Below are 71,883 nucleotides of genomic sequence, written 5' to 3'. Positions count from 1 at the left end.
GTTTCTTTCTGAAATGATCTACAACGTGTTAATGAGTAACTTCCCACACTGCAATTTAAAATTGCCACAAGCGATCAGCAAATACACAGCATGTTGCATAGCTGTGGAAGGACCTGGAAGAGAAAGCCTACATCCTGCAAAACCCCAGGGCATAAGAAAGGCAAGGTCAGATAGGGTTTGTGAGCAGGGAGGGGTGAGGTGGGTTGTAAGGAGCTGCTGGAGCATGGGGTAGCATAGAGCTCTGGCTCCTAAAGAAACAGTTCACTCATGGATTCGCTCATGCTTTCTGCCAGGATGCTGGGCAGTGACTCACAAGCAATTCTGCAGAATCTCATCCTTATGGAAGTTCAATCATACAGATGAGGAATTCTTTCTTACCTGGATAATTTCTTCTAAGTCTTTAAAAATGTGGGAAAACTAGAACACCATTTTTATCTTGTACTACGTGAAAGATCTTTTGGAAACAGCTACCAAGCAATTGAGTAATAATGTCCCACAAATCTCACTCAAACCGTTTTCAAACCCAGTAAATGGCAATCAACTAATCATGTTTTCTGCACTATGGGATCTCAAGTAGAGTGTGTGATATAAGAAGGTCGTGCATGAGTCATAGACCAAGGTTTTGTCATTAATTGGAGTATGTTTATTAGGTATCAATTATTACTTTAAGTTAGTAATAATGATAAGCAGCATATACTTATTTTTTCTTCTTTAGATGTAGAATAGTTGTGCATAGTTACATATCTATAAAATATGTTTACATATATATTGTAGGGGGAGGTTCTGAAGTGTTCCATGTTATTCTAAATTGTAATCACACAGTGGTGACACAAGGCATGGCTAGATCCTGATCCTTGTGGTAGTAGACTACAAGATGGGCTCATGCAGTGTGTCCAGAGGTGCCTGTGAGGCAACAAACTGGTGGGCAGGACACAAAGCGCGTCATGCTGTAACTGTTCAAGGGGCTGCTCTTGTACTGAGGGTAGGAATAGCTGCCAAGACAATTCTGAAAGATCTTGAAAGTTCCTCTTTCCGCTCTTTTTTAACAAGAGCTCTTCTCCAGTGTTGCAGTGCTGCTGCCAGGCAAGTTGTACATCCAGCACATGGTTGTTTGTCAGGCCTTTTGGGTAAGGAACTGTTCTTAATATAGAGATGACGTGTTTTCAGTCACTTCCTTGTTCCTCATACTATGGTTTGGATGTAGGCTTGAATCCAGGGAAGGAGAATATCGAGCTCGTTGATGGCCTTGTATACTCCCTTTTCCCCAAGCTGTCAAGAAGATAAAGACATTAGAAGTGAAACCACCCACACCACCAAAGCAAGAGCCAATACCTCCTGCTCTTACCTTAAGAAATGTTTTCTTTATATTTTTGACAGCAGAAGTTAACCTTGTGGACGGAGCACATGGAAGCTGAAGGGATGAAAAGAAACCAAAAAAGCTTGTTGCAACAAGGATGATGATGGAAATAAAAAAGCAGTGAGGAAGAGACAAACCCACTGTGTGGCACCATTGGACTATGTGTAAAATGTGTGAAATCAGCACCTCCTGCTATTACAGAAGTGTTGTTTTACTTGTGTACTGTCTGGAAAACTGAGATCACACTACAAAAACCGTAATATAGGTATCACCAAGCCTTCATATTGCAAATTTCCTATTTATCTTAAGGGTCTTTATATCAGTGGCAGTGACAACTTTAGTATGGTGTAACCTAGCTGTAAGGCTCATGTCCTTTAACTAGAATTTTCAGCCTGGCAGCCTGACAGCTGCCACGGGATCACCAGACTGGCACCCATGGCCCCAGGGTGCCCCGACATCTGTGCCACCATCAGCTGCTCACTGTGCCTGATCTGCATGCTCACAGGTATGCATCATAACTCTTTTAATTGTGTTTTTCTGGTTGCTTTTTCTGGAGCACTCTGAATAAACTTTCTAAGCAACACCTTCAGCACTCCTACCTGATTCCCCAACTCTCTATGCTTTTCAAGGGAAAAATCCTACTGTTGAAAAAGTGGACATATCTGATATTTTCCAGTTTACAAGCAAAGCCAGCATTTTGGAAAAGAAAAGAGGCAAAAGTCCTGAATTCATTTAAAAATGTGTGACGTCCATCTTTCCACTTCAAACAGAATTTTTAAAAAGGAGTGCAAATTTTCTTTTCAAGTTGCTTTCCATGTATGTCAAAATCACCTTGCAAACTGAAAATGTGAGTAGAAATAACTCGCATTTTTAAGCCTTTAACAATCTTCTAACTAGGGCAGTTCTTTATGATGCGGGTTTTTTTGGTTTGTTTTTTGTTTTTTCATATGCCTTTTTTATAAAGGTCAGTTTGCATGATGCAAATTTCCACACAAGTATTTCAGAGCAAGTGAACAAATGAGCAAGAAAGCAAGCTTGCTCATTTCAAGCTACACTGCAATCTCTACTAAAGACAACCAGCTCTATTTGCAATGATAGAGCAATATTAAAAATCCTGCAGCCAATGTATTGCCTTTCTGCACTCAAATACAAGAAAAAAACTTCTTCAACCTCCTACTGATGTAGAAATATCCCCAGAAGCAGCAGCTGTTCTCACATTGTTGCCATCTCAATAGGAAAAATGAGCAAGTAAATGGGCTTTTGCTGAGGATGGTGCTGAGGTGGTGCTGCAGATGGATGATCCCAGTATCCAAGAAAAAATGTAGAATTCTTTAACAGTGCAGTCATACTCTAAGTGAAAGGGCTTGATTTCCCTGCAGAAAAGGGACTTAGAGATTTTGGTACCTGTGCATTTTTGAAAAACTGAACTTGGGCTCTTACATTACTGGAAAATATTAATATATGGGGGGGAGGAGGGGGGGGCAGTAAGAAAAATAAAAAAGAATAGCAAGGTTAAAATCATGACAACAATGTAGTACAAAGTCTTTGGAAGTTGTTTGGAACCAAATCTTGTTAGGATTTTTACATAGGGCTTGCCAGTCTACTTGGCTGAATTAGAGGCAGAGTTCACAAAAGAATATAGGGTGGGTATGTACGTAAAGGTGTCACTGTTTCCCTCACTTGCATAAAGAATTTGACCCAGGAAAGATGATGCATTTCTTATGCAAGTATGTTGTCATGGTGGAAATCCCTTTTGACAAACATCTTACAGTTCAACTATACAATGAACATTAAAGAATTCATCCATAAGTTTATGAGGGAATAATACAGTGGAGAAATCACAAACTAAGTATTAGAAGAAGATTCATTACTTTCATTCTGATCACAATTTCTGTTATTCTTTCAAATGTTTTTTTTTTTTCTATTGTTGACTTTGAACTAATAAAAAAATTATTTTTAAAGTGCTACTATTTCCAAAAATGAGGTGTCTCCTAGAAAATCATGACAAGTCATCATTTTCTGAACACTTATTTTCTTCTATGAGAAGAAGTCTTTTTTTTCCTATATATATATATATATTTAAGATTGGAAAATGTAAATTGTTTTGTTTATATTTGTGTTGGATGGAATACTGGCACTAATTGTGAAAAGAGTTCAGTATCTTTGGGAAATGCACTGCATTTTGTCTCCATAGGGCACAGAAACAGAAGGGTTACTAAGTTATATAGTTAGCTCCAGTCACTGACGGCACGTCATAATAACTGATGTGCTGAACTGAGTCATAGCTCATAGTCTGAACTCCTCTATGTGTACTGACTCTTGTATGAGGCATAATTTTCAGACAATTTTCTAGATAAGAACGGAATTTTATTCAATTATGTTGTATTGTTGTATGGTTCTAATACCTGGAATTTTGACAGACACAGATAATTGTAACAGAATTCTGTGAATAATGATTGCAATTATGTAACATGGCTTAAACACTGAACCTGAGAAATGGGGGAGTTTTCTCCCATTGAGTTCTGAACATTTTTACATTACACAAATATTTTTGTTATGTTCTGAGATACAGCATTGCAAGTTGTCTGAAGTTGTTTATTTTTGAACTGCAAATATCTGTGTGCATAAAGAACCACCGTCCCTTTCTTACATGCTACCACATATTTCAAATTAGACAAAGCTATACTGTAATTCAATAACATTTTGTTGACTTTTCATTCTGCCTTCATTTTTTAAAATTAGCATAAATATTTACCTGACTGTTCATGGTTGTATTAAAGCCTATCTCACATTTCACTTTTTGTGACACTGTTACTTGTAAGGACTAAAGGATTTGGAGGGGAAAAAATGGCTGTGGATGATAAAGCTTACCCTGTTCCTATTCACCTACCCTTTAAAGAAGAGCCAGGAGGTAAGGCCTAACAGGACATTCTGCAGCCTAGCATGTATGTGACAAGAAGGGGAAGAGAACTAGCCTACAAGTGATGGGGTCATTTTAGTATCACCCTTTAATATACGTGCATATTTGCACATGCAAAAATGTGTACTAACTACTGTCCTTGTGTCATGTGCAAGGTGGGATGATGACATGATATTGGTAGGACACCTCAATTCACTCTTGGGACATGTTGCCAGTGGGCAGCAGCTTCAACTGCATAACCAATACATGCAAACTGCTCCTTTGTGGTTTGTCCCATGTCATAGAACCATAGAATCATAGAATCATTTATGTTAGAAAAAGCCTTTGGAATCAAATCCAATGATCCACCTAACACTACAAGTCCACCACTAAACCATGTAGCTAAGAACCATGCCCACACATCTCTTAAACATGTCCAAAGATGACAACTCCACCATATCCCTCAGTGATCCCCTTGCAATTCACCTTTCAGTGAAGAAATTCTTCCTGGTAACCAGTCTAAATCTCTCCTATTGCAACATGAGGATGCTGCCTAACATTCTATAACTTGTTACCTGAGAAAAAAGACTGGTACCCTCCTTCCTACTTTCTCTTTCAAGATAGCTACAGAGAATGATGCCATCTCTCCTCAGCCTCCTTGTCTCCAGAGTAAGCAGTTCCAATTCCATCCACCACTTCTCGTATGTTTTCTGTTCTAATCCCTTCACCAACTTTACTGCTCTTCTCTAGATATACTCAAGCAATTCAATATCCTTCTTGTAGGGACCCAAATTTGAGGTGCAGTCTCACCAGTGCCTCATACAAGGAAGTAATCACTCCCCTAGCCCTGCTGGCCACACTATTTCTGAATTTCTGACGCAGGCCAGGCTGCCTTTGGCCTTCTTGGTCACCTGGGCACATGGCCGGCTCATGTTCAGCTGACTGTTGTATTCCCATGTCCCTTCTGCTTGGTAACTTTACAGATGCTCTTTCCCAAGTCTATATCACTTCATGCCTCTGCTTGCTTATGAATCACTTGCTCATGAATCAGCTATTCCCAGATTCAGTGTGGTGGAGTAGAGATAATATGTAAGTAAGAGTACCCATGGCATCTCCACAACCCTGCAGACACACTCTGGAAGGAAACGAGTGGTGTGAAACTTCCCCAGGATCAGGGGGAAGCCCTTGGGAAACTGAGTCCTCTGCAGCATAGGGCACACCATAATCCTGAATCACACTCTTAAGCTGTCAAAACAGTATGATCTAGCCCTTTCCTAGCCTTTCAGCTGGATAGAGGTAGTTTGGCTCTCAGTAATATACTCACACAGGCATTCATGTTCTCTTGCAGGACCCGGAAGGCACTAATAACGTACAGCTTTTCACTTTCCATTCCAAGATGACTGAAAACATTTTTCATGTAGAATGAGAGGAGCTGATCTCGAACATTACAATTTGTCTGAAAACAAAGCAGGCAAGGAGTTGACAAATGAAGATCTCACAAGTCAAATTTTGTCTGAAATGTTACGTTTGTAAAAATACATGTGGTTAGAAACCATGTAATCAATAGAAATATTTTCAAGGACTTCAGTATCCCATCACATTGCATCCTTTTTTCAAAACCCTGAGGTTTCTGAAGATAGGTCAGGAGGATGTTGCACTGACACAGCAAGGAGTACCAGTAAGATAAGCCATGAACAGAAGAGACAGTAACAAATCTATCTATGCACAATGAATAAATAGAAGATAAATAGGGGAGTTAAGCCAGATAATCTTAGCCAGATTGTAGGTGTGATTGTGGGTGTTATTGTCTGATTCCTCCACACCAGTGTCCCATGCCATACAAGATGCTGTAAAGGAATCCCTCCCAGCCCCAGCTGCTTCTCCAGAAGAGACCACATTATTTAATACCCTACTTATCTGGGGGATATCTTGGACACCAAGGTATTTCAAAAAGGTATATGCCTATTTTTAAGAAACTGAACCAAGTATTGGGTGCAAAATTAAGCCATCGGAATGCAGGTGCCTGCATGTACATCCCATGGGCAAGTAAGGATCCTTCAATCCTGGATCCACTCAATGAGATCTCCAGAAGTTCAAAGGCTAGTAGGTCTCTACTGACTGACTCCACTGAGCCAGTCTGCCCCACTGACTAAATCTCTGCATAAAAGATGCTAAAACCACTCACTCATCTGTAGTCACCTATGAATAGACACCATAAATTCAGTGTCTCACTTGCGCACCAAATCATATCTGGGGAATCAAATCTCTCTCTTCTAGGGCACCTGCAGAGGTCTAAGCCCAAAGCAGCTATTGGCTGCTTGGATGTCCTGGCTAGTCTTCAAAATCCCTGGACTGTCTGCAGTACGCATAGCCTCACAGAACGTAGCTCAACTGTGAGGATGGTGGATTTGGCCTCGGGCCTCATATGAATGAGATGGTACCTGAAAAGCATTACTGAAAAGGATCACACATGTGTAAAGTATTCAAGGGAGGAGCAAGGGCTACCACAAACATGTTCCTTCACAATGCAGTAGACACTATCACCCCAATGCTCCAAGGAGAGCTCGACTGCAACCAGCTAGTGACAAACGCCTCTAGCCAGGCTTTCCACACCCACCTCTTTCTCCTCATACCACAGTCACTGTTCCCCTCAAGTCCCATAGGAAAGCCAGTTTTTGTGGTACAGATGTAACACTTCCTCGAAGCAGAGAATTCCGTTAGAATTATGGCTCTAGTAAACATTGCGTACTTGACAATTAAACACAACTAACTTTTGTGTCAGCTGTCATTCCTTCCTATCTCTACAGATCAAAGGAAAATCAAAGCAAAAAGTGAGGAAAAACAGTAATATAACTCTTACCATAAACAGCATTTTTGTCGTCTTTTTTAGAAGTCTTGTATTCTTGATGAGATCCTTCTGCAAAATACAATGTTCTAGTATTAATTAATCTAAGAAGAGGAAGGGAGAAAGAGATTTTAGTCTGATCTGTACAAAACTCTGTACAGTAGTGTTTCCTACCAAGGTGTATTCTAGTCACAGTAATAATAATGATCTTATTCAGATGTAGGATGATGTCCCCGTAAATCTGTGTTCCAGTCCCAGCCTGTCAGCCTATGAACTTCTTCCATGACCTTGGCAAACTCATCCCACCTCTCCATACATCCTCTTTTTTTCCCATCTTTACAAAAGGAGTAGAAGCATTATCTTTTCTCTCAAGAACACAGAGATACATTCAGCTTACTGAAGTGTCCAGGTGATGAATAGCAAAGTTGTCAAAGAAGCATCCGTAAATAGAATAAAGTTCAGCTAGTGGGATCAACTTACAGGAACAGATGATTTTAAACTAGTTGCCTTGGTATATAGGTTCTCTGTCACCTGGGAGAGTAGTCCTTTCCGGCAGGTACGCTTTCCTGTAGGTGACTTTTTGCCTTCTACAGAGAAAAGACACAGTAGAACTAACAAATACCCAGATCTGAAAATAGAATACGCTTTCATCTTCACTCCCAAATCTTCGTGCTCTACAGTCACAGCAGCGTATGTGATACAGCAAGACTGGTTAGATTACAGAGGTTAACCTAATTTTGTTAACCCTCAACACAGCTTCTGCACTGAGATGCTCATGTAGATAACCTAATGCTCGTGTGCTGGCTCATTAGTATTGTTGCTGGGCTTTTTTATAGATGTTGCTCCACTTTCAACAAGTTTTACCACAATCATCTGTGACGTTTTCTAAATGATATCTCCATATTTACTGGCAGCAGGGTCAAGGTTTCCAAGAAAGTAGAACTTCCCTCTCATGTGAGAAGTCTTTCTCTTAAGCGGTGGTCATTTGAAGGAAAAGTGTTTGAGCTGGTTAGTTTGGTTTCATAACAAATTATACCAAATGTGAATTCTCTAAAATTATTTTTCCACAAAACTTTATGGCAGCAATTTTCTAACACGTAGTGGCCCAGAGACAAAAAAATATTTGCTAATTTAAACTAAAATTGTTTTGAAAATCCATTATGTGTAAGGAAGCTAGACTATGTTGCTTTTAATTCTTCACTGTCTAGTCCATTGTGAAGTGTATTTCAGGTATACAGCAGATAGTAGCAAAGGATTTTGCTGCTTATTTTAATGCTTTAATGAATCTTTTGCTGGGGCAAGATTTGAACCTGTAGTAGCAGCAGGTTGTGCATCATGAAAGGCAGGGCTCCAGTCGGAGCTCTCCTCATGCACCAGGGCATGCCTGGCTACCAAGCTTCCTTAAGAGCACACCAAGTAAAGGTCAGGAAATGACATGAGAGGTCCCAACCTACCCACCAGGAAGGTTATAAAATTAAAACTGTAGAGTCTGATGCTTGCTTTTCTACACTCATGCCCAAACAGAAATTGGGCAGTCTGTATCTCTGGCCTGCTTTTGAGCCTGCCACATGCTGGGAATAACAGAGCTGTCCATCCAGCTGGGTGACTGGGATAAATTCATATCAGGTACCACTCCATTCATACAAGGAACGTCACACCAAGGATGGAGTTAGAAATCCTAAAGTGATACCATCAGTGTGAGGCCATAAAATAATGAACTGGTGAAGTCAGCCATCAAAACCCCAATGACCTGTATGACCCCCATTTCTATGTATGATAGAAATAGGAGAAAGCAGCTTCTGGTCTAGCATACCAACTCTTCCACCTACAGTGATAGCAGGTTTGGGAGAAAGGATGAGACAAGCTAGACAGTAAATTTACCCTCAGCATTGATCCCACTGTTTATTTATGCAAATAAATATGCCTGCATTCTCAGTCAAGATGAACTCACATTCAGCTCCAGGGATCTCGCTTGTAACATCTCCTGGAAAGGAGTTTTATTACTTGACCAATCTATATATTCCAGTAACTTCACTCTATGCTCCTGTAGCTCAGGACCAAAGAATTGACAAGAGAAGGAGAGTTAAGACTTTTGGTTAAGTGGAGATGATGGAGACCTGAGGCCCTGTATGCACTTCAGTGCTCATTTGATCTCTGGTCTGTGTTTAAGCTCTCTAAATGCTATCAGATTTGTTTGATGAGATACACTAAAGAACAGCATTCAAGCCATGTGGACAGCAAATTAAACACTTTCTTTTAGTTTGTTCCCGGAGAAGGATCTCAGGCAATACCAAAAGCAGAGACAGAATGCATAACTGCCTTACTTTCCCCAAGGTGTGGTACTCTCTGGTCAATAGCTTTACTCTAGATGGAATAAATGTGTCATGTAGCCAGACTGTAATGGCTTTTCACAAGAAAATCAATAATTTTAAATATCTCTGAAAACTCCTGTTGTTGCTGGAAAACCCTTGAACCCACAAGTTTCATTTTGTCTGTTCTGCAAGCTCCTACCACTGTGCTATAGTAGTTACACTGATGCACTCGGCTTTAGAGAGCTTCCTTGGTGACTCAGCACACATTTTGCTGAATCCATCTAGTTTTCCATAGAGTTCTGTAAATGGATGCAGGTGGATGTAAACCACTAAGAATAAGAAAAAACTAACAGAATGACCAACATATTAGAGAAGAAAATCTTGCTGAATTTGCCCTGGCTGGGGACTAAGTTTCAGAAAAGACTGTGTGTAATTTACAAGTGCAACAATCCACGTCAACACAGGCTCAGTGCACAGGAACATCACCATGGAGGGAATCTTTTCTTCACCATCTTGTTGTGAATCATGGAACTGACTCGATCTATATGAGTTAATCAGACATTATTAATATTAAATTCTCTTGGTCTGTGTAAAGCAAATGGATACATCTACCACTGCTACAAAGTTCTCAGTCAATTTCAGGTAACAAATATACTATTATTTTGCAGCTTAGTTGGCTTTTTTATCTGTATCCATGAAATACCCCATCTAATCTCTTACTTCTGAATCTTTTCATCTTTCACATTTTCTGTTGATTTTATTTCCTGTTAGCATAACTAGAACTAGAACTAAATTAGCCCTATGCTTCCTATAGACAATTTTTTTCAGTTAACTTTAGTCTTCTGAAAAATAGTATTCTATATGAAGAGCTGCAGCATTTATGCACCAAAATATGTTTTGATGAGTAATGATGATGTTTATTGAGATTTTCCCCAAAGAAAGTCCTAATACCTCCATCGTAGACAGAAGTTTGGAGTGGAGCATCTCTTATCATCCAAAGAAGATTCTGCAGTTTTTGGAACATGGTTGTAATGAATATAGTCATATAGGTAGGCACAAAATACCCATCAGCACTTGAGAACTTCTCCTTTTAACCTTCTTCGCTGTCTGAAGTAATATGAGACTTTGGAGCTGGTACAGATTTTTGACAATTACTAAACATTTATGAGCCGACTTTTCAGACATGAGGGCCTAGACTAACCATGCAAACTCAGCACATGAGCACCCAGTCATTCACTAACACATCTTCAACAGTCAGCAGAGCAGCTCTTGCTTAAATATTGTATGCACACTGCTATGGTTTGGGGGAAAAGGGAAGGGAAGGGAAGGGAAGGGAAGGGAAGGGAAGGGAAGGGAAGGGAAGGGAAGGGAAGGGAAGGGAAGGGAAGGGAAGGGAAGGGAAGGGAAGGGAAGGGAAGGGAAGGGAAGGGAAGGGAAGGGAAGGGAAGGGAAGGGAAGGGAAGGGAAGGGAAGGGAAGGGAAGGGAAGGGAAGGGAAGGGAAGGGAAGGGAAGGGAAGGGAAGGGAAGGGAAGGGAAGGGAAGGGAAGGGAAGGGAAGGGAAGGGAAGGGAAGGGAAGGGAAGGGAAGGGAAGGGAAGGGAAGGGAAGGGAAGGGAAGGGAAGGGAAGGGAAGGGAAGGGAAGGGAAGGAGTGCACCTTGAAACTGGGATAGTCTAAGAAAGGTTGCAAACATTTGATGCCTAATATGGGATGTCAGTCTGGTGCCTTTCCCACCCCTAACTATGACTACAATTGTTCCCATGGTGCACTCACAGTCTATGGTGCCTGCCTGGTTGCTCCTCAACTACCTTTGTTGAATATATCCAAGAAGCATAGAATGACTTTGGTTGGCCAGGCCCTCTGGGTCCATCTGCTCCAACCTCTGTCCAGCAGAGCCACCAGCACAGGGTGCCCAGGGCTGTGTTCAGTCAGCTTTGAAAGATCTTCAGGGAGGGTCTCCAAAACCACTCTAGGCAGCTTATGCAAGTGCTCTGTCACCCACATAGCGCAGAAGTGCTGCTTGGTGTTCAGAAGCAATCTCCTGTGTTGCATAATGTACACATTCATTCCCTCCATTCTCTTTCAGTCTCCTTTCAGATATTTCTGTACACTGATAAGTTCCCCCTTGAGCCTTCTCTTCTCCAAACTGAACAGTCTCAGCTCTCTCAGTCTGCTCTTGATGCTCCAGGTTCTTAATCATCTTTGTGTCTATGCACCAGCAAGACCCTGTGTCCAGACTGAATTTATTCACTTTATGCCTTAGATGAATCTAATAAAAATTTTAAGATAGTAAGTAAAGCAGAAATCATAATCAAACCAAGGTGAAAAAGAAAAACCAAGCAAAAAAAAAAAAAAAAAAAAGAAACCTCAAACCCAATTACATTTCCTCCAGGCATTTGCATCGCTTTGCTCAGTATGAGTAACATCTCATGAAGAAGTCTCAAATGTGAATTGTTATAAAACATACTGATAATGTCCTCTCATCTTCGGGAAAAGACACAGACTGGCTCATACGGTGGGTCTCTCTAGGCTACTGGTCTGGTTCTGTATTTCAGTTTGGTGGCAGCCAGCAGTTGTTTGCCAAGCAATTCTTACTTCATCCATGTTTAGCATGCTCAGTCTCCCCAGAGGCAGTGCACAGAGGGTCCAGTTTGAAATCACCAAGGTACTAAAACTGATATTTTCCCTCTACACACAGAAAATAAACAGGAGTTTAAGATTTCATAGCAGTAGTGAACCATTGCACCCGTTGGTTAGACACCTTGGAAGAATGCTCAGCACTACCTGACTATCTCAGGATGCTGTTCAATATCTTCAGCTGTGCAACTAAAAATCACTTCATGGCTAGGTAAAGATCTGTATTAGACATAAAACTTTTACGTAGGTGGCCTTTACTAGTCATGCTTTTGTAGTCTGATGGAGATAATGCCATTTGAGAGAATATTGAATGTGAGGAAATGTTCAGGCACATTCACATTGTTCCCATCAACCAGTGAAGTGATCTCAGTTAATGACAGATATTCAGTCTCTAACCTCATTATAAAACGTTAGTCTGATGCCATCCAACTTTTATTAGGAAATTTCTATACAGAGGGATTATTCCTTGGTTTACAGGCATGCTGGGCAGTAACAGACATCTCAGCTTCCCCACAGTGGTAGATGTCTATTCCAAACTCTTTGCTTGCTCTTGCACATAGAGGAATATTCAGACATCTGTGACTTGCTTTCTGTTGCAATGTCATTGCAGCCTTATTAAAAAGTAGTCCTAAACCTGCAAAAGGAAAAACCAAATCACACGGAAACCTGAGCGTGGTTTTGGGAGAGGAGAATGCCTACATCTGCTAGGCTGGTGGAAGTGGGTTGGTTTGTATAGTACCACATTCACATTGAGAATCTCTCTCATTCTACCTTTGTGCCTCTTTCTTCAGCTTTCTCTCCTTGTTGTTGCTTGTTTGTTCTTTACCCTTCTTGTTTTGTGTAATTTTTTTTTTAACTTATAAAATTTAGCTTTTAAAGTGGTTCCCCTCTGTTCTCTTCTCCCAGTCCATCCCTGATCATCTTGGCAACGCCTATAGATTATGCTCAGAGGGCTCTCTGAGCCATGTCAGCTGGGAGCTGGGTTGTGGACACTGGAAAAAAAGTTTGTTGAAGGTGTGAACCCCAGCTACTGTTGGTCCTACTGCCATGGTACTGCTGCAAACTTCCCCAGCAGTGACACCAGAAAACAACAGCAAAGGAAGCAACAGCACTGTGGGTAACAAAATTATTTTCTAAAGCTTTTTTCCATTTGAGGTAGCATCCTTCCTTTGGTGAACTTAAACCTAATGGTAATAGAAGTGCTTCCTTCCACTACATTTCCCTTGGGAGCCATCTTGTTGGTTCCGTGACCTAAAATCAGAGATTGCTGCCTTGGCACCCTTCCTCTACCTTTCATCCAACAGCCCTCAGTGCCTCCAGATTTCTCCAGTTCCCACTGTGTACATGCTTTCTTTGTGAAATATCACTTTGAATGAAACTCATCAGCAGGGGCCTTTTTTGAGGGAAATATATTTTTTAGATGTGACCACATCTAGTGATTTTCTCTTTCCAGCAAAAGATGTAGGGGCTAAATAATGAATTACTCACACTGGATTTATTTACCAAGGCACACAAAATCCTGCAAGCATAAGTCACATAAATAAGCATAAAAAATATCTGGGGATAGAGTAAAATCTAAATTTCTTGTTGGCAGTATTTAAATGAAAGTTTATTGTAGAAATTCTATAACTTACATGAAAAAATTATCACAAAATATGAATATCATACAGACAGATGTGCCAAATGTCAAAACATGCATTAAGATTTTGACTTACAATATACCATTACGATAAGCATAACAAAATATAAATCAGTAGCTATTAATTATGACTGTAACTAGATCTAGAAAATCAGGAGACAATGAATTTCACATTTTCTACAACATTTGAAGTAATTTTAGAAACTTAAGATAAAGTAAAACACGGATTATATCTAACTTTGCATAACTCTCTTCTCTGAATTTTTCTGTTTATTTCACTATTTATTTGGTCTGAAGCCCAATATTTTAAATGTCAAAAGGGGTAATTAATTCATTTAAGAAATCAGAAATACTCCAACTTTTATTGCTTGTAGGTTTAGTAAAGCTTTTAGGGAATCCTTATGTGCAAAATGACAACTACACACCTGAGCCCTAACTTTAAAAACCCCATATATTCCATTAACCTTGTACCCGTAACAGAAGTTTGAAGAATCTCAAGTGTTTGTACGACTGAATTTGAAACTAGTTCTAAAATTGTTGAACTGTCATATGAAAATAATTTCTTTTTTAAAAAATAAACATCCACCTTTTACTGCGAAACCATCTCTGAAGGCAGATTGGCTTTTTTTTCCATTTTTGAAGTGCTACTTCTTCAAAATACTACTTGGCTTTTCAGTTTTTTAATTTCCAGGAGAAAATCAATACTTAAGTAGAAAAGCAGCAAAAACATTCATTTCTTCACAAAACCCATCTTCTACCAGTGGAAAACAAAGTAAAATATTTCAATGGAAAAAAAAAGAAAAACTTCCATTATTAATCAAGCCTTTTAAAAAAGGAAAAAGAAAAGAATTAAAGAGTAATCCTCTGTCATCATTTTTCTTTTTGTACCCCAATCATACAAGACCTGAAAAGTATCCCAGGTCTGAAATATTTGACCAAAACTCTGAGTTCTACTGAAGTTTGTTCTTACTATTCTGTCACTTCTGAAAGCAAACATTTGATTTATCACAGCAAAGAACAGGAGATAATTTGTCAACTTGCAACCTCTCTCTTACCTCAGTTCTGATAATGAGGTTACAGCATAAACCCAACCTTCTTGGCCAAAACTTCAACTGCATCTCTGAGACATTCTCTGTTTTACTTTTCAGAACTGTAGAAAAGATGAGTTGCCCTATTCTTCCTATTTTCAGAGAAACTTGCACGTTCTTCTAGTCTAAAACATATTCTTTATTATTAATTATACATTTCCAGCATCACTAGGTTACCAACATAAATCAAATTTCATAACTGCAAGTAATGTTAAAAATGCCACTGGGAAATGGTTAAGAATTGAAAAACAAAATCTAAATTTAATGTCAAATGTTTCCAAAGTAAAATGGCAATACTACTTGTTGCTGGTTTTCTCACTTGTTGGTAGCTTGATCTGGTAATAACACAATATCCTGCAGTCTATGACTGGGATTTCTCATGGCTGGACACAAATTTTAGGGGTTTGGATCTCTGAATGCATGTTCATCACCAGGGGTTCTCTCTGTGGCTGACAGAAGAGAACAGGCCCTTAGAGGACACCTCACTTCATCTGCCTGACATCATTGCTGCCAAAGGTTCTAGAGATATATGTCTACAGCACTGTCTCTGTGGGGGCCTATGGGCACCAAGATTTTGTTGGCTATTTTTCTGGCACCCAAGGTAAGGGACATGACTAATACAAGGTCACTATGAAAACATGTAAGCCAATTGTACTGGCTTGCTGAATCAGAGGGTTGGTCGCTGCTTTGTTTTTCATTCCCAGTCACTGACTAGAAGTTCTTGTCACATAACAGCAGGATCACTGACAGATTCAAAATGAGCATGAAGCCATTGTTGAGCAGATTCCTATTATGGAGGCCTTATGTCAAGTTAAATCAAACAGTTGGTGTTGTTGTGGTTTAACCTGGCATGTAGCTGAGCACCAAAGTCATTTGTTCACTTACCGCATTCCCAGTTTGATGCGGGAGAGAATCAAAAAACCAAGTAGAACTTGTGGGTTGAGATAAAGCTATTTACTAAATTAGAGAAAAAGAGAAGGATAATCATTATGATAAATATATACATATATATACACATATATGAACATATATAACATATATATGAACATATACAACAAATGATGAACAAGGAATTGCTCATTATCCCCCAACCAAAGCTCAGCAGAAGAGAGCAAGATGAACTCCCACTCCCTTTAAAATTCCTTCCACTTGATGTCAGTACAGTACACAATATCCCTTTAGCCAGTTCAAGTCATCTGTCCTAATTCTCTTCCCTCCCATCTCCTTGGACCCTTCACTGAAAATGGCCTTGGTTCTATACAATACTACTTAGCAGTAACTACTGACATCTATGTGTTATCATTGTTTTTCTCCTAGAACTAAAACAGAACACCATATCAGACACTCTCAAGAAAAAAATTCCACCCTAGCCTAAGCTAAGATGGATGTCTAAGTAGCTGTCTTGCATTCTCTGAGAAAGGCATGAGTCCCACCAAACCAAAAACATTAGATATCTTCTGTTATGTGCAGCAGCAATGACCACTGTGATGTAGTTAACAAGCTAATGCTTATAAATGAGACATGTATTTTTTGCCAAATTCTATGCATGACAAACAAGTATTCTCCATTTTTGAGTTACCAGAGGAAGAATGAATATCAGATCTGATAACCTCTAAATCTGGTGTTATCTATCTAAAATGTCAGTTATTCATTTTTGGGGGGATAAAACACAAAAAAGAGAGAAAGAATCTGAATCTTCTTCTGCTGTTCAGGACTTGAAGGAATTACATTTTAAAGAACTACAAACCAGAAATTTTAGAGACATGGTTGATGAGAAGTATTAACCTAAGACATGTTGTGCCTTAATAAACTTTGTAACCAAGAAAACATTCACATTTAGGTCTAATGAGTTAATTTGTTGAAGTTGATTCTTTTTCAGTTTTCTCTTAGAGAAAGAAAGATGCAAGAATAATTTCCTTTCTAAATCTTTAATCAGTGTATTACAAATGAAAAGGCAGATATCAATATATCTGTGAATTTGGTTAGAGATTTGAAATGTGTAAGTTAAGCAGAGAGCAACTTCCTAGACTTCAGAATAAAACTTCTCACATACACATTAGTTTAGCACTTTTTCTAGTGGTGAAATTCATACAGTTTATCTGATAAGATCTGGCTATGTGTTATCTCAGAAAAAGTTGCTGCAAATAGGTACAATTTTAGAGCCACATGTGACCCCAGAAATATCATCAGTCTCAGCACATTTTGTATTTAACCATTTCTCTCCTCCAAGTAAGTCTTGCTAACAAACTCTTGAACAACACGGAATCATGATCATGAGAGGCTGCATTACTTTCTAATCCAAATATCTTGGTTTATGTACCATGTCATTGGGTAGCAGCCTCCTATATATCCCCAGAGTCCCAAGACCCATGATTAGGTTTTCCTTCTTTACAACCACCTTTATCTTCTTCATCAATACCAGTAATCAGCAACATCAGTGATGAGCTTGAGACCGACTATCAATGTCTCTGACAACCTTGCTTCACAGTAACAGGCCAGTTCTGCTCCAGATCACACTCATTTAACAAATATCTATCAGCTACTGATTATGGTTGTAAATGAAAGGATTATCAGGTGTTTATGGCTGTTCAATGCAATCTGTATGCTCTTCAAAGCAGAGTTTAGTTAGCTGTGCTTTAAAGCATGGGCTGCTGGGTAACCATTGGGATAGCTTCAGCTCTGCATTCTCTAGAATACAATTCCAGCAGCAAATTGGAAATATTGACACTTTCTTATTCTAGGCCACTTAAAAAGTATATTCAGACACTGAATATGTAAATCTTGTAACTGAGTAATGCTCAGTACGATGTATTTAAGAGAGGTTTCCTAACATGTCACCAATACTTACTGAGCAGGATGTGGAAACTTTTCTGCACTGGGTTCCCTTGTCTTCTCTACACATAGTTTCAGAGTTAGATAAATGTTTTATAGTTACCTATTTAGCAAAAAAAGTGTCTGTTCCGATCCCCAAGTGTAAGCAACAGGGAGGAAAAGTCAACAAAAAGCAAATTTGGCAGTAGGTAGTTCTGTCCATTTTTTGCCCTATGAGAAGTCCCCCACCATCTACAACAGAGGTGTACACAGTGAAGGACGTGGAGCAGATGCGCTCCCTAACAACATTAGGTCAAGGACATCTTGGAATTGCAAACTGTCCGTGACTTGCCTAGGGTAGGAGTGAGGAGAGGAAAATAGGGCAACGGAAATCAGAATTGTGTGAACAACAGAGTTTCTGTTGGGTGACCCAACTGAAAAATCAAACAAAAAAATTAATTTGGAGTCAGCCCAAAGCACTCATCCAACTCAAAATGAAACAGCTCATTTTGCTTTCAAATCTCTTTTTATCACTTGAGACAAAATGTAAGTAAAGCTCTAAACCAAAGCACTATTTCCAAGCGCAAAACTATTTTCTTTAGAAAACATCAGAATGAAATATTTCAATTTGATTTCCCTTTTCTGAGCTGTAACTATTGACTGAAATGAAACACAACTTGCTTGACTGAAAGAACCTCTTTATTTTCTTCTGGTCAGTAACTGCCCCAGACATTTCCCCTGCTGTAAGGGAAATCCTACCCACCATCCTTCACACATCCAAAAGCCACATGTGTCTTGCAAGAAAAACTTAGTAGGACATTCTGCACATTCTGCTGTGTGACATTTTCAGGGCTCCAACTCATTAGGTTTCCATTGTAGAATCTTTCAGCTGGTGGTTTTCAAGATTAGAGAAGTTAATAAATAGATGAATGACTGTCTTTTGCATCTGTGGACAAATGGTTTGTTTAGGTTGAGCCAGAACATGGAAAGCTCAAGAGATGCATCTGACATTTCTGGATAGGTAGGGCAGCTGAAAAAGAGGGCAGCAAAGAAAAAGTAGAAGAAAGAAGGAAGTTAATCATCCATTGGTAAAGAGATTGTATCAATGAGCAATAGTACAAGTAGTTCTTGATCTAGTCTTTCTAAATAAGGAAGAAAACAAGTATTTCTAGAACAAAGCCATCTTATTCTGTTCAGAGGCATGGCATTACCTTCATAAACTTCAAATGGAGTTCAAACAAATCACACCTGGATAATTCCTTTTACCTTCCATCACCTGTAAAGGGAGCTAGGTGCATCTTTGGGAGAAGGTCATGAATAGACAGTGAGATAAATTCCCTTATTTGTTTTTAGCTTCCTTCTCTTCGCTGTCAGCTGTTGCAAGTTGATAATGATAAGAAAAAGGATGTCAGCCAAGAACTCTTGACAGTATAATTCCTTATCCCACAAGCTAGAAAATAAATATCCTATTCAATATAATAAAAGGTTAAATCCCTAGAACTGTCATATGGTAACAAAACCTGGCTGGCTATCACTGTTGGGTCACTTCTTCCTTGACTGTGAACAAGCATGTAATTCATATGTCATCAGATACAAAAGAGAGTGTGGAGCAAAGCAAACCATGTTGATTGCATCCAGTTTGACAGGTGATGGACATTGTTACCCAGATGGATCATGTATCAGTTTAGAGTGTGAGTTCCTACAAATGTTATTTCAGCTCTCATAAAATTTTTCGATAGTGGGTATGGACAATTGCTTCTGTCTTGAAATCCCTATGGATCACAATCAACAAGGCATAGTTTAACCTGCTTTAATGCTAATTCATTACAGTAGTTGATGTAAGACATTGCGACTACATCTGGTTTAGCTTCGATTTCTCTTTGAGTAATTGAGGAAGCTACACAGGCAGAAATATTTTCCTGCCAGTATTTTTAGTGCATTACAATATCCACTCTTGAGGAGTCTTTAAGATGCCTCTTTAGCACACATTTTAGAATTTGGATTTCCCTAAGATGCTGTGCTCACAAAACTTCACCTGTAGTGCCAACTCAACTGGACCACTTTGGTGACTTTTTTTCCCCTTCTTTTTCCTTTATTTTCCTTTTTTTTTTTTTTTTTTTTTTTTTTTCTTCAAGATGTGGGCAAGATGTGTGCTCTCCTGATGAAGAAATGGTAAAGCCTTGCTCAAGAGGACTTCACCAGTTGCTGACAATCCACAATTACATATCTCCTCTGACTCTTTCACTATTTGGATGCTTTTTGGCCTCTTTAACCTTCATGCAGCCACTAATGATCCTTGATCCTGGGTGTACAAGAGAGACTTGTCTGTCTTCCCAGGGGACACAGCTGAAGGAACAGATAATGACACCAAGCAATTCTCTTCTGAAGTGCTCCCAAATCGATGGTGCTGCTGAGCACTCTTTCGTCTTAGCGCTATGGGTCAGTGAGTTTTCCTGTAGCTTCTACTACTTGTCCATTTATCTCCATCTCATCTGACTCAAGGGTGGACAGTCTGAAACTTTCTGTTATCAGCTGTTCAAGACAGGACCTTACCTAAGGAGAATTACTTAGGCAGATTCAGTGAACCACACCAAAGACTCTCAGGAGAAGTGCTATTTTTCCAACAACTCTTCACAAGAAAGGCTGATCCACACACTTCCCGCAAATCCCTGGCCTATGGTAAGTTGAAATTTCAGATTTGGTGTCCCCAGACTGAGTTTGGATCCTTTCTGAATACAAGAATACAATCATGCAGCCCAGCAGCCCCCCAGGCATGATATGTCACCTCCCTGGCCTTTCAGTAAAAGAGAAAAGCTCTATAAGATGGCAGTATTTGAAAACAAATATATTTATTATAATAAATTAAAAAATAAGCATTTATAAAACAATCCATCTGCATATAAATATTACACGTCAGTTTTAATTTTAAAGTTCACTCTGAAGCCTCTGGTCTCCATAAATACATTCCTGTGGCTATGTTTTAATTAATCTGTATAAATACAAGTACTGTATAATTAATACAAAATTATTACCTTAGAATAAGTTACTATTAAATATGAGCAACAAAACTAATTTACGAATGTCTGAAGTTCCAGCTTTTCAGGTAAAGGTCAGAAGAGGGCAACATACACAAGAGAGATTTTGAAGTCAAAGGCTGAAAACTTCCTGGCTACGGAGCACTGCCTACCTTGGCCAAAGCTGACTCAGAGGTGTCAAATCTCAGCCTATGAAATACAGAAAGAGTTGTCTTATTCCAGTGCGGATGAGAAGGATAGGAGCATGCTTTTGAAAGTAACCAGTGTGCAACACTGAAGTGGAACCAAAAGCACTGCTCTGCAGTCTTCGTTTTCAAAGAAGGCAGCAATATGTATCCATCTCTGCCCACCTGGTTTGCTATTTCTGGTACAGATTAAAAAATGTACTGCAGTTATGGGCAGGATTTTTTCCACAGTAGTTAATCAATTTGGGTAGTAGTAAGAGCTTTTGGAGACATTCCTTCAAGACTAATCTGGGGGTTTTTTTCAGTTTTTCTTCTTGCTCCCTCCCTTCTTTGGGGCATCAGTACAAGCATTCTCTATGTAGTCAAACAGTAAATCCAGTTCTCCGATGGCTTTGTTCTTTCCATTCTCTCCCAACTAGAAAAGAGCAGAACACAGGTTTTAAAATTTCTACATTTCTCAGAAGATTAAAATTAGTCTCATTGAGGAAATTGCATAGAGAACTTACTCTCCTTTCTCATAAGCAGTTCTGTTAAAGTCGTTATATCATAAAATATAAACTAGTTCATTCAGATCCAGTCTAGTATACGCAGTGACTTGCAACTCAATTTCTAAGCGCTAGTTACTACAAGACATGCAGAGAGTTAACACCACAAATGAAGGAACTCTGGAACTGGAAACATCACTTGTCCCCTCTTTAACATCCCTGCAAACTTCACCTCTTACATAAATTCCAGAGCTCGCTTCAAAACTTTGTCAGCTTTAATTTAGCTAAACAACTGGAGTTTTGAACTGCACTTTTTAAAAATAGGGGGAAAATATACCTCTTTCATTTTGCTCTTCATTTCTTCCAGGTTCTTTTCAATATGCTCTCTGTTTCCTGAGTATTTCTAAAAAAGAGAAAATATCCAGAGGTAACATTGACAGCTGCATGTGACAATATGCTGCTTTTTTTTTTTTTTTTCTTTTCTTTTTTTCCCCTTTTTCATACGTTTTTATCAACCTCTAGTTTGATATCTTAGATCTGAGGTTTCCTTTCATATCACTGCCTCTTGCCACTGTTTACAACTATTTGAGATTCGGGAGTAGTGACAAGAATCACAGCCAGGGGAAAGAAACCCAGTACCACTTACACATCTGCTCAGCTCTGAGGTCAGGGATGCCAGAAACTGTGCCACATCCTCAGCATACGGGTACCGCTCCTTGGTCTCTGTGAGGAGGACGTCCTTCAATATGATCTCTGTAATTCTCTTCATCATGTAGCAGCGGTTGTTCTCCTACGCATGAAAGTAAGAGGTCATGTTAAGTTGTGGAAAGAGGCCAATGAGTGCTGCAGAAGGATATGGGATCTGTCTCTAGCTGGGAGACTCACCCTGATGTTGACATAGATTTGCTGACCAATAAATCTATTGTCAGTGTCTTGATCTGAGACCCTGGCCTGAGGGGAAAAAAAAGGAAACGTCAGGTGAGGATTAACAGTGAACCCTGAGGATTCATCATTAACAGTTCCAGTGACAAAAAGAAATGGACACTATAAGCAGGTAGATAAGGTACAGGAAGATAAGCTTGGAAATTTCAGCTGTTTCTCTCCAGAACTGCATAAGAATCAAGGTCACAGGAAAGTAAATAAGCAGAAATCTGAATTCCTGTCCCTCTTGTAAACATCAGAGGTTGTAGTGGTTATGATGACTAAACCAGAACTGCGGGTGGCCATCCTCAGTATCTCCCACAGTGCTGCATTGTCTCCCACAGTGAAACCCTCAAAGGTGTATGTGAGGGGGATCCACACATGGTAGAGATGGCCAAGAAACCTGTCCAGGCATAGAGATGGAAAGCCAGACATGCCCAGCTCTGAGAACAAGAGTAATTAAAGATCATGTCTCACAGCTGTCCCTGTGTAGCAGCAGCCACTCCAGAGGAGCAGAGCAGTTCCCTCGGCCACAACACCGGTGGGCAATGAGACTATTCCTCATGACAACTTCTGTCTTACTGCAAATGTCTGTGGGTTTTTTTCTGGAGAAGTGCAGATGAAGGAGAGAGAAATGATGAAGGCAAGAAACCAGGGCACAGAAGGAGGTCCTCATGTGTTGCCATGAAGGGAAAGTGGGTAACCATACCATTTCAGCCAAGGTGTAGGTGCGATTCCTGATGTAGGGCTGCTGGAAGTTGATCTTTCTGAGGCTGCAGGCTTGATGGGCATTGGAAGCCACCCCTGTCCTTTTTGGAGGCAGGGGACTGGTGAGAAGAAGAGGGAGACAGCAACAGCAGCAGAAAATGACCCATACTGAGAAGCTCCTGGTCAGGGTGTGCAGGGTGGCCATGGCTCACGTCTGTCCCAGAGGCTGCAGTTACAGCACTCAGCACTGATGAGAGAGAACAGTGTTAGCATCAGGGAGAGAGAGCAAGGGCAAAGGGAGAGAGGCACACAGGCTGTAAGCCTTACCTTTGCTGTGATTCTAGATGTGCTCTGAAGAAGGTGAGGTGCGCCTTATATAGGGCTATCAACATCTCTCTCAGCTTTTTTTGGGGGGAGTATTGGTGGTGAATTAAAAATGACATCAGCAAGTCTCTTACTTTCCTGTATCTTCTTCTGAGAACTTCCTAACCACTACAAAACCCACAAATACAACTTCAAGGCAATTGTAATCTTCAGGTTCTTATAAAGTAAACCAACTTTTAATGCAGGGACAAAGCAGGGGCTTTTATTGGGACTGGGATCTTGTATCCTTTTCTCATAAAAACATCTGAGAAGTTCATAGATCTGTGCCTTCTGTCCTGATTGTGCCACACTGACTGCATTGGCAATTCCATGGCAAATATCATATATTTATGCTCATCTTATGTAGTATAAGACTAGTGACCCACTGGAGCTGATGGGTGAACACAAATGGTCAGAGATCGCTCCTGACCTTGAGCACTCTGACCAGGTGTGGTTCTCACCCCAAAAAATCCCTTCCCACACTGGGCTGCACTGGAGCCATGGGCTGTCTGCCCATCACTGCATTTCTCTCTGGGACATCAGAAACTGTATAGGACCAACACTGAATTCATCACATTCCTTATCCTCACATTCCCATTTTCCAAAAAATGATCCATTTTTCAGGTTGCAACCAGGGGTAATAACCAGAGCTGAGGCAATGCACTTATACTTTATCTTCTTCTGTCACATTCACATCCTTCAATTCTCCAAGCCTCTGTCACCCCAGTTACATCCCATTTCATCTCTGCATGGCTCCACAGCCTTTGGAGCTGCTCTTACTCACCCTGAAGCTGCTTCCAGCAGAGCCACCATCACCATGACCCTTTCCAGGACTCTCAAATGTATCCCACCCATTCTCATACCTGGCTTCCAAAAGCAAGCCTGGATTCAGGATGCTGACCACACAGTTCATATGTCAGAGGTACCAAAAGACTATTCAAGAACATGTTTATAAACTCTGTTCTGTGAAATTGCCATTTGCCAGGTGAATAAGCCCAGTGGAGGAGCAGGTCAATAAGAAGATGGGAGGACGCATTATAGGTAGAATGGCAGTGGAGAACAAACTGGGCGGTGAAGAACAAACTGGGAGAAATACAGACAGAGACTGTTTCAAAAGGTCAGGCTCTGAAGTGCACTCCCATGAACTCCTCTTCAAGGGCTAACACAATCTGATAACCATGGCCTGCTTTGAATTCTAAGCTAGGTTTCTCTCATTTCTCTACCAGTTCATCAGCAGTTCATATGTCCCAAGCACAGAACAAAAACCACAAACAGAAATTCTGACCCTTTCCAAGGGGAGCAATAGCCCCTGTCTTGCTCCACATCCTGACCTCCTGAACTTCTAGATAGCACCTCACATCTCTCCGATCACTCACTCTCATTTGACTTGGTTCCAGTTTTGCCTGACCTCTTCTGGTAGTTCTGATCTCATGGAAAGTGTCTGTGGCCTGAGCAAGCACGCACTGTACTACACACATCTGTTCAAATTGCAGTGAGGAGACCACACGGTCTCAGGATTCCCACAGTGATGGATATCTAAATAACATCAGGCAGATGGATGAGGAATTAGATGCTGAATCTGCCTCCTGCCCTCTTTTATGCAGTGATTACAGGATCTCTTCTATCTGGCTTCTCTAGTATTTGCAAATCATAGACTGGGATGTATGTATTTCCAGAGGAAGCATTAAGTCATACTTCATGAGCCTCTCTTCCATCTGTGCTGTCGGAAATCTCTCAGTCACACATCATTGGCTGTGCCATGCTGTCTTCCTTCTGAAACTTGCAAAATGTGCTTATTTCATTTGTTTGCTTTATCTCTGCTGCTCATACTCACCTTTATTTTCCAGACGTCGAGAGGAAAATTAAGTTCTAATTAATTCACACTTCATGAACTTCTTTTTCATGACATTTGTAAAGCCTTTGCATTACTTAATCTTTTGCTTGCCTTTGTGGGTTATAACAACATTGCTTCCTTCTTTCTAGCTTGCTGAGAATATGACCAAGCCCAAAAATGAATTTTCAGAGTCTTTCTGGACACTAATTTTAGCAGTTCACAAGGTTCTCCTTGCACATCAGTCAACAGTTGGACGTTTCCTGACCACTTTTCACCAGTTGACTGCTGGTTCTTGATGTACCTCTGAGTTATGGCACAGCAATGGTCATGTCTGCAGTTATTCCCCTTAGTATGTCAAGATAAGATGTTTGGGAATGGAGATAGGCCTCCCATATCACCAGGAGGGCCCATTTTCATTTTCTTTTTGTGATTTTCTGTAGGTTTAATGTTATTTTTAATATTTGAGGCTACTAGTAGTGTTTAAAAAAACTAATAAGAGAACATAAAAAAATTAGTAAGAGAACATACGTGTTATGGTTCTATTCTAATCAAAAAGAACAAAGGCCTCTCCTCTTCTATAAAGTGTCTTTTGCATTGTATTTCTGAGTATAATCACTTCAAAAATAACTATGAAATTGTTCACAGATTGCATTTTCTTCTCCAAGAACCAAGCATCTATCCCACCACTGACCTCACTAATATAATTTTTAAGCGTAATTATGTGGAGTTTCCCTAATTCATTAAGAAACCATAGCGGTTGAATATTCTCGACAATGACTTCTTGACCCATATTGAACACAGAGGATTTTTTGAGGAGGACTGGAACCCTACATCACGTCTACCTCAAAAGCCACAGGCACTTCCTTCTTGCTTTGAATGAGGCCACAGGTGAATAACCAATACTGTACTTCCATGTTATACTTCAATCTGTGTATCACTAGCACACTGCCATGCAGGAGGTTCCTTCAGCTTTAATACATGTTCAATTAGATGGGTTTGCACTGTATGTTTAGAAACATCCTCAGGATCAAGCATCAAACTGGAAACATTGTCAAGAGCAGAGATGTTGAAGACTCTGCGTTGTCCTCTTGGGTCTTTCACCTGACGAATGTAATTCTCGTAAGTATTTGTACAAATATACCACAGATGACAAAGTGCTCAAAACTGAACAGGCAAAACCTCTGAGCTCAAGAAAGATGCAGAGCTCTTGGAACAGGTCCAGAGGAGGGCAACTAAGGTGATCAGAGGGCTGGAGCACCTCTCCTACGAGGAAAGTTTGAGGGAATTGGGCTTGTTTAATGTGGAGAAGTTTCGGGGGAGACCTCATTGTGGCCTTCCAATACTTGAAGGGAGTGTATAAACAGGAGGGAGTAGGACTGTTTATGACGGTGGATAGTGATAGGACAAGGGGGAATGATTTTAAACTGAGACAGGGGAGGTTTAGGTTAGGAGGAAGTTTTTCACACACTGGTGAATGGATGGGTGGTGATGCTCTGGAACAGGTTGCCCAAGGAGGCTGTGGATGCCCCATCCCTGGAGGCATTCAAGGCCAGGCTGGATGTGGTCTGGTGGACCCTGCACATGGCAGGGGAGGTTGAAACTCAATGATCATTGTGGTTCTTTTCAACCCAGGCCATTCTATGATTCTATGAATCTATCTCCAACTTTCAGGTCACTCTCATCCCCTTCACTTTGCTCCATTATTTACTTAATCAATTTTGGATTACAGTTTTATTTTATTATGATAAATACTTTTAAAATGCAATATCTCATGAATGAGCTAATTCACTGCACTTTATGCAAGCTCTTCTAAGCTAAGATTTTTCTTAGTCTTTCAAGGTTGGAAAAAAGTAAAGCAGACTCTGAAAATATTTCAGATCACAGCAACAGAGTGGCTGAGGCTGGCCAGACCCTCTAGGTACATCTACTCCACTCCCTGCTCAGCAGGGCCACCAGCACAGGGTGCCCAGGTCCATTCCAGGTGGGTTCTGAAGATTTCCGAAGAGGAGACTCCAAAACCTCTCTGGGCAGCCTGTGCCAGTGCTCATTCACCTTCACAGCACAGAAGTGCTGCCTGCTGTTCAGAGGCAAACTCCTGTGCTCAGGTTTGTGCCCATACCTCTTGTCCTTGCACTGGGCACTGCTGCAAAGAGCCTGGCTCCATCCTCTTAGCACCCTCCCTTCAGATATTTGTTCACATTGATCAGGTCCCCCCGATCATCTCCTTCTCCAGACAGAACAGTTCCAGCCCTCTCGGCCTCTCTTCATAGCAGTGGTGCATTGGACTCTCTCCAGCACATCCATGTCTCTAGTGTAATGGAGGCACAGAACTGGGCATAGCACTCCGTATGTGGCTTCACCAGAACTGAACAGAGGTGAAGGAGGAGTGGGGATCAAGGTGATAAATCTCCAGAGGAGCCTTATTTTAGTCAGTTCTCTGCCCAGCAATGAAAACATCAGTAATGAAAATTGATTTTTCTTACAGAGTACATACAGTATTTGAAATTCATATTTTTGCCTGTCTTCATCAAAGGCCTAATGATGAATTAGACAGAGAGAATTTGTTGGAAGGAGGATTATATTACTAAAACTGCTTTGCCTGGGAACGTTAGTTGAATCCGGACAAGACCTCTGTATGGGGACGCGCCAGTTCTCAGAGCAGATACCACTGACTCAGGCATTTTCCAGAGGATGTGCGATTCATATACCTCCCATGACCACTTACTCACTTTTATACAGTGAGTAACATATTTCCTCCGTCAGTAACACTTTTGCTTGTATATCTGGTATTCCATCAAACACTTTTTCTGATCTTCACTCAATTCTGTTACATAATCTCTGCATCTATTACGTAAAGGATTTTATATAGTAAAAATTGTGAAATTGGTATTTCATCTTATATAAAGTCTAAGTGGATGAGAACTAATAATTCACTGTGGTCTCAATTTTCAATTACATTCTACAACAGGTAATCCTTCCTGGCATGAAAGCCTTTTTTGTCACCTCAGAAACAATGACATAGTGGAGCTCCAAGATAAAGCCACCCAAAGTCAAGCTGAGACGACACTATGCAGATGTTTCTGATAGTACTACTGCTACCCCAGGATCACTGATGCTGTAACTTCCACTGCAGTGTCAGGAGGATTCCGTGGTGAAAAAGAAAACAGTAATTAACAGAGCCAGTGGAAGTGCAATAGATATTAGCCTATTGGCTCTTCTTCTGCAAACTGTTGTTGACATCGATAAAACGTGAAGAAAATTTTAGTTGGACTTCCCAGTGGATCCATCATGTAGCCTACATGGATGAGAGAAGAGTGCTGAATCCATCTCAGTGCACACGTCTCCATTCTTCCATAGGTACCACTACTCATCCTTCCACCAAACAGTTCTCCTACTTCAGGGTGTAAAATCAAGCACACGCTCTGTCACTTTGTATAGTGACCTACATATCCAACTGTGTCTCGCAAAGAGTCAGATCAGGTGAACTGAAACTTCTGTGCTTCCTGTTAATGTGGTGTGCTTGCACAGCAGTGACTCAGTGGCATGGCAAAGTGGAATTACTGACATAGTGCACATTGAAGAAAACCACTCTAACTAGGAACAGAATTACGCAAGCTGTCTTATAATCTGAAATTCAGTGGTACACGGCTACTTAGTTTAAGAAATAACCTCAGCATCATGCACCTTGATTTACCAAGTAAAGGCTTATCACGTAACAATTTCACATCATTTTCAGTAATTAAAAATGTTCTAAAAGGAAGCAACAAATTCAAAGTGAAGTGCTTCTACGCAGACACTGCCCATACATCAGCACTTTCTTTTGAGGCTCCTGGAGAAGACCTCAGCTGCTCAGTTACCCTGTACGACAGGGTGCTAGAGAAGGTTACAGCTCCTATCTCCTTAACAGTGGCCTTCTAGTTAGCATCTGTCTCTAGGAAGCCAATAGCCCGAGCCCCAGCCCTTCTCCAGCCCTAAGTGATGCAATTGTCCATCCTCAGGAGAATAACATAGCCAGCGAGTTTCCTGTTGGATTGGGGCTATTGTCAAGAACATAAGATTTATGGAGCCAAAAGGAGTCCCAAATAAAACAACTGCTGCCTAGCACTTAGGATGCTGTTTTCCTGGGTTATCTGTTTTTAGCTGCATACTGTGTAAGCTAAAACGGATAAACTAGCCAGAGCCGGCTTCCCCTGGAAGCATACTGCACACTGCTCATGACAGCGCTCCTCAGGGAGCACGCAGCCCCATACGGCCTGGCAGGACACAAGCAAGGCTTGTCAGGACAGGAGCAGTCTGCTTATCCCCCATCTCCACCAGAGAGCTGGGCACGCAACGCCCCAGGACGGGAAGTGCGCTCCTGTGCGTATGTGATGAGCCTGGAAAGGGACCAGAGACAGGATTATCCCAGAAGGATGGGTTTTCTGAATCCTGTCAGCCATTTCCATCCAGCTTCAATTGGCTGGAGACACCCCAGGACACAAACACAAACCTTGAGCAAAAAGTGTTGATATATATACATATGTACACACGTATAGTATGTGTACACCTCAGACATAAATACAGTTAAAAGGAAAAGCTTTGAGGCCCTTTCAAGAACCTGCATATTTTATGACTTTAGTTACCACAGGAAAGATAAGTTAGAAGAAATGTAATTAGTACATTTACAAAGCAAACGAGTGCTTTGTTGTATTTTTATTCCAGCCCCACACCCTCTCTACAGCTTCTGCTCCCAGTGGGATCGCTGCCACGTGAGATAACACCTTCCTACTGGGTTTCAAAGCCAGACAGGATCCGCACCGAAGTGCTGGCTGTGCCCAGTGGGTTAATGGCAGATCCACAGCCTTCCCCGCTCCTCAGCAGATCTGTAAAGGTCTGAGCAATGGCTGGAGCTGGGGCATTTATTTAGGTTGCTTCAAATGAAAGCTGTTGTTTGAAACAATCTGTTGATTGCCGTGGTTTTCTTAATTAGTAAAACAACTTAAATACTAATTAGAACTTTTTGTTCTCTCTCATTTATGTTTTGCTTCAAACTCTGCTAAAAGTCAGTTGACTAGTGCGTAGCAGAGCTCCCACTTGCAACAGATGGCAACAAAGCTCTTTGCTGACAAAATGTACCACACGGTAAGAGCTGCTCTGACAGCAGAGCATCAGTTGCCTGCCCAGCCTGGCAGAACAGGCAGTTGTAATGAGGCACTATGGCATTATGCAAATAAGAGCACACCAGATTTTTCAAAGCTCTGATTCTTACTTACTTACTCTGATTCTTATCTTCAAATACTATGAAGTAGTTCACTGGCTATTATGGATAGCAGTAGAGGGAAAAAGAAACTCCCAGGGCTATCTGTCAGGAACGATGGTGGGTCAGGTAAAGAAAATATCTTAGTATATGGACTTGAATTTGAATGAAGGATAAAGTGGATGACTGGTGGCTTCACATCCCTTGACCCTTCCACAACATAGGCATGTTTTCAACCTGTGGTCCTTAGGCCCAGGGAAAACTCAGACTACTTGCAAGTATCAGTGAAAGCAAAACCATTATCAGGAGGCTATTACCAACTGCACAGGGATCCAGATAAGTAATACAGAAACACAAGCCTATTTAACTACTTATTGGCATGAATCATAGAGTGGCTTGGGTTGGAAGAGACCTCAAAGATTACCTAGTTCCAACCTCTCTGCAGCAGGCAGAGCTGCCAACCACTTGATGTAAGTGCTAGATTGGGTTGCTCAGGTAAGGGAATACTGAGTAATGGAAGGCCTTTTCCCTGCTAGCAGTGGTCCATGAGAGGTCAGACCTTATCTACTTCTACAGATAGTGGAGAGCTGTGAACCCACAGCAGTGAGATTTACAAAACACGGGAGCTGAAACTGTGCAATTCAACAGCTATTGACCGGGTCCATTGTTAGGGCACTGTATTTGTAGATCTTGTCCTTGGCAAACTTGCAAAGCAGTTTATTCCTCAGATATATCACTTATTAGCATCTGCCTTCCTCCTTTATCTTTTTTGTCTCTCCACTTCAAGGCTTCTACGATTTCCTTGTCAGAAAACAATACACATTCACTGTATAGCACGCATTTGTAATTATTAATAAAGTGTGCACTTTTGAACTGGAAATCATAACAGGAAGCATGTCTGAAGGTTGGATTGAGACAGTAAGGATAACAAGAAAAAAAACCACAACTGAAAGAACTAGATAAACAACAGTAGAAAGCAGGCATAAAGAATTTTGTGCTTGCCTCAAAGGCTTCAGACGTCTTACACCAGCACTTTAATTTCAAAAGGGTATTTTAAAAGGGTATTTTGTCTATATTTCTCAGGGTATTTTGTCTATATTTCTCCTAAACATTTCTGTCCAAAAATAAACTCACTTAGAGCATTTGAAGCAAAGCCTAAAATCTGTTCACATGAGAAATGCCACGATGGCATGTAGCATGCCACAGGCTTCCATTTTCATCCCTCAATTGGTTTGTACACTCTTGAAACAAAAACTTCCTCCTCTACCATTTTCATCCTCTTTTTGCCATCCATCACTCACAGTGCAACACTGTAAGCAAAACTGGCACATAAGCTGTTAAAACACTTTTTTACTTCCAGGCTTCAATTGTGTTCTATTTTTTAAAAAGGACAGTTAATAAAACTCAGATTACAGGTATCACAGAGAAGTAATGGAAGATGGGAGTTCTTGGCTTTTACATACATTGAACTGTATGTAGAACATGGACAGAAGACTGACAAATTAACCCTGCCATAATGCATTGCAGTAACACTTCCATCTTAACAAAAACTTTTCCAGTTTTAGACATTACATTTTCCATTGTAAAACCACTATTTTACAGGAAAACTGGCAGTTTCCATAAAAGTTGAGTCACAAGGAAATGAAGTTTCATTTTCAGTAGGAACCTTCTGACCAATTATAACTGAAATATTAAGTGTATCCCAAAGAATAAGTCCAGAAGTCTTTGAGATAAAATATCTTGATTGGTTTGAAACAACTCTACTGGTAGGAAGATATTCCAGTGCAGAACATCTGGAAGATGTGGACACTGATTTCTAACATAATCATAGCTGAATATCATGCTGTTTGTAAGCCAACAGCTCATTATTTGGGGGCTGGCCCTTTGGGCACTGCAGCCCTTCAGTTTGTGCAGTACTCATCTGCTCCAAATATGAACATAGCTGGTTTAGTAAATTATTCTTCCTAAAGACTAGTTATGAGGAAACCTCTTTCAGAAGACCACTGACATTCCACCTGAACAGCTAAATATTCCACTAAATAGAGAAGTACCAACTTAACAGACTCTAGCAATTTACCTTGTGTAATTCTAAAAGAAACAAAACCAACAAAACGAATTTGACCTTTTTTATTTTAAGTAACACATGGACATTAATTGTGTAGAAAATCAAAACGTATACAAACTTGTACAAAATTCAGATTGTTACTGTACAAAATTTTCAAATTCAATAATATGGAAAATTGAAGCCAGGTAAGAAGAACCAAACCATTGAAAGAATTGGCTGCTAGCCATCCATTTCTTCTATTTCATGTTAACTTGTCTGCATCACATACAAAGGAAAAACAGGCTATCAGCACAAATCACAAATATTTTTGCTCTGACAATTGTAACAGTATTCCAGTTTCCTATAAACAGGTCACTGGAAAGAGAGGTAATTAAAACGTCAAAGTCAAGAAAACATTCTTTGGACTTTACTTAAAGGTATCAATTAGTCCTAAGTACCTGAGGTTGAAGCAATGCCGGGACAGACCACAGTTCAAGTGGTTAAGGTTGCTTTTTCTAGAGAAACTGACATTAATACTAAATATGGATCTTGCCCACAGAACATCAGTACACCTGCTAAGCTGCAGAACTGCACTGACCTCTAATAGTCATCCCGGCCAAAACAAATAAAACGTGGGCAATCAACAAACCCTGAAGCTTAGTGTCCTTTTCTCCAATTCTTTTATGTGCCATGTCAGCTTTCTTAAGAAGTAATAAGGAGTTTTTGGTAATAGGTTAAAAGTAGTAAGTAGCAAAAGCAACAGATTTTGTTACAGCACTGTGTTGTACTCAAATTCATGAAGTAGCATAATGAAATGTACCACAGTTGCCTTTAAGATACCTGGTTAAAAAAAAATCAAGCAACTGAGATGTTTTGTGAGCGATAATGCTGCCCCTGAATACTGCCCCAGGTCATACTGCCTCACTGCAGCAGAATATCTTGATAATAAAGACACAGGTTACCCAAAAATAATGGTCTCAGTTTGAAGAGGTTGCATTAAAAAACAAAGAAACAAGCAAACAAAAAAACCCATCTTCTGTAACATAATTCCCAAACATAAAGGATCTGCATTTTCAACACTGGTTTAAATACTGAAATTTTAAATTGGGATGGCAAGTTCTAAAGAGGAACTGTAGTAGTGACAAGTAAAAGGATGCTACATGATATCTACAACTTTTAGAAATGTACAACCTATAAAAATAAATCATTTTACAGAACAATTTGTAGAAAACAGGTGAGAGAGATTATGTCTTGCCCCAGAAATCCTCCTTCCTCTTCTGAGCTCGTTCCAGTATCTGAGATGCAAGTGAGCTAGAGGCTGCTGAGCGAGCAGAAATCTGAGACAGCCTGTCATCTGGAGGAAGAGTAACAAGGGAAAATAAAGAAAAATTCAATATGCATTTAAAACACTGTTACATTCATAGCAGGTTTGGAAAGCACAAACTCCAGAATTGAGATCTGCAGCCTCACCTGGGGAATTTTGACACCACTACCCAATTCTCCAAGGCATCTTTACATATAGTCTCCTCTGACAGGAGATCTCAACATCATCCCTCTGCCACTGACCTTTGTACAGACTAGACTCTTAAGAAAAACATACTCATGAAAGCAACTCATCACTTCAAGCAAACAGGACAACCCTAGAATGCTACAACTAAAATAGCAGAACCTACACTGTCAAAATGTCCTTTTATGCCAAAACTTATTTGTGTGCAACAAACTGCTGAAAGAAACGTGTCTTCTGAAGAAAACAGGAAGTTTAGCACAACAGTAAGCAAGCTTTACAAACTTTTGAAAGGTCTTCTTTTTCAATACAAGATTCATTTCATACCCAACAGAACTTCTAAAATTAAGCAGCCTGGACCATGCTTCTCTGGCAAAGCATGACATTATATTCCTACAACATTTTTAAAAGGGTGCCATAGCTCTGTAAAGATGCTCTCTAAAAAAAAAAATCTCAATTACATTAATTCTCTTGCAATGGATTACAAAAATTGTAGCACTGCTTCTCAGCCCTGTCGCCAGAAAACAACAAAGATTCCACAACTAAACCCTAATAGGATCTGTTCTTTGTCAGCGTGCCAGTAATTTTTCAGTGGCATCTGCTAATCTTTGAAATCCAGTGAAAACAGCCCAAAACAGACTTAAAAGCTATGCATAACAACTATATTCCCATGTATGAGAAAACTGCTGACTGTACTTGTGCAATCAGGCACATCATTGGAATAACTCCTGGGTTTGTATGTACATCAACAAATACCAGCATACAAAATATCTGGCACACTGCAACGCTTCTGAAAGCTCAGACATCATTACTCAGATCACAGTAACAGAAGTTAAAAAAACAAAAGGTATTTACAGCACTTAAACTTGAACAGAAAAGCTTGTGGGAAGCTGCAGAGTACAATAGGATATTGCATGTTTTATGTAGATACACAGATGCTCGGCTGAACCATCTGCACAACCCACACATTTTCCAGCCAAATGCAATGACTAAAACAGAGAATCGGCCCGAACCTTGGTTAAAACCAAGGAGAGAACCAACGTAAGGGGTACAAAAAAGAGCGTGTGTTTATTCTGGGGTATACTTATAAATAGCATACTGTCAGATGTAATCTCACTCTGCCCATGCTCTGAACCAAAGGCAGGTGATTGCAAGTAGCACAGCACCAAACTCCAAATGCCCTGCTACGAAATGATGTGAAGTGGCCCAGATTATTGAAGCTACAGAGCCTTTGGTTGATTCATAATACTACAAGAGTTTATTTGGGGCTGCTCACAGAAGGGCCAAGATGCACTGGTGGCCCACACACATACCATCTGCTCCTCCACAGTAACTTTATAGTAAATGGAAAAAAAGGCCAAAACAGCAATCAGAGTAGCAGGATGCCACAAGTATTCCTAATGCAAGGAGCGGAGGAATAGGTGTGAAAATCAGAGGAATAGGTGTGAAGTCAGAGGAATCATTTTAGGTATGCCATATACTTGCTGGTAAAGTTTCAAGCACATGTGGTACCTTTTAAGTTGCACCCATAATTACTGAAGCTGCAACCTGAGCTGTGTTCATTTTGAAGCTTGCTTCTGTTGCTACCAACACAAAGATTAAAAAAAAATGTGTGGGGAGGAAATGATTTAGGTATGGAATTGAGCAAGCTATATTAAGCATACCGAACCGCAATGGTTTGTTTGATTTTCAGCTGTGTTCATGTTTGTTTATGCTGGAACATAACTTCATGCTCTTACCTCACATTACTGGGATGAACATTTTTAATTTTCTTTCTGTGAAGCCAAGAGGTATTTATGTACTACCAGTATATTATAACTATCCGTATAATAAACCACTAGTAGATCTCTCACATTAGTGCAAAAGTTGAAGTCAATCCAGATAACATAGATATGATATGCAATAATATTTTGTGATTATAAATACCTTCATTGTTGTAGTTTCTTTCCTGAAGAGGTAGCTGGAAAGATCTCATTTTTGGATTCCCAATATTTCCTAAGAGCAAAAGGTCATGTTGCTTCTTAGAATAATTTCTAAGTAGGCAAAGGATTTCATTTCAGAACATTCTAAAATGTTAGAATATTATTACTTTGATCAACATCAGTCTTCCAAATAACAGATATGCCAAAAACTGCATGAAACCCATTTATCTGAGGCTGAGGTAAAATTTATTCCATGGTGTTCTCCCCACCTGTCTTTCACAGACACTGTAACAGTTACTTCGTGAACAGCACTCCAGGTGCACAGATAAAACACAGCACCAGTTCTAACTCTTTGCAGGGAAATTCTCTGGATTCCACCAATCCACTTAACCTGACCAGTACTTGCTCCATTCTAGAATGGAAATTTTACCTTAGTCTAACAAATCTTTATAACACAAGAACCAAGAATTGTGGGACTACTGTGATCAGCTACTGAAAGCCTTACCACAAGGGCAATGTAAGCAGATAAGCTTTATTCTGACTAAGGGGTAAAGGACTCTGCTTTATCTAATGTGCCTTCAACAGTTGCTAAACATCTCCGAAATGCTCCAGCACAAATTCCTGCTAAGCAAAGAATTTTCACTGAAGAATCAAAAACACCGTTTGTGTAACTTTCCTCAATACCCCATAACTTTTTAATAATTGTTTTGTTTTGTTTCCAAGTTCTGCAGAAATAGTTAAGGAGCTTATTTCTCAGAAATTCATCACCTCTGCAATATAACAACATGCTCTAAAGGTTTTGTTCCATATTTCTGTTGGTTGCTCCAACTGGATGGACTTACACAGTTGTAGCCTAACGATTAAATATTACAACTGTCTGTGGTAAACCAAATATTTCTCATAGTAAGCGGGTACTTACTGATACTAATAGAACAGAATTAGACAACAAACCACAGAATAGAATTATATTAGTGGAATCTGAAACTAAGGTGGATAGTCATGCACACCTTTCCTTCAGATCCTCAGCAAGACTAAACATACTAGTATTATTTTTTTTGTTTATAAACTCCTCTTTGTAAAGTTAGTAAGCAAGCTCAGCACTCCCTTGGCCTGAATATTGCAAGGTAGCTATTTCCATCTCGTGACATTCTTTAACACAGCCAGTTAATAAACAATACGCACCATTATGCTGGAATTCAGGATCCTTGAGAGTCCCTTGAATACGAGGAGAGGGACTCCAACAAGGCACAGGGTGGTTTTTGGTTGACATCAGCACAGGAGGTGTAGAGGACTGCTCTTGATATGCTGAATTAATAGCAACTGTCTCACCAGAAACACCGTTAGGATGCCACTGATCCTGCCTAAGTGGCAGAAGATCCACAGTTCCCAGCCCAGCAGGTGGCGAGGTAAGGAGTGAAACAGCTTTCACTTCTGCTTCAGGCTAAAACACAATAGAGAAGGAATCATAGAATAGCTTAGACTGGAAGGGACCTCAAGGATTCTCAAGTGGCAAAGGAAAAAAAAAAAAAGCACTTCATATACACTAACAGCCTTCCAATACAGTCCCTCACATATGCAGCTAATGTTTTAATGGGAAAATGAACAAATCCTGGTATGGAGGGAAAAAAATTGTAACATTTAGTAGAAATAGCCAAAATGGAGCTCATCTAATCTCACTCCTTGGTTTGATAAAAAAAACACGTATTTTTTATTCAGACATCAGCCCTTTTAGTCACAGATGCTGAAAATTTTACAATAGCAAATGACAACTCAAGAAAAAAAATTAAGTTACTGTTCAGAATTACTTTAGAAGCATGTTCCTAAAAAGCATTACACTAAGTTCCTTTTCTCACTCACCCGGAAGGACCTTCTTTGTGAAGCCTCTCTTGCACCGTGCTTTGCTGAGGAAAGCTCTGTTCCTAAACTTCTCATTCTCTGCCGTGAAGATGAAGACTTGAATTTAGGAGGAGACACTAGAACTGCACCTCCTATTGTAGTGGAGAAGATAAAAAATGCAAACTTGCTGAACTAATTCATACATATCTGTTTTCCTTTAGTTCTTGATTTTGTATTCAAAAGTCTCTATTACCAACAGCAGGGGTAGTGAGATCATGATGAGTTCTCTGAACTCGGCCAAGTGCTCTCAGCTGCGGGGTAGGAAGTCTGCCACCAGGCTCCGAGGATACAGAAGAAGAATCTGACACAGCTGCAGGAGAATTCAACAGGCAGGTATTCTCACTGCAAAAATGAGAAATGATTCCAGGATTAATTAAGGTGTTGGGCATCCTGCATTCAAATGTTTTGCTACTAATACATTCCTACAACAAAGGCAAGTCAGATAGGGCCATAAAGCACCAACATCCTGTAGCTAGAATATCTGTTTGCAATGGGGAACCCTGAATTCCAGCCTCTGAGCCTCAGTTTCTGTTGCGCTGGGTTTTTTTTTAAATGTAACACATAAACAGTCTCAAGCATCAAATTCAGGCTGCCTGTTTCCCACTATACTTTGAACACTTTGCTGTGCAGAAGCACAGATCTCACCCAGAATAACTTTGAACCTGACTGCTAATAGTCACCTCAGAAGTTGGAATGTGGGTTTACCTTTCCAGTCAATGTTACAGAACTGAACCCAAACACAATGGGCAATACAACATGCTTAGGTAGTGTGATAATGATGGCCAAAGTTACTCAGATTTAAATACGTGCCAAGCTAACAGACTGCTCAACCAAAAATTTTACAAAAAGTTTACAAAAGTTACACAGTAGAAAGCCAGAGATGTCAATAACTAGATATATGAAGGATCCTTCAACAGACAAATACAGTTATACACACTGTACTATGCACACAGAATTGACCTCTTTTTATCCTAAATTCCCCTACACATCTTGCCCATTTGGGCTCACTGGTGATTTCTGGGTGCTAGTAAATTCTTTTCTCCTAAGTCCTCTATCTTTGCCCATGAGTTTTCTTCAGAAAAAATGCAGACACATAAGAACAAGATTAGAATGTCCTTCATCCTTTCAGCACTACATTGTCAACCTGAAGCAAACTGGGCTTTGATTTTCACTACACTTTGCTACTGTGCAATGAACAGACTCTTCTGATAGGCCTACAATGCAAATTTTAAAGATTTTGGAAAAATTCAATCCAATTTTTCACACTTCTATACAAATTACAACTTAAGTCTTGCAAGCTAGAAATCCAGTATTCCTAGTGATGGATCCATTTCCATCATCCAGCTCAGTGTTCTGAGGTTTCCTGTCCATTATCTAACTACTAAAAACCAAACCAGAGTCACACTGAATTATACTTGCATAAGTAAGTCTGCTTTTAAAACAAAAATAATTTAATTTACACATTTCTGAGATGTTAGAGGGAAAAAAATATATATGCCACAAGAATGTTCAGTTTTACCCTTCAATTTTGTTATCTTCATTTATACCCTTATTGTTTTTTTCTAAATTCTGTGTCACAACTGCAGCTTGCTCATTTTCTTTTTCTTCTTCTTCTCTTGATTGTTGACTCTCTTTTTCTTCAGTGCCTTCTTGTTCACCCCAAACTAAACGTCTTTTGACTGGAACAGTTGGTGCATCTGACAGGTCTTTATTCTCAGTGACATCCTGGTGAGACTCTTCTCTGGAGCCAGGTTGCTGCAGCACTTTTGGCTTTGGTGCTGTCTCCTTTTCAGAAACTCTGGGTAACAAAGAAAGCACTGTTTTATACCACTGATTTGCATAACACATACTGTGCATCTACACAGAGCACATTCATCCAGTTCTGTCCTTGGTAATAAATACAGCTCAGACACTAAAAAGTAGTAGAGTTAACATAATGTATATGTACTGAGACTTTAACTGATGATTAAACTATTTTCAAACTAGACTGAAATCTCTGAACTACCACTTCAAAAAAATGGACTGTAAAATTAGTGCACTATTTCCAAACTGAAAATAATAAAATTATCCTAACACACTTCATTTGGGAAATAGCTGTCTGTACATTTCAGTAAAATACTACTTCTGAATTTTCCTTGCAAAATATTTATTAATCTACCTGGTATTCAAACAATGGATCATTCCAGTTTATAAGCCTACATCTCAGAAGTAACCTGTGTCTAAGATTCAACCATCAGATTATTAATTAATCTCAATAAAGAACAACAACAAAATCTGAGCAGGCAAAATATACTTCATATCACTCCAACTGAAAGAGGAACATTACTTCAGTATGATTCAAAGATAAATTTCTCCGTACTTGACAAGACTAAGGTTGCCACACTAAATATGCATTTGTGGTTAACCATAAAGGAGTAGCATTTCTCTTCTTTTAGAAGACATGACCATTCCTCATTTTAAATTGGAGCTTATGCCAACCAATGCATCTGTGAAACAGTAAATGCCCACATCAGTTCCAGAAAATTTACATTTAGTCTAACAAGAGAGGTCTCAAAGCTATGCTAAGCCTATCTAAAGCATTTTGCCCTGTGTTCAGAGCTGCAGAACAAAATGTAGAACTGACTCCCTTACCCAGCAAGATCGAGTGCTCTGATGTCACTGCTGATGCCTTCTTCAGAACTGGAATTTGAGGATACATCCCACAGACTGTTATTATCAGACAGGAGCTGGTTGAGATGGTACCGAGAGAAGTGTGTTCCCTCTATTCGTTGCCTGTAAGCCTTTGCTCTTGCTCGAAGTTCTCTCACCTGCACACCAAGGTTACATAAGCTGCGTGCCAATTTAAAGTTGACTTACATCTTACTACCAAGCACTCGCATTAGCTAATGGCAGCTAGAAGAGAAAGGCAAGTTACTCATAACACAGTCGCCCACAGAGCAAACACTGCATGCTGCAGTAAATGCAACAAGAGAAAAGCAAGAACAACAGAAATTTGTGTTTAGCAAGCATATTTGAGCCATTAAGCCAAAGCAAAATTATCAATTACTCATTCAGTGAGCACAAAAAGTTATGCAGCAGCTATGAACAAGCTTAGTACTGGATTCTAGTTTTTCCATCAGTGTTCAGGCACAACACAGTGCTCCAAACCTCAGAACAAGAACTTAGATGCAACAAACCTCCATATACCACATGGAATTTAGGGGGTTTTGTGATGCCTAAAGAGAGGAATACAGAATTAATTCAAAATTCCTTAATTTTCTCTCAACATTGTATTACCACTGTAAATTGATCAGAATCTAAGTAACAAACCAAGTACACAGCTCTATGCTGCCTCCCTGAGATTCAGTAAAAAGCTGTAAAACAAACACATCAACAATGCCATTACACCAGTTTTCACTGAGCTTGAGGAAACTACATTTCTAGGCCTTAACATGTAAAAATACATTTGCTGTATATTAATTTGTATTTCAAATCAACACACCTATGTGCATGTGTAATACCAAGTTCATAAACTGTGAACACTGCACCTGTCTCTTGCTACTGATCGCATCTCAGTGAGGAGCTCATGACTACATGAGATCTCTTGGTACTACTGTATATACGTCATAACATCAAAATCTTTCCTTCTAGGCTAGCAGTAACTGCATGAATGAGATGTAAAACTGTTAAAATGTCAGCTTTGGTTTCAAAAAGTAAAAATTGCAAACCCTCTCTTCAGGTATGATACAGTTGAAATGACACTGGTTAAATACTGTTTGAACACTCCCTTTCTTTCATCTTTTGAACACAATTTAAAGAGCAAGAATACAAAACAGCAATAAAAGTTTACTTTTATTTTGAAATTGATTCAAAAGAAATTCTTCATATTGTAAGAATTGTGCCTCACTACAAATGGTTCACAGGAATTATGCATTTCGTCAAACAGAAGGGAAGCAATACTGATGCTTCCTTTAGTATATTTTCTTTTTTTTTTAATTTCATGATAGGTTTAAAGTCCTTCCTGCATAGAAGGGGAAGAAGTGGGCCAAATTCCACAAATCCCACTAAAAAGTAATTGGATACAGAAGATGAATATCCACTCAGCCTGCGCCAGCTAATATCCCAATAGTTGACCCATTAAACTTCCAAAGAGTAGTCAATTAAAAATGTATACTTGTCATTTTACAAAGAGAATTTAAAGGTGCGAGTGATTTACTGGATTATTCACTTTAAATAGCAGAACGATAAATTAATTATGATAGTCACAACAGAAGGAATACAAAACCAGAGCAACAGGACACTGCAGGGGGAGGAAGAATACTATGTCTCCAATGAATTGTGAAGAAGTACAAAGGACAACCGACTCCTTCAGCGACTCAGCAGGCAGCGTTATCTCAGCAGGACACTGGCCCCAGAGAGTCCTAATGTGATTATGAACTGTCCGCATTAATTTTTCAAAAGCATAATTCAAAGAGATCTTTTCATTCTACTGCTGAAAAGCAGCCCTTAATAATATATTATAGCATAGCAGTTTAGCAATAATCACTACAGCTAAGGTCACACCAGGACTCTATTGCATTCCTTGCTTGTTTGAGCTCAAAACTTCAGTCTATGTTTCGGACCCAAAGTTATCTATGTAAGGTCTCAACTGGGAAAGCAGACTGGAGCAGCCAGAGCTCATCATCTAATCACACTACAGAGAAATGTTCTGCAGGCACCTTCAGCAGGGATGAGCCTCAAAGAGCAATTAAAGATAATGGTTAAGATGGAGCCCTGCAGAACAGTCATGTCAGTGCATTAGTATGGGAGTGGGTATGGAATCATTTAGAAACCAGAACAACTGTTAAGAAACTGGTAGGGTGGTAGCCTGTACTGTGAATAGCCAAAGTATTTCTGCTGCCTTCAGTAAAAGTGATTAGCTTAGCAGTTCTTCCAAGTTACACATTCCTGGAACAACCTGCAGTAATATACTCCTCAAACAGCTACATTCTTTCCTGTATCTCAATAGTGAAGGAAATATTTTATTCAGTTCTACTAATTCAGACACACTGGATTTCATCCTGTAATTCAAACTCATTAAAAGGAATTAAAAATAATAGTAATAATAATAAAGCACAGCAAAGGATCTACCAGAATTTTTCTTCTTGTATTAATAGAGGTTTTAATAATTAATCTTGGTTTTCTCCCAGCCTATCTGTACAACCGGAAAATTCCAAGCTTTAAGCTTGTTGTCTGCTTCCACTGTGCCAAAAAAACCCTTCTTTTTGAGAGTGATAAACCCAGGAGATTTATATAGAAATGCTAACAAGGCAGTTACAATTAAAAAAAAACAACAAAAAAAAAACAGATTACATAGAAAATCCCACCAAGTAACACATTTGCACAAGCTAAACATTATTGTTTGTCTTCCAGACAAACTAGTGTGATATGCCCACACACATTTGAATCAAAGTGTAACAGAGGAAAAATTCAGGTAATTCCAATTCTAAAAGTCTCTGCTATTTGAAGTCACACTGAGATGTAATGTAGGTATGTATATATTAAAAATGTGTACATTACATATACTAGTAATCAATAAAGCATTCGTTATTATCATATTAAAATTTGGTTCTTCCAGCTACCCGGCACAACTCCTTCACTTAGAAGGTCCCAAAAATCCAAACATTTTTAGAATTCTTCATGCAGTGACTGTTTTCCTGTTTCTCTGCATTTCTTGTCAGCAAGAAAATCTCCATCATAAAGCCAGATACAACCAAAACACACATCCTTAAATGCGCGAAATTCTTCATTTCCAGTGCACTCTAATTAAATGTTATATATTTATATATAAGAAGGATCCTGCCTAGTAAAGCATAACACCCGAAGCTGATAACAGCTCCAGTTTCAAAAATCACTGACACAACATCCAGTCTCCAGACAAAAGCCCTAGATGCCAGAAGAATTATACACTGTACAGAAACATTCTGCATGCTGCTTTACAGTCAGGCTGCATGCAGGAGCTTGGCTTATTCTACAGCCTTAGTGACGGTTGGTGTTAATCTAACACATACATCAGTGTTCATCAAAATTAAAGTACTTCTTGTTTTTAGTTCTCCAACATCTTACACAGCTGTTTTTGCATAATGGATTGTCTGATGATATATATATAATAACTGCTTCAATATACATAAATTTTTGCCTAAGAAGAAAAGTAAAATGACTTGCTTGATCAAGTCTAGTAAGACAACACAGAATTGAAAGCTAACACACTATTGCTTTTTCTAGGGAATGCTACTTGCTAAAGCTCAAAGCCCAACACTCTAGAGTGAATCACTCCAGTTCTGCCTTCCATGTCAGCTTGATCCTTACAATACAATTCACATTTTACAAGTATTTGCCATATATTTAGAAGCACATTGTATCTCAAGAAGACTCCCTCTATCAGATGAGCAAAGCTTAAGTCAATTTAGTGAAATTTGACAGTTGCAGAACTAGCTCTAACTGTTTCTTACATACTGCTAAAAGTTTTGTGAGGAGTGGCTGAGGGAGCTGGGACTGTTCAGTCTGGAGAAGAGGAGGCTCTGGGGAGACCCTACTACTCTCCACAACTGACTGAAAGGAGGCTGTGGTGAGGTGGGGGTTGGCATCTTCTCCCAGGTAACAGTAAGAGAATGAGAGGTAATGGCCTCAAGTTGTGCCAGAAGAGGTTCAGGTTGGATATCAGGAAAAATTTCTTCTCAGAAAGGGCAGTGAGACATTGGCACAGGCTGCCCAAGGAGGTGGTGGAGTCACTGTCCCTGGAGGCATTCAAGAAATGTGGAGACATAGCACTGAAAGACGTGGTTAGTGGGCATGGTAGTGAAGGCTGTGGTTGGATGAGGTGATCTTAATGGTCTTTTCCAACCATAATGATTTTATTCTGTTCTATACTCAGTAAACCTACTAAGAAATACTATGCTCCTGAAGCTGCTGAGCATTTTCAGACTGTCAAATGAGTTACCATGGGGTATAATACTGATTGTAGTTGTTGAATTAACTAAAAGAAAATACTCAGATACAGTGAAACTTGCCAGAGAAATCTGTATTTTATATTGTATATGACTGAATTTAGCCAACTGCTTTGAATAAATTCATCTTGGCAGGTGGCAGAGTTCAGCTGTCAAACAGATTTAAGCTAATACATGTATTGGTCTTTTCTTCTTATTCTCTTGAAAACTGCTACCACCTAATTCAACATATTTTAAAATTCTGCTGGGTTGAACATCAACACTGCAATTATCAGTTGAAAAGGCCTTGTTCTGAGTGATTCTGATTTGTAAGGAAAACATTTTCTCCTGTACTTTCCACATTATGTTAATTAATTTACTTTTTAAATCACACTGTCACTTAATTTTTCCTACTACTGTCTTGTCAGAATCTAACCTTCTTTGTAGTCACCTGGGGAAGCCTGAGTTGTTAGCGTTACAATGTCAAACCATAGTTCTTTTACATACAAAAAACATACTACAAACCATATTCAGGACTCTGATTTTTTTTTTATTTTTTTTAAAAACACTCACCTGATTGGGAACTTTACTCCTAATACGAGACCAAGCTCCATCTTTGTAGAAATACTGGGCTGGTGACAAGAATTTTGACCTGTACTCAGTGTTCATCTTCCTAAGACATCAAAAATAAAGAGGAGAAAATAGAAAGAATTATCCTCGATATCCAGAAGATGCCTTTTTATAAGTTACATCAACAATAAAAAGCATTCTTGCACTTAAATCCCAGGGCTGATATGAAAACTCTTTTGAAACACAGCTCACTCATAGCAATGCAACCAGGAAAGACATGAAAAACTCCTTCAGTTGGTAATTATTCCTGATTTGTTTTTCCTACCAGCACTTCTGTCGGAAGCTTTTGTCCTCTCAGCAAATCAGCAGAACACAGTAACACACATAGGGCTCAATTACTTTGATATAAAATGAAATACCTTGCTTTACATCATAGATGAAGGTGCATTTAAGTAAAATGCCTGGTTTGGCACTAACACAGCCAGGATACTTCCTTCTACGAATGCTGATGTAAAGGCAATACACACTGCATATGAGTGGGGTGTGCTTTTGAAGCAGATCCATCTGACTACCAGAACAATGTTCAGTATTAATTCATCTATTTCCTCTTGTTTGGGATTTTCAGAAGCATTCAGTGTTCCTAAAGACAGTCATTTCCCCTTCTGACACACACACACACACACAGAGGAAAATGAGCATCATCTAATCTCAAGCAATGCTACTAGTCCTTTAACCACTGAACTGTGGATTGATTAGCTCAAATCTCGAGTATTTTTCTTTCTAATCTTGCTTTAAAACATTGCTAACTCTATTTTTGTATACTCAATATCAAGTGAGTAAAAACTTTTTTCAGTCCTTCAGAAATAGATCATAGATCATCAGAGAATAAAATGCACCTTGTGAAAATAAAAGTATCAGGGGAAAAAAAATATTCAGAACTTCTTTCTGTACGTCTCTTTTTTGTAACTCACAGAATTTCTTGTTTTATTCACAAAACCAATTGATTAGCTCAAACACACATCGACGCCGTGCCTCAGTCCCAGTAGTTCTGTATCCAGGCAGGTCACACATTTGCATACAAACTGCAAGTCTTGCCTGCATGCTGAGAACTTGCACATTTTCCTCAATTGTTTGCCCAGTCATTGTTTTGGAAACTTCTGTTTTTGTTCTACCACACTGAAAGCTTAAGAGGCAGAAATCTGTCTTTAAATGGGCAGAATATTATCAAGAATTTTTCACAGAATTTTACACTTAAAAAAAGTCAACTAAATGATCTAAAATGTCAAGGAACCACAAAATCCAAAGAATTTAAGGTTTCAAGTGCATTATATCCATGTGCTTTTTCTCAAAGTGATATTACCCCACAGTACCTTTAGTGATCATTTTTCCCACCTCCAATCTAATGCCTTGACATTGCCAGAAAATTATATGAATGAAAGCAGTCACTGGGAGATACACGAAGCATGAAGATAGAACAGATTTCTGCATTTTTAAACTTGCATCCATTCTGGGCTTTTACTTCTCTGACAGATCTCAGATGCGTGGAAAATGGGAATAGGATTTCCATTTTTACAGAGAAGGCATGTGGCAGAAGAAAAAGATGCTTAGACATCTCTCAGCAATATACAACACTGCTTACTTTCAGTGCTTATCATATTACCCAGTACAGGACAAATTTCTTTACTGCCTTTTACTTCATGTGTTTACTTGCACTCCTCTATGGGACAGATGGTGGTATGGAACAGAAAAAGACGACATCAGGCACAATCAAAACAGTTTTAAGGCATGTAGAGCAAGCACAAGAGAGCTGTTTGCAAGGTGACTACAACTTCCAAAGCACGCACTGAAAGCACACTAGCAGCACTACAGCAATTTAATTTCGCTCATGTTAAATTTATTTATTTATAATCATATTATTCTTGTACCAGGAGGCTTAACTGAAGCAGCAGTGTTTAAATGCATCCACTTCCACTGCCTGGAGAAAAAGATGCAAATTCACACCAGGATATTTAGGTACGACAGGAAGCTCAGCCCCTGTGGTGCAGGGGAAAGACACCACATTTGCTCTTGTGACAACAGGACTCCACAGTTAAAGGTCATCATCCACCATTCTAAACAGACAGTTGCACACCTACTCACAAGGCAGGTTTTCTCATTTTATACATACCCACGATTTGTACGTAAAGAAAGGGGCTTTTGACTGATATGCTGCTTATTTTTTCGTTTAGGGTGTTTCTGCTCTGATTTCCCTTGTTTTGATGCATCTTCTGCTGGCTTTTGTAACAGTTCTTCCCTCTTAGTCTGAGGCAAAGATAATTTTAAAAATAGTGTATTAGCTAACAAACTGAAAATTCTATTCCCTCTGACACCAAACTTTTGCAAACAGTTGATTGTTACTTTAAAATACTAACTCTTTCAGATATTAAAAAGAAGCTAGCAGATTACATTCCTCTGTTAATACCAAAACAAATCACCAGAATGCCAAAGCTACGATTCTGAGTGCAACGTTCTCTTAGTTACCCATGATGTATTTTGCACATTTCACCAAAAGAATTTAACATGAAACAGAAATAAAAGACTATCATACCCCTGCATTGAAACTGGAGTTAACATGTGAATTTCTGGAATGTATAATTTAAATAAATAACTCAATGATGCTCTCAGTCTTATAGTGAGGCAATGGAAACTATTTTATAATAAACAAAAATGAAAACAGAATGCTGCCATTCTGTTTTTGGAAGGGTCAGACTGATTCGTTCAGCTTTCACAGCAAAGACTTTTTTTCCTTCCTGCTTATGTTATGCCCTTGGAAATCTCAAGTATTCTTTCTGATTCTACTGGAGATCTTTACAGAAATTCTTCAAATTCAAGAAAACCCAAATGAAAAAAAAGGGAAAAAAAACCCCAAAGCATCACAAAATCTCATTTTTTTTCCCTAAGATATTCATCAAAGTGAATACGTGGGTATAAACCAAAAGTGTTTTGAGCACTTCTTCCATACATCATCTCCTCATGTCTTCTTTTTCTGACACTCACTTTATTGGTTCTCTTGGAAAAACATAATCTGAATTTCCAATACCAGAAGCAAAGAAACACTTCCTGAAATCTTCCTGCCCTTCAGGCTGTCTTCACATCTGCTACAAGAGGCAAAAGAGCACACAGTGTCTGTCCCTCTCAAATGAGATTTAAAGCACCAGAAAAGCCTAGGTTCTAAATGATAAAGCCTCCAAGCTGACAATCATCTTTAAGTACCTCAAGAGTACCAACAACTTAAACTGAGCCAAGGCACTCCATGTCAAACACACTTTACTTGGCAACAGTCCTAGTGAACATCTTGTTTTACAAAAACTCTTTTATTGAGATCACAGATGTGTGCTGAAGAGACTCACAGGTGGCCCTTCTACCTGATGCATAAGGTCCCATTACAGCCCTCTGTTTGCCTTTCAACTCACAATCAAAGAATCACTGAACTGCTTGGGTTGGAAGGGACCTCAAAGATCACCAAGCTCCAACTCCCCTGCCACAGGCAGGGCCACCAACCCCCAGATCTGGTACTAGACCAGGCTGCCCATGGCTCCATCTGACCTGGCCTCGAACACCTCCAGGGATCATAGAATCACAGGGTTGGAAACAACCTATAAGATCATCCAGTCCAACTGTCTCCTCATCACCATTGCCACCACAAGCACTAAGCCACATCACGCAGCACGTCGTCCAGACGCCTCTTGAGTCCCAGGGTCAGCGACTCCACCACCTCCCTGGGCAGCCATTCCAGTGCCTGACCACTCTCTGAGAGAAAAAGTTCTTCCTTATGTCCAACCTAAACCTCCTCTGATACAACTTGCGGCCATTACCCGTGTCCTGCTCGTTGCCTGGGAGAAGAGGCCAAATCCTCTTCACCACAACCTCCCTTCAGGAGGTTGTAGAGTGCAATGAGGTCTCCCCTGAGCCTCCTCTTCTCCAGACTGAACAATCCCAGCTCCCTCAGCCGCTCCTCATAAGATTTGTGCTCCAGGCCCCTCACCAGTTTCGTTGCCCTTCTCTGGACACGCTCCACAGCCTCCTCTCTGGAGCATCCACAGCCTCTCTGGGCAGCCTGTGCCAGCACCTCACCACTCTCTGCACATCACTGGAAAGAACTTCCCCGACATTCGAAAAGATAGCAAAGATAAACTAATGATAACTCTTCCTCCATCTTCCTTTACACTACAACTGTTGTCTAAAAATCAGTTTCATCTGTGTTTACACATTTTTTCTTTGTTTTTAATCCACACACTGTCTGACCTACCCAAAAAGTTCCAGACCTTCTCCCACCCAGCTGATAACTAAGAGATTGCACTGGTAGCAATGAAAGAATGAACAGGAGAATTAGAAAGTTTCAATTAAAAAATAAAATAAAATTGAAAATTCAAATTAAGGTGGCAGTTCAAGGGGAAAAAAAAAAAAAAAGACTTCGTAAATAGAAAAAAAGCATTACAGAAACTGCTATTGCAAAGAGAGCTGTAACAGTGTTACTCCCAGTCCTCCACAGCAAAACTACTATTGCCTGAGACCAGACTCATTAACAACTATAAAATGTAACTTCAGAAAATGTTTAAAACCCATTCCCATATTACTGAAAAAAACTATCAAAACTATTAAACAATATATACGTCTTTCTTTTAGGGAAATATTTACTTGCTCACAAACCATAAATTCTTTCTCTTCTGTAGATTTCTCTTGAGGACCCTTAGCAGCAGGAGAACCTTTGAAATTTCTCACATTTTCAGTTTCAGAAGTAATTGCAGGAGATTTAAATGGAGGTACAGATTTAGTCACATTGTAAAGAGCCTTCAGGAGAGAGGGGGAAAAAAAAAAGAACAGTAATATCAGCATTGTGATTTGCTTTAACTTAAGCTAAATGTTCAAAATCAGTTAACCAATTCACACAGATGTACTCACAAATCAGCAGAGAGGCAGCCATGCGTAAATACACAACATGTGCAGACTAACTTCTAGGACAAACTGAAGACAAACTTATTTTCAAAAACATTCATTACAGGAGGTGGAATCAGGTTAGGATAGACTCAAATTTGTGCTCAAATACTATTCTTACTGAACTCCATTAACGGAAGTTACTTTTATTTGGGAAAGCAGTGGGGGAACGTTGCAGTTCAGACTTTCATAAAAGATCTTTTCTTTTTCAAATAGAAATGCCAGAGAACTTCCACGGAGTCCTCAGTACATGGCCTGTCCTAAGTAACAACTGTTCTTCAATTTAGAACTGGATGCTTAGGGTTTGGTGGTTTCACCTAGGCAGTTTTCCAACCACCACTGCATTTATTGTAAGGCAAGGCACAGAGTTGGCCCAATGTGTCTTCTGGTGTCATTCCTTCACAGGGTGTTGAGAGTTAAAAGACGATGCCACATGTCACATATGGCACACATTTTCCTCAGCTTTACTACGTGAGTTTAGGTCAGACTTCTAACCTAACTTGGATAACTTGGTCATTTCCACAGAACTTTCTTTGAGAGATAATACTGTCATGATTCAATACCCAGGCGTGCTTTCCATCATCTCAACAGCAATCAGAAGAAAAACAGATTGTTAATATTTTAATTTTTAATCATGACATTGTAGCCTTAAGCTCAGAAGCTGAAGTTACATAGAGGTTAGAAAAAATCTAAATATATTTATCTAAGCATTTACAGTACTTACAAACTTATTCTTAGGATTTCCTATTCTCTATAATCTGTGTGGAAAAAAAGTTTGCTATTTTAGTTTCTACGTTCTTTCCTCTGAAATAGCACAGTATTCACAAGCATCAAACTGACATTCTGGGACCAGACTTTTCCTCAACCAGTCTATACTATTTCCATGCTTATCAGTGAATTTTCCTTGCATGAGGGACTGCTGGGAAACAGGTATCTCAAAGCATGCCCACCTGCTTGGCACCGCAACAAAAAAAGTCAGGAACGGCTTTTGGAGGAATTATTCCTAGTTATCATATATTGCCTTTGAAAGCTGCTACTAAGCCAATCTGCAACCTGTAGATAAAACCAGAGATAGCACTACCTGTAGTAATCCTATTAATGCACACGCTTCTTGTGAGGAAACAGAAGACAGGATAGAAATTCTCTTTTACAACAAAGTTTAGAAATCCAAATTCTGCAGGAGAGCCTACACTGTAAGAGGGCCAAAAGACAGACTGGATCTCCTCATTCTGACCTCAGTAACAATACATGGAAAACTCAAAGCAGTCTTGCAGTCAGAATTATTCTTTATGGCCAGATTAGAAATAGCAGTATTTTCAGTCCTACAAAGTCCAAAAATGGATGAGATGCATCGAAACGCCACAAGGGTCTTTTATAATCAGGAGATTCCACTTCTACATATAAGCAGTTCTCCTGAAAGAAAACTACAGCTGAATAACTACAGAGTTGCATTTTGGGGCCTAGGAGCATATGTGCACACAGCAAGAAACTATGGTAACCCAAAAAAGATCATGAGAATAAATACCGAAACCTGCATGATTTCAGTGGCAAGATGTTATTCTAACATTGAACACCTGAACATTCCTATGCTGATTAGCTACATACTAAACATAAAAACTATGAAAATAAAAAGTAATACTTAAGAGCATCTAAAGTTAATTATGAAAATTGAAGAAAACGGTCTTTGAAAGAGCTGAATACAACCAGGAAGGAGATGATCAAGTAGTAGACAATGAAAATTCATGGGGAAACATGTAACCATATTGCACATCTATAGATGGTGAAGGAGGTGAAAAAAAATATACATAACAGCATGCCAGTTTATGAAAGGAAAGAGAAAGAAGAAAGAGAGGGGAAGAAAAAAGGAAAGAGGGGAAAATAAGCAACTTATAACATAAAAGAAATTATTCATCTACTTTTCGAAACTTCTTTGAGTTACCTCTTCAGCTGCAAGTATTGGTGACTTTTCCTGAGGACTCTTCCAAACAAATTGACTTTGATATTCAGAATTTCTAGGGTAAGTACTTAAATGGGGAATATTCATGCCTGTTTTCCTCTGAAGGACTATGTGAAGCTGACAACATAAAAAAGCAGAAAATTTTACACCAATTGCTCCCTTCCCTACCATGTTTTGCAAGTCAGAAATCTTTTCAGTGTGCATCTTGAAACCAATTTTTGTTGTTATTAATTGAATTACATGAATGCAAAGTACATTTTCTCATTTTAGTCAACAATTCCAAAAAGTCTGTAAGCCATTGGCTCAATCCTTGTTTAACTGAAATCAATCCAAACTGCACATGAACGGAAGAAGCCCTATTGATCTACATGGAACCAAAATCTGGTCTCAAAAGTAGTTCCCCCAACAGAGAAGCTGGAGTAGAAGAACATCAACATACAGAACTAAGGAGAGTTAAACAACAGAGACTGGTGTAAGTGTATTAAATTACTGTAAAAATCAGATGAGTAATCTTTATATCGGTCAATTAAAAAAAGTCTTCTCTTACCCCTCTGTTCACCTTCTCCGCTTCCTTTTTTGGAGGTACAAATGCTTCCTTTTGATTAGGCAGAGCTACAGGTGGTGATTTCTTCATACTATTTTCTGCAAGGGCAAGAGCAGTTTTGACTCCAGAATCTGAAGAATGTGACCGAACCTTTGGGGGGAGCCTTGGTCCTTCTGGTGTTTCAGTGTTTTCCTGATTCACATCATTACTGTGGTCTGCATGTGACTCTGCGGTCTTGAGAGCCTCTGTTTCACCTGGGTCATCCAAATCACAATCCCCTGTCCATTCAAATGACTTTGAAATCTGTGGGTTATGGTAAGGTACTCTTCTCTTCGAAATGAAGTTTGGCTCTCTTGTGATTCCTTAAAAAACAACACACTAAGCTTAACATAAGACATAATCTTGAATATATAATATTACTGTATTACAAGAAGAAACGGGAAGTTTATCATCCAGTGGAGAAAAACTATTTTCTTTGAGCAACGAGAGCCTATGAATTATGGGCACAACTGTAAAATCATGGCTTCTTTCACATCTGTAAATGCCTTTCCTTTCCACTAAAGAGAGACCGTAACATGGCACTCCAGGACCACACTGGATGAAACCTATAAATAAAATACGGCCAACAAACAATCTTCTCCAAGTTGATTCTGAGAATAGAAAACCAGAGGTGGTGGTTAATGCAGATACAGAATAACCAGTCTGCAGCCATGAAGTACCTCACAAGCATTTCTACCTACACCAGCATTATGTACCTGCTAGGCAGGTACTCACAGTGCAGGGACCACAACAGACCCTTAATACAACTGTAGATCACTAAAGAAGAAGTACCTGAATTCATTTCCATCCTTAATCATCTTGCAGCTTTGACTTAAAACTTTTATCTCAGACTGCTGGTAACTTTTTACAGCACAAACATAAAGTAGTTCTCAAAATTCTAAAAACATCACATAGAAAGACAAGGTATCAAGTTATTTTAAAGTTTCTGACTTTTACACATGCAGATGAAAGTAAATATACCGTGACATTTTAGGACAAAGACTGAATGGCTGAACTCATTTAAAGTAGGAAATGACAATCCGGCTGTGAAGTGTGAAACTATAATGGAAAAATAATTGAAGGATTATAACTGGTTGAAAGAAACATTTTCTTGGAGAGAATGAAACTCCTGTTTTATGGGGAAAAAAAAAAAAAAGAAAAAGAAAATCAGAGTAAAACCAGACAATAGCCTGCAGTGAGAAGTATACAAAATGTCCTTTTGAACATTTGTATCCTGTTGGACATTCTATCCAATTTTGTCCAACTTCCAACTGCACACAGGTACTTGGAAATAACTCCAGTGGAGAAACGCTGGAAAAGTTGCAAGAAAAAAACCTCAGAGCATCTGCACCTATTTTTCTGGTAGTGTTCAAGTCATTCTTAAAACTGTCAACTATGCATTTCAACAAAACCAGCAAGTGAATTAACTGCAATCTGCACAGATGGTAAAGTCCTACAAGGTGTCAAGAGAGACATTCAAAGATACACACTGTTAAGTGGCCAGAAAAAAGGGAGTAAAAATGAATCAAAACATGTAAGAAAACTAAAGGAGGAGAAACTGCTGTACTGCTAACTCATAAATTTACTGCAAGGATTTGCAGTAAGTATAAAGCTTCACCACCCCACTTGACTGGAGATGATTCACAACTTACAGTTTTCAACAGAAGTTAACGTATTCAAATGTTCTCACATTTCAAGATTTGTGGAAATTGCTCTCTTAAATACAGGTACCCATACATACAACCACGTGTTAAGGAAAACAAGGCTAACGAAATAAATATTCTGCAGTAAGTGGAAAAAACTAGTTTTATTTATAAAATAATTTTTTTTTGCAAAGTTGGTTATTGGAATGCCTTGTATCTCAGTCAAAAAAAAAAAAAAAAAAAAAACGATACATACAGCAGCTGGCTCTTAATTACTAGGTCATAATTTAGAGCATTTACAATAACACAGAATGAATACACTGGACTCTAATTACACATAGTGCATAGCACAGTCACACTGAATTGCATAACTGTTTATTTTGTGATTTTGCTGCTCCTTTTCAAAGCACTGCAGTTGTGGTCACTCTACAGATCACTCCTATTCCTCTACTCACTATGGGTCTTTCAACCCAGATGCAATTTCATTCATTTCCTACATTCCAATCCCACATTTTCCTGCCATATTAGCATCTGTGTATAAGGTTGAATCCTAGACTGCAGCATCACAAGCTTCACCCTTCAATGCCCATCTTTTTTTTTATTGTCTCACTTAGTGGCCCTGGGAGCCTTCCTAACAGTTTTAATTTATATTAAACTTTGACCTAAGTTAGTCTCTTCTTTAATACAAAGTTCTACTTGCTGTTTTTGTGCACCACAGGTAACCCAATGCCTCCTTTTACACACCCTGTATGGGCTAATGCATTTGTGCTTCACATTTGGGATTTAGTCAATGCCAAACATCAGAAACCACGTGTTTTTCAGGTTTTATGTAAGTAGCACTAGCACTAAAACCATCCAAAAAACATATTCCACTTTATGATAATTAAGAATATACTTTTAATTCAGTAAAGTGTCCATACTGTGCTCACACACTCAAAGGGAACCTCTCTCAACCCCTTGCAGCTGCAGTTTGCAATCACAGTATTGTAGGGTTGGAAGTGACTTCTGGAGATCATCCAGTCCAACCTCCTGCTAAAGCAGGTTCCCTAGACTGGGTTACCCAGGAAAGCATCCAGGCACTCCAAAGGAGGAGACTCCAGAGCCCATCTAGGCAGCCTGTTCCAGCGCCCTGCCACCTTGAAAGTTAAGAAGTTTCTTCTCATGTTCAGACGGAAATTCCTGTGTTCCATTTTGTGCCCATTGCCCCCTGTCCTGCTGTTGGGCACTGCCAAAAAAAAAAGTGCGACCCCATCCACTTGACTCCCACCCTTTAGATATTTATAAGCACTGATAAGTTCTCCCTTACTCATTCTCCTCTCCGGACTGAACAGCCCCAGGTCTCTCAGCCTTTTCTTCATAAGGGAGATGGATGCTCCAGGCCTATCATCATCTCTGTGACCCTCCATTGGACTCTCAAGAAGTTCCCTGTCCTTGTACTGGGGAGTTCAGAACTGGATCCAGAACTCCACATAACATCAGGGGGGGCAGTTTGGAGGTGCTTACCCAACTGATCCGACCGAAGGCCTGCCCATGGGGACTTCTGCTCTTGGGATGGGCTACACAGCTCGGGGGTTTTCCACCTGAAGTTTCTCTTATATTCGCTCAAGCCCTGCAGCAAAGAGAGAGATGCCTGTCAAGCAACTGACGGAGGTCCAGCTCCTCTACAGCTACAGGTAACTCATCGCCAAGGGGAAATACAGAAAGCCGCTGCAGGATCCTCTTAAACTCAGAAGGTGCTCTTCATCCTCAAAACCAAATCCCACTCAAGAGCATAAACCAACGTATTAGTCTCCAAATAGCAGAAGAAGAAAAAAAAAAAAAAGCAAAAAAGAGCACACAAAATATTTAAACAGAGCTTTAAAAGACCTCTTCCGTGAGCACGACTGAGCTCTGCCTGTTTCCCCTACGAGCTCCTCAGCACAAGGGTCTCCCACCCCCGCAAAGCCAGCGGCACCCGCGATCAGCCGCGGCCGCGCTCCCCGCCACGCCGGAACCGCTGCCGCCGCCTCCACCCGCCCAACGCCCCTCAGGCCCGGCTCGGGCCGGCCCGGTTCAGTTCGGGCCGGCCAACCCGCACTCCCCGCCGGGCCCCGGGGCCTCACCCTGAAGCGCACCGGCATGGCGGCCCACAAGGCGCAGGCCCGCGGCCCTCAGCACCGCCGTTCCCTTGGCAAAGCCAAGGCCCGAGCGAGCCTGCGCGGCGCTGCGCTGCGGGGCGGGCCCCGCCGCCTCCCTCACGGCGCTGCTGGCGGGGCCGTGTTCGCAGCGTTCTCGGCAGTCCGGCTTCGCTGTCCCCTCAGCCGGGCTCCTCATCCGCCTCCTCGGGCTGATCCTCCCGCGGGGACCCTCAGCCCCTGTTAGAGTGCATGGAGTTAAAAAAAAACAAACAGAGAGGGTGTTTAGAAAAGAAAAAATAAAGTTATGATTTATTTATTGATCAAATTTGAGATTCTTAGGATCACTGAAGAAACCAGTTGCTGTGTTATGGCAGTGAGTTGTGATGTTTGCTCAGGTCTAGTTCAGTACCTTTCTGTAGTAACACAGAGTTGTTACAGACCATGCAAAGCCAGCTGGCGTGCTCCTTGTTCAGTACACAGGTTGCAGGTTTGCCTGGAATCTCTCAGCTTTGATATGCGAGGCCAAAGATAATTTCAGTGTATTTTTGGAGTGTTTTGCAATTAGCCAAACGATGATGTTTGTAGATGGTTTGGAGCTGTCTGCTTTCAGAGGTTGATTCTGTAATGCAAATACATAACGTGACACCACTCTATCCTGAAATACCAGGTATTGTATTTCTTAACTGTGTCTTCCCTATTTTCATAAAATAAAGCAAAATAAATTATCCTGAATCAGTGGAATACATATTCCTCTGTATGCACTGATTGCCTAAAATTGTATTTTAACTCTCCTCCTTTCAGCTAAGAATTGTCACTACCTGATGTGAGGAAGCTGGGATCCTTACCTGATGCTTCTTACCATGCTGACACATATTAGCTACTTTGAATTCAGTGCATATACATTAATTAATTCACAGTTGTTTAAGGTTATATAATGTAAGAATGCTAAAATGCTTAAGCAGGTAAGAATATTGTCATGTGTGCTGAATAAATAATGCAATCGTCAAAATGAATCCATGTGTAGAAAAAGTCACAACATACTCACAAACTTATGGCACAGAAAAGAAGGAAAATACTGTGTCTGAAAACCTATGAAGAGGTTTCTGGAAAATAAATGAGCTGAGACTGATGTAAATGCACATCCCTTGGTAATTGGTCTCTGTTATTTATTGAATCCCATTGTTAAAAAAATAGCATTAAAACTAGTGTTTCCATACAACACATTCAAGTAGTTTTCAGTGCAATTCAAGTCACTTCAGATTTCCTCAACACTTGGGAGGATGACCATCATCCTCCTTTGTTTCCTATGAAGCAAATATCAGTATTTCATCTTGCCTTAAGTGATTTTCATTTCAGATTTTGATGTTATTGCTGTTCTTCAAATGAATTAACAGATGTATTTTCACATTCTAAATCACACGATTCTCTTTTTTTTACGTGCAATTTCAAACAGATAATTTATGACTCATATATTTTTATTTTCAATTTGATTGCTTGCCCATTTGCTTCATTATCCCCTAAGCATGTCACGATCTTTATCTTTGACCTTCTCTGGGTCTCTTGGTTTCAGCAGTCTTGAGTTTTGAATTCAAGTGCATGATTGAATTAGATTTTCCCTGAGCACCTTTCACTTGAACGTTAGCCTGTGAATAGTTCTCTATTCCATCTAAGTAAATGGAGACCTCCTTATGACCTGTTGCTCATGCTCCTTGCAAACCTCTATACTACAAGCAACGCCTTAAAGAATCAGTAACCAGTAATCAGTCTTTTTCTTTTCTTTTGCTTTAGCACTGATGGTCTGTCCTGCCAAAACACAACATACAGTATGTCAGAAATCCTCCCTCCAGCCAAGGGTGGCTAGACACAGCTTGCTGTGGAGCCCATCAACTCTGTGTGTCAGCCCCGGGGAATCAAATGAGAGCAGTGAAACGTGTTCTCTACCTCCAGTGTCTGTAGCCTCTGGCACCTACTGGTACATGAGTAAAGAAGGAAAGCACAGCTGGCCTGCCTCAAGTCCCATAGTTTTACTCTTAATAGCAAATATTTCTAGTGCAAACTTGTTCCAGCTTATTTTACAACTCATTTAGAAACTGTAGTGTCAAAACTACTCTAACTTTACTACTCATTTCAATCCTATTTTCAACTCACAGAGCTGATCCAGCTGTTGTTAAAGGGCAGCACTGTTTTTGCTTGCAAGGATCTGAATTCAAAGATATCCTGGCTTTGTGCCACAGTAATAGTTCTTGGGCTTGGCAAATACATCAGATGTTACCTTAAACTGGCCTGTCAGTTGGATACAATTTCATTCTGAATTGCTGAAAAGCCTACATATTTCACCATCCTAACAGAAAAAGAAGTAAGAAAATATAAAATGTGGACAGAAGGTTCATCTCTCTGCCCACTATCCACTTTTTTTTTTTTGTACGCTGTGAGCTCTCTTAGGACAAATCACTGTCAAAAGTGACTGCTGCCTTTGAGAACTTCATTTCTTAGCCACTTGAGGCCAGGCACATGCTGCAGCACTTCTATAACCAAGAGCTACCAGCCTGCATGTCAGCACTGGGTGATCCTGAAACTCTGATCAGATCCCTTCCGAAATCAGCATCCTTGGGCTTTCTGAAATTCTCCCTTCTCTTAAGGGAGAACAACATGAGATTTGTAGCCATGGTTTGACATTTGCTAATTGTGAGATTGTTTTGATTATAAAAGCACAAGATTTTTAAGAAGGATAGAGGCTCAGAAGCAGAACAATCTCAAATGTGTTGCTGATGCAAGGGTGACAATAGTTAACTTCATTTCTTGCTTCAGAAGAAAGAGCAAAGTAGTAAGGCGTGTGTCATTTTGATCTAATTTTGTTCTATCATTTGCCTTAGAGCAGAATAAAACCACAGCTGCTTATCCTCTAGTGAAGAAGCGTATACCCAACTTATAGCTGTAAACAAGTGATCTCTATTTCTATAGGAAGCTTTGTCGTATTTTTGTGGCTGCACACACTCAATCATTCCCAGTCTACGTGACTGTTCATAATGCAGTAATAATCTCCTTTCTGTTTTAAAAGTGCCTAAGATTTACACACCACAGTAGCAAAACTGTGCAGTGCTGGCATGAATAATGTGTTATGACAACCCCTCGGGGAGTAACTCCTGTTGGCAGTGTGTGTGTAATCCCTGGATGGCCTGATGCACTGGTAACGGCCCCGTAACAATGGGAACACAAGCGTGGCCTCGAGTTTCTCAGGCCTGGGCTTGGTGGACTCAGCTGGGTTGGCAAGGTAATGCAATTCAGTCTCAAAGGGGAAGAAGAAGTGGCTAATTGTCACTGCAGAGGGCCATCTGCTAGGTGACCAAAACTATCTGACATATTAAGAAAAAGTTTTATAAAAGACTTGCTGAACTTTCTGTATAATGAAATTTTGTCATTTCTCCATTGGCTCTGTATGCTCTCTGTAACAATAATCTGCTGTCATACTATTGGCACTATGTACAAGTACTAATAACAAAATCCCTTCCATGGCACTAACTTCAACAGCCACATAAGAGTTTAAAAAGGAAAGCTCATTAGGGGAGTGGAAATTAACCAAACTGTACAGAGGACATTGCCCTTTATTTTTTGGAATCTAAATGTACAGCTGTGCCTCTCCCCAGATACCCCACTGGTGTCCTTCAGGAAATGGAATGATGAGTCTATTCTAACACCTCAGAGGACAGTGTGAAAGTGTTCAAACTCTGATTTTGTATATCTAAATCAACACAGAGGCAAATATTTTTCATCTGGCAGCACCAGGACAAAGAAACTTGTACAAACTGTTCTTGCTTTGGTGGTAACCATCTATCAGTGCAATTTGCCAGTGGCATCATGTGTGCTAAAATCTGCATCTTATCTGTTATCTATAAAATAATGATAATGAATAGAGATAATGTTCTGAGTAAAATGTACATAGAACTGTTTTTTATAATGTAAATATTGAAAGAGATGGCACTAATAGCTTGAAATACATTGTACCAGTAGTTTTAACTGTGTTTTTGCAGCCCAGACTAAGAGCTGCTGATGCTAGCCGTGGCCACCACTACTGCTGCTAGCAGTTGTCTCTGCCACCAGTGTCCCTGCCCATGGTGGTACCTGGCTTTAAAAGTTTGTAAAAGTCCGATTTATAAGCTTGTTTCCCATCAGAGAGCATACAAAGTGACTAGGGCATCTGAAAAAGCCCAGTTCTAGCTGCCTTCCAAAATCAATTCAAACCTGCAAGTAGCAAGGATCTTGTAGATCTGGGCTAGCACAAACCTGAACAGCTCTTTGTTTGCGCCAGGTACACGCAGGAGGTCGTGTAAATGTCTCAGCTTTATTTAGCTATTGAAAAGAATCTGGTTTACTGTGTGCCTGTTGTTGATGGGTTGTTCACAAGGTCAAGAGCTTTTGAACTCTACATAAGCTTTCCATTTCTGCAGCTCAGCATTTCAGTTGGGATTAAGTTAGGCAACACATAAGAATGTTTTAGGGCACTTAATACAGCAGGTACAAAACACTGCAGGTGCAAAGTGCTGCAAGGGATTCAGTGGCGCTAAAAAAAAATCTGTGCTTGTATTGGTTTGAGTATATTCTGCACATAGCACTCCAGTTTTATGTCTGATTAGGTATTGTCAGCTCCCTGCAGACCATGTAAAGTATAAATACCATGTTGTGTACTCTGGATAATTCAGCAGCAGCACAAGCATGTGCTCTTGCCCAGTCCTGGACTGCTAGGTGATAACAGTACCGCGCTAATCAAATCTTAATGGTCTTGTCAGTATGTCCTCCCTAAAAATGAGTTTTCTTAATTGTCTCAGCCGCTCTTCTGCCTGGCACACACGAGAGCACAAAGAAATTGAATATTTACCAGTGCAACTGTATTCTACCTCCTGCCTTGCCTGGAGCCCCCCAGGACACCATTCTAATAGAGTTCTGTGTAAACTGCATTTGGCAGAAATCCTAAAGTACCTTCAGAGGCAGACATGACATCACTGTGACATGTCATCTTGAATTTCTTAACTAAATTATTTCTTCAAGATGAGGGTGTTCCTGGAGCGCCTCATCCATGATGGTAGCATCCCCAGGCCCTGAGAGTTTGGCATCCTAGAGGTGGATGTTCTCAGGGCCTTCACAAAATGAGCACAGTGGGCTTTGCCATGTTGACAACTGGTTTGAACAAACAGAGTGCTTTATAGCATTTTTTTGGTAGCAAAATCTAAAGCTCCCATTCACTGCTGGAAATTGCCACTCAACCAGCAATCTGGTCCTTATCACGTTTACTCAGTCTTGATGCCCAGAAGTCCAGTTTCAATCAACTTAATCTTGCATGCCTTTTCGATTTCGGACACACTGGTGCTTTCAGTACTTCTGAGAAAATGCGTGCCACTAAATATGATAGTTTGGATTCCTTTCAAAATACTTGACTTGCAGAAGTACATGTCCAAATATAATTTCATTAGGGTTCTTCTTTCTATAACAGTACCTGGAAGCAAGTCCTGCAATTTCCTTCTCTCACATAGCTCTCAGTAAAATCAATGGAGCAAACTCAGAGGCACAGTCTGCTGAAGGTGTCTCTTCTTTCCACAGACCACATTAGCTGCTTTGCATGCCAGATCTAGCCATAGCGTCATTGATTCATCATCTCTGCTAAGAGGCCTAAAAAGAATTATGTATAATAACCTCTTATCCTCTAGTCACCTAGTGTTTGGGGCTGAACAGTAGTCAAACAGCTATCTATCTGTCCACATGTAGTCTCCAGGATGGTATTTACTTCCCACATAGTCTGGTAGATACAATACTGTGTGGAAATAATTGGAAGTTAAATATTTCGTGTGTAATCATCTGATGATAAAATCATAATTTTTCAATGCAAAAGCTTCAGATTTTTCAAAAACCTTACTTTGTGTTGAGGAAGAAAAAAAGAAAGGAAAGAGGAAAGTCTTCACCTGCCCTGCTTTTATCAGAAATTGGACTTAGCAGAAATAATATCAAAAAGTGTTCAAAAATCATTGGACATGTTAATTAACAGTAGCAACAGGATCGAACAAGGCAATCCAACTTGATTCTATTATCACATCTGCTGCGTCTTACACAAAAATGAGCATTTTGGTTTTCTCAGCATTTTGGATCTCTCCCTTAAGCACAGGACTTGCTGGCAGTCTCTGTGAAATCGATGGCTTTTCAAGTTTAAAAAATTATTTGAATGTCAATGTGTTTGGTGTCTTTTTCTGCTCACAGCCTTATCTCCCTCCCAGACAGTCATCCTCACATAAACAATTTGCTCTTGGAGATGTTACATTAGTTCCTGTTATAACATGCTGCATCTGTTCTATGACTTGACAATACGACTGTAATGCAGCAGCTCTTCCAAGTGATTTTCCTCCTACTCTTTCCATGTCTACTTACTCCACTTTTGACATGTACTCAACACTGAAAGCGTGGTATTAAGACAGCTTAAAGAAGATATGTTTCTCATGTTTCTTCTGTCTATACAATGCTTAATCCTCAATAAACAAAATAAATGATACTTTTCTAATCCATTTTTTACATTCATTGAGAGCTGCAGCTCATCTCTCAGGCATACTTTTTGTTGTGTTTTGGATTGGATTATTTAAGAAGTACAGAGAAAATGCCTGAAAGCCTTACTGGCATTATGTCAGACTCAAAAGTGGTGTTTGTTTCCTGGGCACTTGGCTAATCCTTGCAGCAGAAGCCCTGCTGTAAGGAGGAGGCCGGGGCCTGCACATCCCATAGGGAGCAGGAACAACTGTTGATGTGATGGAGTGAGGGTTAGGTCCAGCAACACCTTTTATCAGCAGTTTCTGCCAGAATAAGTCATAGGGGATCCGGGTTTTAATTTAAAGCTCATCTCTAATATTTTCCAGAACAGCGTGGAAGCAACACCATGTCCTCCTGTCGTCCCACCCCCACTCCCCCCAGGGCCTGGCTTCTGCAGCACAAGGGTTGTGGGATGGCTCCTGTCTGGCACCAGGCAGGGCAAATCTGCAGTCTCTGGGTGGGGACAATGCAGATTTTGTGGCACGGCAGTTTCTCTGAAGATTTGAGTGCTGACTTTCTTTTCAGGCTTGGCCTGAATCCATTAAACTGTGCATGAATGTACAATATGAGAAATTTTCCACTGCAGTCTATTCGTTAAAGCTGTAGCCTGTACTCTGGCTTGTTCAATGCAGAATGATGGAAGTCAACAGTTTCTTCTGTTGTGTTTTGGTCGATAAATGTCCTGATGCAGATTCTTTCCTGATGTAACTCCAATGACACAGTGTGGATAGATACTTTTTTCTCACTCTCTGGGTAAAATCACACAACAGAAAGATAACAAACCTTCAAAAGCACTCTGCTGCCAGGGTCAGTAAACAAAGACAGATGGAAAAAATGCAATTTAGAATTTGCTGAAGGTTTGCTGACAGCCAGTTGTTAAGCAGACCTAGTCGGAGCAAAGTTTAGACAATAATCATAAATGAACATGAAATACAAAATCAGTTACGTAAAACTTAGAAACATTTCTCTTCAAACTGTACCTTCCAGGGTTTCCAGGCAATATATGGACCATTCACAGCTATATTATGATTTAGTCAAAATTAGAGAGCTGCAGAAGTGGCACTGGAGGACTGCATGACTCTGTATTCTGCTTTATTACAAGCACGTAGCCTCTGGCTGCAAGAGCCAGGCAGGGGCTGCCTGCAGTGGGCAGGCGAAGCTGCAAATGTCAGCACTTGCCTCCGGCATTTACTTTCAACGGAGTATTATCTACAGTCTTCTGAGGGCTAACGTGCAGTTTGGAGGCAAACTTACCTGAGCATACAGGGTACGGAACGGTAACATAAGGCACTGCGGCTCGGCAATTGCAAGCACGCTGGTTACTGCTGTTTCTCAGGAAGAGGTTGGCCAGGATGCGGCACGATGTCGCTGTCGCCACTAGGTGGCACGACGTGCTGCAGCAGCCAGCACTGCTGGGACTCGGCATCCAGCGTGGGGAAGGGATCACTGCCTCACCAGCCATCAGCGGGTAGAAAAAAACCCTCTCTATTCTGATTTGCAAACCGGTTTTAAAGATGAAGGAGGGAGGCGTAATACCTTTGTAACAGAGCATAAAAACTCGTTGTTGTAATTTTTTTCTATATTCCAGCAGCCAGTAAAGAATGCACTTTTTCCCTCTTGAAGTTGCATGACAGGCAAGGCTCAGGCTGCCTGCACAACCAAGGCCAGCACACTGGCACTGTTGTCCCACTGCCCAGCAATAGCCATGCCGCTCACTGGGTGCAGCCCTGCTTTTAGGCCCCAAGGCCTGAACTCAAAGCTCGCAGCACTGCTTGGTTTCCCAGCCAGCACTGCAAAAGTGGGAAGAGATGTTCTCTGGGGCAGGTATCCTCTGGTGCAATGTCAGCCTGCAAGCCTGGGGTGGTCATCCACTTCAGTAGGACAGATCTGCTTGCTCAAGTAAGTGGTCAGAAAGACTTCTTCAGAGATATGCACTCTCACATACAACTCATTTTTAATTCAGAGTTGGTGATATCTGATCCATCTGCACATATACACTCTTTGCTGGCTGAAGAAGTGGCTGGAGAGCTGGGCCCACAGAGTGATGGTGAATGGAGTTAAATCCAGCTGGAGACCGATCATGAGTGGTGTTCATTTCATAGAATCATAGAATGGTCTGGGTTGAAAAGGACCTCAATCATCATTTAGTTTCAATCCCATGCTGTGGGAAGGGCATCAACCAATAGACCAGGCTGCCCAGAGCCACATCCAGCCTGGTTTTGGATGCCTCCAGGGATGGAGCATACCAGAGGTTGATACTGGGGCCTGTCCTTTTAATATCTTTATTGATGACCTGGACAAGGGCATTGGAAGCACCCTCAGTAAGTTTGCAGATGGGAGGAAACGTTGATCTGCCTGAGGGTAGAAAGGCCTTTCAGAGGGATCTGGACAGGCTGGATCTCTGGGCTGAGGCCAGTGGGATGAGGTTCAACAAGTCCAGGTGCAGGGTCCTGCACTTTGGTCACAACAATTCCAGGCAATGCTACAGGCTTGGGGCAGAGTGGCTGGAAAGCAGCAAGGAAGAAAAGGATCTGGGGTTGTTACAATAGTCAGTCTCTCTGAAAGTTCAGGAAATCTGGCCCCACTGCTTATGACACAGGAAACTGAAAGTTACAGAAATATGTTCTAGTTGGGCTCACAACTGTTAATTAAGCTTTTGTAACAAAAATTTATGTCCTTAACATCACAAACATGGAAAGCACAGTAAAGAGAGACAACATGGGAGGAACTGTTTCTGAAATAATTCCTTTAAATGTGGTGTCATATATGCAGAAGGCACTTGAAAGAAAGCAAATGGAAGGTCCTCACACTAAAGCACCTATACTTTTAAATGAGATTAAGTGCAGGATAAAATGACAATAAGCAAAGGGCTAGATGAGAAACTGGCAATAGTGAACAGTCAGACTTAATAATAAGACCATATCTTATTTCCTCTAGATTTTTCTAATACAGTAAATTTATTGTAATAGGATTTCTGGACAGCATCCACTTTGAAAGCCTGTGTAAAGGTTAGCAATTGAAGATTGGCTGAAAAAAAAAAAAAAAACAAAACTGAATCATAGTGAAGGATTTTAAGGGAGTCCGAGGTTGCAGGAAGCAAAAGATCTGAGGCAACTTCTTTGAAAACACTTTTAACAATTCCCATTTCTTATACAAAGAGCATGTTTTAGTACATTACTCTGATGTAAGTTCCTGAGTCACTGGAGTCAGATGTGAATTTGGTTTGGTTTCCTGGAAGTGTGATGCTGCATTCAGACACTGAAGTGATGAATGTTGTATACATGAAGGCAGTCAGAAATTGGACACACGGATAAGAAAGAGTTTCCTTACAGGAAACTTGATTTTTGGCAGAAAAACTAGCAATGTTCTCAATTTTAGTTGAGCAATTATAAAGAGAGGGAAAGAAAATACTTTTTTTTTTTTTTTTTTTTTCATGTCACAGAGGAAATTAAGCTTTTCCTAAGAAAATTTTCATTCTGCCCCAAAGTGGAGCTGTGTAAAAGTTCACATCAGGTCCATGTAATCAGAACTCCACAAATTGAAGCTATCCTCTACTCATGCTCTTCCTTACTAAAGTGAATCACTGGCTGCTGCAGCCAGAGCCTGAAAAGCGCAGCCCTGAACTTCTTTATAAATTCTGCTTTGCCCCTTCCAGCCCAGCTCTGCCTCCACTCAAAATGCAAAAAGATGCAGCATTTCTTTCCTGCACAAATTTACCAAGCTAAATGGCTTGCTTATTATTGATGTGCTGATTAGATTCTGTGCTATAATAAAAGGAACTAATTTTGACCAGTTCTTCTTAGGAGAATCTCCCTGCTTATTAGATCTTTTTCTCTAATTCCTCTTCCTTCTAAAAATAAATCCAAATCAGCAACTGAAAATCTACTGTCCTAGTAGAAACCCTTGTATTATTAGTACATTATTTTCCTGAAAGAAAGTGTTTTCTTATGTCAAAACATTGCATGGGAGTGCTGTCTGAGGTGCTACACAAAATATTCATGCTTGTTTCCATTAACCACTTGCAAGCCAGATCAGTACTCAAACAAGTGCCTGAAAACTCTCTATAAAAACTGTGTGGTTAATGTGAGCCAGGCATTTTTAAAATAGATCATCCAGCCCACCCATGATTATAAGCCTGAGCATAAGGGAGCATGTTTTACAAGGTCAGTTCCATTTAAAGCTCCTCTCCCAACCCAAATATCTGTAATCTCCAAAGACTACTTGTATGCATCATTTCACTTATGTAAGTCTGTTTTGTGATTACTTCCAATTACTTCCCTGCCCACATAGCTGTCTCACCCCCGTCCACCACAGTTACAAATACAGAAAGATGAAGCCAGCCCCAGCTTACTACAGCTGCTTTCCTAGGGAGCTCTTTTTAGGGCAGTGCTCTTACAGTGATTTAATACTTTGCAACAAGCAGGCAAGCAGGGGGAGGGGGAGAACTGCTCAGATGATGATGATACTTGGTAGCTCATGTACCAGCTAACTGCTACTAGCTTGGTTACTTATTTGATTTTTTACTATGTAGTTTATATACAAGCATGATGCTGCAAAGAGCAGGGAGGAAGGTTTTTTAACAACAGACCCAGAATGAAATATGAGTTTGTCAGAATCAAAACTTCTGGTCTAAGCTGGAGGGAGGCTCAAATGTCAAGGGCAGATTTTGATCTTGCTTCTCTAAAATGGTGCCACAATTTATCAACTGTACTGTGTTGCTGGAAACCTCACTGAGAGCGCAGTTCCAATCCAAGCATGTGCATTCGGACTTTGGAGTTCTCACTCTGTTATGTGACAGAGACCCACCTGTGATCTCCGGCACAGCCTCAGACCAAGAATGGACATTTGTTCCAGCTCTTTTTAATTAAGAATGCATGTTAAAAATGCTAACACCACAAAGCTTAATTAGAACACAGAACATTGTACTATTTGAACAGAGCAGAAAGGTATCTTTGTACAAATTCTACCATAACATTCTGATGTCTTCCTTGCTTTTCAGGGGGCATGAAAAACGATGGGCTTCTGCAATTCCTTACTCTTGGTAAGAAGAGAGACTCTTTCTCATCCAGCAGTGCCTCATACCACCCCACTAGCACCAAGGGAGAAGACAGACAGCCTCCTGGACTGGCTGCGTATCCCATGGGAGGGGAAAGAGAGCAGGGAGGTGGCCACCTGCGGTCCTCAGCCTCAGCAGTGTGGAACAGCCTCCAGGCTGCAACTGTCTTTTCTGATACAGCTCAGCCCAGCCAGAAAATCAGTCCCATGGAGTCCCACCAGCACACATGAGAGCAAATTAGAGCCCTGACTCCTTAGTTTCATTGTTTTCTGTTTTGATGATGCAGTATGACTAATTTGTTATGAATAACAGTGCTGCACTCAGAATACCCCTTTCAGAAAGTGCTTCCCCATAGCATCATTAAAAGTAACCTTTAAAAAAGTAATAAATGCATGTGCCTCAGCTCCAGAAAGCAGAATGGCTCTTTCAATTTCTTATACTCATATACACTCCTTTCAAACTGTGCCATCTTCCTGATGGATTAAATAAATGCAAATGGTTTTCTTTTCTATCATACATTCATTCAGGTACTAAGACAACGGAGGGCACAGTGTACTTGTAGTACCAAGACCTTTCATCTCAGCTAAAGAAGGCAGATATTTAACTGAAAGGAGACCTCAAAGATGCACAAAACATTTCTGACCAGTGCCCATAAATACAACTGATGATGACAAGGGAATCCTGCCTTTGAACTCATTGTTCCTATTGGATTTGTTTTTAACCGAGTTCAGAGAGTGGAACTGTAAATAGTTTTTAGAAAGGAAGCAGTAGTGTGTAGAAAATATCAGTGTTTGTGCAGTTCCAGTTGGGAGCAGTGGGGCATTTTGATATTGTTTTTCTACTTCTCTCTCATTACTGTGTAAAGTATGGGAATTTCTAACGTGTTTTTGTTTCTTTGCAGTAGGAAGGTAAGAATATCTATGCTAGTGGGCCTCAGTTATCCTTACACACAAGTGTCCTCCTACGAGTTTGCTCTCCATGATTTCTACAGCTCTGACAAATCTAACCATGGGTTTTAAGTGTGGGTTTCTTAGGAATGCTGGTGATTCGATGAACATGAATAAAAGTGGCATAAAATGGAAAGCGTTCTGGTACAATATCAGCCTCAAGATAAAAGGAATTTCCTTTGGACGTGGAAATATTATGGGAACGCCTGAGGGATTTTCCATTGCCCTTACAGCTCTTCATCTGTAATCTTTGCCTCATTGCTTCCCACTGTATTTCAATTTGAAAGACTTATAAGGTCATAGTAGAAGACAAGAGGTACAAGGAAAGATGTCATATTAAATTAGAGTATTTCTTGTACATACCTACACAATGAGTTTAGGCATGGAGGAGAAGAAGAATAAACTTATATTTTTGAACAAAGCAAAATAGTGTACATTTATCAGCCAAGTTTACTGCATTGAGCACGTATTTCCTACTTTTTATAAAAAATCTTCAAGACAGATCTGATCTTTTTTTGTAGAATTGAGTACAATAAGTGTATTATATAGCAAACTGTACCTGAAACATTACTTGCAATAATCACATTTGATTAGAGTGCGCTTGTGCTTACTTTCTGCAGGAGCTCACCACGTCCTGAGAAGTCAGGAGTCATACCAGTTTTCACTAAGGTAGGCCTTTGGAGCAGATGTTGTATTGATCAGATCTCTGGGACACACATCACTGTAGCATCCAAGTCACCTTAGGCAGCATATTTCAAAGCTCTGTATAAGGAATATTGATTTTTGGCCACCTATTTCTAAACGCAGCAAATGCAACATCTGCATCTTTCTTCTCCCTGAATTTGCACCTGGTATTTTAATTCTTTCTGTGCAGAAAGGCTGTGAAATGCTGTCTTGTGTCATTCCCTCCGCACATTTCTAATACCTAATCCCACTGAAGTCAACAGCAGCCATCTTCACATGGACAAGAACAAACCTTGCTGATGTAGATTAAGATCAAGGTGAAGGAGAGAGATACACCAACTTCTGCTTCATAGTTTCACACTGAATATTTCATTCCATTGGTGTATTTTATATTAAAATACTTTATCCAGGAAAAGATTCTTTGAAGAGTACCTGCAGTTAGAAAATATTGGCCAGCAAGCTTCTGTACATCACTCTTTACCCCTACCAGCCCATTCTCAACTGATCTCCAGGCTAAGAATTGGGACATCATCATAGGAACAGAGAACATGATGAAACAAAATAATGATCTTGTGAGAAGAGAGGAGACACATTTTACATCTCAAACACTTAGTTCCAAAGGCAGAAGCAAAGGGTTACACTGTTACTGATGCCCTCATGACTTCAACCACCAATATGCAATAAGGCCAGCCTGAAAATTACTTTCTTAACACTTCTTTGCAAATTCAGCTTGCAAGTGCAAGCCTTGTCCATAGTTGTGTATAGCAGGCCACCATCCATTGAGCAACATTGGCGTGGCCCTGTCTTAATAATCACAGAATCACAGAATCACAGAATTGTAGGGGTTGGAAGGGACCTCCAGAGATCATCGAGTCCAACCCCCCTGCCAAAGCAGGTTCCCTACAGCAGGTCGCACAGGTAGGCATCCAGGCAGGTCTTGAACATCTGCAGAGAAGGAGACTCCACCACCTCCCTGGGCAGCCTGTTCCAGTGCTCCGTCACCTCACTGTAAAGAAGTTCTTGCGCACATTGGTGCAGAACTTCCTGTGCTGCAGTTTCTGGCCGTTTCCCCTTGTCCTGTCTCCACTCACCACTGAAAACAGTCTGGCCTCGCCATTCTGCCCCCACACCTTAGATATTTATAGACCTGGATCAGGTCCCCTCTCAGTTGTCTTTTCTCAAGGCTGAACAGACCCAGTTCACTCAGCCTTTCCTCATAGCAGAGATGCTCCAGGCCCTTCACCATCTTTGTGGCCCTCCGCTGCACTCTTTCCAAGAGATCCCTGTCTTTTTTGTACTGGGGAGCCCAGAACTGGACGCAGTGCTCCAGAATAAGCAGAAGTGGGTCCAAAGTGTAGGCCGACTTCACCACTAGGAGACGTGCAGCACATTTCATCTTGCACCTCAGATTTTAACCCACTGTTTTAGACCGATTGTTCTTGTAACTTAAACTGATAGGTACAGGAGTCTTGTCTAAAAGTGTTGACTTCATGAACAAATGCAGGCATTTTATAACATCTTGCTTTAGTAGCACTGTAGTTAGATGATGTATGAACAAGTCAAGTGATTATGGAGAGATAGTCCTTATACTAATTGATTGGTTGTGTTCTCTATTAATGTAGAGAGCTCATCCACTCTGTTTCAGCTACACATATGGAAAGTTTCCTAAGCGCCTTTGGTATTAGGAGCTAGTATGAAATATACTTCAACATAAAATTTCTTCAGAAAATATAGCCCTGTTTATCATACTGAGGTTAGGAAGTCAGTAGGGATTATTTTCCTGAGTAAAAGTGCAGAAGTTTGCCCAACTTTTGATATACTGCCTGTACGATTGCTGCTGCATTTGTTTTTATTCTTAACTAAAACCAAGTTATTTTCTGTGGGAATTTGAATTATGCTTTCTATTCCATTTACATGTGCTGAAAGAAGCAATGATGTATACTATAGGAACCAGTATGACACTGCAGCAGATGAAAGCTATTAAAACATATACATGCTGAACTCATTAACTAAATTTATCTTGTATTATTTTTAGAAAAAGTCCAGATGACTGTATATCCCCATTACATCTCCCTGAGCTTGTAAATGATCTATTTGTAAAAGAGAGAGAGAAAGAGAGAGGG

The 71,883-nt window shown here is 40.1% G+C and overlaps 3 protein-coding genes across 6 annotated transcripts; all 3 read right to left on the bottom strand.

Moving 5' to 3' along the window:
- Positions 1-714: 714 nt before the first annotated feature.
- IL26 (interleukin 26) lies at positions 715-7,794 on the bottom strand. Its single transcript, XM_052668516.1, has 5 exons — positions 7,582-7,794; positions 7,117-7,173; positions 5,581-5,712; positions 1,346-1,411; positions 715-1,269 (listed from the first exon to the last, which is right to left on the bottom strand). Exons 1-5 carry the CDS (start codon positions 7,750-7,752, stop codon positions 1,183-1,185), a joined length of 513 nt encoding a protein of 170 aa, XP_052524476.1. The 5' UTR covers positions 7,753-7,794; the 3' UTR covers positions 715-1,182.
- Positions 7,795-20,981: 13,187 nt separating this feature from the next.
- IL22 (interleukin 22) lies at positions 20,982-23,127 on the bottom strand. The gene is made up of 5 exons (XM_052669010.1): positions 22,924-23,127; positions 22,179-22,244; positions 21,940-22,083; positions 21,631-21,696; positions 20,982-21,223 (listed from the first exon to the last, which is right to left on the bottom strand). The coding sequence occupies exons 1-5, from the start codon at positions 23,125-23,127 to the stop codon at positions 21,110-21,112; spliced, it is 594 nt and encodes a 197-aa protein (XP_052524970.1). The 3' UTR covers positions 20,982-21,109.
- Positions 23,128-32,466: 9,339 nt separating this feature from the next.
- MDM1 (Mdm1 nuclear protein) lies at positions 32,467-56,613 on the bottom strand. Of its 4 annotated transcripts, none has more exons than XM_052668571.1 (15): positions 56,495-56,613; positions 55,896-56,001; positions 52,714-53,072; positions 52,149-52,283; positions 49,913-50,065; positions 47,403-47,536; positions 45,239-45,338; positions 40,898-40,936; positions 40,353-40,528; positions 39,241-39,519; positions 37,915-38,063; positions 37,683-37,813; positions 37,008-37,266; positions 35,830-35,898; positions 32,467-33,753 (listed from the first exon to the last, which is right to left on the bottom strand). In XM_052668571.1, the coding sequence occupies exons 1-15, from the start codon at positions 56,510-56,512 to the stop codon at positions 33,644-33,646; spliced, it is 2,217 nt and encodes a 738-aa protein (XP_052524531.1). In that variant the 5' UTR covers positions 56,513-56,613; the 3' UTR covers positions 32,467-33,643. The 4 variants fall into 4 exon arrangements, with proteins under 4 accessions (XP_052524531.1, XP_052524532.1, XP_052524533.1 ...); XM_052668572.1 differs by having other exon boundaries at positions 49,925-50,065; XM_052668573.1 differs by having other exon boundaries at positions 56,507-56,570.
- Positions 56,614-71,883: the final 15,270 nt, after the last annotated feature.

The sequence above is a fragment of the Tympanuchus pallidicinctus genome, unplaced genomic scaffold (assembly GCF_026119805.1).
Source record: "Tympanuchus pallidicinctus isolate F22 unplaced genomic scaffold, pur_lepc_1.0 scaffold8, whole genome shotgun sequence".
In the NCBI taxonomy this organism is placed as follows: domain Eukaryota; kingdom Metazoa; phylum Chordata; class Aves; order Galliformes; family Phasianidae; genus Tympanuchus; species Tympanuchus pallidicinctus.
The sequence above is the reverse complement of the archived record's forward strand: the minus strand, read 5'-3'. Positions and strand labels throughout refer to the sequence as shown.

Excerpts from the sequence above, each read along its gene's own strand:
- IL26 (XM_052668516.1), bottom strand. The coding sequence starts at position 7,752 with ATGAAAGCGTATTCTATTTTCAGATCTGGGTATTTGTTAGTTCTACTG. Across the intron at positions 5,713-7,116 it reads CGACAAAAATGCTGTTTATG|ACAAATTGTAATGTTCGAGA; the intron begins GTAAGAGTTATA and ends CTTTGTTTTCAG. Across the intron at positions 1,270-1,345 it reads TAAAGAAAACATTTCTTAAG|CTTGGGGAAAAGGGAGTATA; the intron begins GTAAGAGCAGGA and ends TCTTCTTGACAG.
- IL22 (XM_052669010.1), bottom strand. The coding sequence starts at position 23,127 with ATGGCCACCCTGCACACCCTGACCAGGAGCTTCTCAGTATGGGTCATT. Across the intron at positions 22,245-22,923 it reads CCTACACCTTGGCTGAAATG|GCCAGGGTCTCAGATCAAGA; the intron begins GTATGGTTACCC and ends TTTTCCCCTCAG. Across the intron at positions 21,224-21,630 it reads TGAAGAGCAAAATGAAAGAG|TTGGGAGAGAATGGAAAGAA; the intron begins GTATATTTTCCC and ends GCTCTTTTCTAG.
- MDM1 (XM_052668571.1), bottom strand. Across the intron at positions 47,537-49,912 it reads AATTTATGGTTTGTGAGCAA|ACTAAGAGGGAAGAACTGTT; the intron begins GTAAATATTTCC and ends TCTTTGCCTCAG. Across the intron at positions 40,937-45,238 it reads GGAGTAAAGTTCCCAATCAG|GCATCACAAAACCCCCTAAA; the intron begins GTGAGTGTTTTT and ends TCCTCTCTTTAG.